Here is a 60,948-nt window from a genome sequence, read left to right as displayed (position 1 = left end):
AACTGACAATGAAAAATACTTCTAAAGCATTTGTTATCAAACATCTTAGTTAATGTTAAGGGGGGGACACTACAGGCAAAAATTTCAGTTTTTTTCATGCACCTGTCAATTTTGAGATTTTGTACTTTTTGGCTTTTCATAAAGTGTTTTTTCAGAGTGTTTGGTGGAAAGAAAACATCCAAAATACACTTTTAAGTGTTTATTTTATAGCACTTCATCCGTTTGCGTCGATAGATTTCAGTTACAGTAAATATCTTTAAAGGCCGTTTTCTCAAAATGAGTTTTTTCTCCTGCTCTGAGTCAGAAATCTCCACTTCAGCAGAACTTATATACACCAAACTTTACAGTTTTATTCCTATCTATATTCTGAAGGTTTTTACAGAGGGATTTGTTGATATATAATTTGCCTGATTTTATACAAATTTTATTCCTAAAAAAAATTGCATATTTAAACATAACATTTTAGAAAACTTGTAATACAAATTTTTTTTGCAATTTTTAATGTAATCAATCAGCTGGGGTAGTATGGTTATATCTATTAGATAATTTTTTTTTACCCTATTCAACTGGGGTGTCTCGCATTAATTTCAGTATTTAATAACACATTAAAATCAAAATTTGTAACTGTATTATTTAATTGAGCTGAACTAACATGAACAAACTGTTATTAATATCGAGTAAAATAACATTTCTTTGAAACAGGTAAAAAACAATATTGAAACAAGTTATATGAAGATCTAGATATACAGTTAACTATTTATTTTTTTAGTAATTTATTTTACTTTCCTCCAACAAATTATCATTCTTTAAATGGTTTTGGGCAGAGGAAAACAATGAGTAATTTTAGTGTGTTTCACAATGTACCACAAGAAATGACTAAACAGAGTAAGAAAAGGAAAAAACGTTTTCATCTGAAATCAGCAAAAAAAAAAAAAAAAAAGTCACAAAGACACTTATGTCACATGTTCTTGACTACAGTGATGTCGTTAAAAGTAGGGCACAAAAGCATGAAGCAACAACTTCCAATAGATGCACGTTCAACTCCAACAGACTGAAGATGTCTATGCATATCTATGCTAATGAAGAAGCTAACAGTCATGATCTCAGGACAGGAAGACAGATCTCCACAACACACCAAACATCTGGAAGCTCAGGTACTGAGACTCATTTCATTATAATAACAAATATTAGCCATATTAGAAGTAACATTTATGTTGATGTCTGTGGTGTTCAGTAGATGATTCTGTGAGGATCAGAAACTACAGAGCAGCTACAGTGTGTTCGGTGCTGCTGTGTGTTGTTCTGCTGACTGCGCTCATAGTGCTGGGCACAAACTACACACAAGAGACACACACAGCTTCAATCTGACAACACCAACCTCATAAATGAGAGAGATGCATTACTGTTGAAGAATAATGACCTGATTAAAGAAAGAAACGCATGCAGACAAGATTTTTTTAAAGAGAACAGTATGTATCATATACTACTAGTTGTATAGTTTAGTGTAGATGAGAAGAGCTAATAAATGAACTGGTTGTGTGAACAGATGGATGGATTTACAATCACTCCAGTTTTTACTACATTTCCTCTGAGAAGAAAAGCTGGAATGAGAGCAGAAGATACTGTACGGAGAGAGGAGCAGATCTGATCATCATAAACAACAAAGAGGAAAGAGTGAGTGAAACAAATCCTGGTAGTAGGTGATATAATGTCAGCTGAATTGTTATTATAATATGTGTTATTGATTTATCTTGTCAGGATTTTGTTGAGAAGAACATTGATCGTCGTACTTTATTCTGGATTGGTCTGACTGACATTGATGAAGAGGGCTCGTGGAAATGGGTTGACGGCAGCACACCGACCTTTTGGTGAGATGTCACTGATTTGAACTGATTATTATCTAATAAATGACTCTCACAATGGGTTGAACTTCACACACAAAGCAGTACTGAACATATAATGTCGATCTGTTGTAGGTTTTGGAGGACTAATGAGCCCAATGGCCAGCGAGGAGAAAATTGTGCTGTAGTTCATTCAACAATTTGGGCCGATTACAGATGTAGTAACGCTTATCCTTGGATTTGTGAGAAGAACATTTGAATGTGACTTTTTATATGAGTTAAAGGATTAGTTCACATCTGAATTAACATTTCTGATAATTTACTCACCCCCATGTCATCCAAGATGATCGTGTCTTTCTTTCGTCGGTCGAAAAGAAATGAAGGTTTTTGATGAAAACATTCCAGGATTTTTCTCCATATAGTGGACTTCAACAAGGATCAACAGGTTGAAGGTCCAAATGTCAGTTTCAGTGCAGCTTCAAAGTACGGAAGAGGATTAGGGCCAAGCAATAATAAAAAAATAAAACCATCTCGAGATTAAAGTTGTTAAATTTCGAGAAAAAACTTGTTAAATTTCGACAAAAAAGTCGAAATAAAATGTTGAGAATAAACTAGTTAAATTACGAGAAAAAACTTGTTAAATTACGAGAAAAAAGTCAAGATAAAATGTTGAGAATAAACTCGTTAAATTACGAGAAAAAACTCGTTAAATTACGAGAAAAAAGTCGAAATAAAATGTTGAGAATAAACTAGTTAAATTACGAGAAAAAACTCGTTAAATTACGAGAAAAAAGTCGAGATAAAATGTTGAGAATAAACTCGTTAAATTTCGAGAAAAAAGTCGAAATAAAATGTTGAGAATAAACTAGTTAAATTACGAGAAAAAAGTCGTTAAATTATGAGAACAAACTCGTTAAATTTCGAGAAAAAAGTCGAGATAAAATGTTGAGAATAAAGTCATTAAATAACGAGAAAAGTCATTAAATTACGAGAATAAACTCATTAAATTACGAGAATAAAGTCGTTAAATTACGAGAACAAACTCGTTAAATTTCGAGAAAAAAGTCGAGATAAAATGTTGAGAATAAAGTCATTAAATAACGAGAATAAAGTCATTAAATTACGAGAATAAAGTCATTAAATTACGAGAATAAACTCATTAAATTACGAGAAAAAAGTCGTTAAATTACGAGAATAAATTCGTTAATTTAATGAGTTTATTCTCAACATTTTATCTCGACTTTTTTCTCGAAATTTAACGACATTTTTCTCATAATTTAACGACTTTTTTCTCGTAATTTAATGACTTTATTCTCAACATTTTATCTCGACTTTTTTCTCGAAATTTAACGACTTTTTTCTCGTATTTTAATGAGTTTATTCTCAACATTTTATCTCGACTTTTTTCTCGAAATTTAACAACTTTAATCTCGAGATGGTTTTTATTTTTTATTATTGCTTGGCCCTAATCCTCTTCCGTATCAAAGGACTCTACATGATCCTAGATGAGGAATAAGGGTCTTATCTAGCTAAATGATCATTCATTTTCTAAAAAAATATATAATTTTTAAACACAAATGCTCATCTTGCACTAGTTCTGCGATGCGCCACGCATTACATAATCACGTTGGAAAGGTCACACGTGTCGTAGGCGGAAGTACCGATCCAGTGTCTACAAAGTGAACATGCAAAGATAAGCCAAACACTCTTTACAAAAAAAGCTAAAATAACGATGTCTGATGATTTTGAAGTAGGAGGAGAAAATAAGTTTTTCGCCCTACCGTGGTACTTCTGCCTACACCACGTGTGACCTATTCAACCCGTTGAACCGCAGTGAAGTCCTCTATATGATAAAAATCCTGGAATGTTTTCATCTAAAACTTTAATTTCTTTTCGAATGAAGAAAGAAAGACATAAACATTTTCAATGACATGGTGGTAAGTAAATTATCAGGAAATTTTATTTCTGAAGTGAACTAATCCTTTAATGGAATATAATACCATTGTGTTATTGGCCTTTTTTTGTTTGTTTCGATTGTATCATATGTTTATTACTACACCTACTTAAAGTATTCATGAAGCTTTTGGTTTTACTTATTAAATCTACCTGAATATGTTATGTGTGTTTGTGCATGTGTGTTGTTTCAGTCCTTTGTCTCTTCTAGCAGACAACATTAAAGATTAGAGAAGTACAAACACCTGTCTGTTCTGTCAATGTAAAGGTTGATTTCTTTTATATCATGATTTCAGGATTAATTTAGGGTTTTGAAGTTATAACTCGTCTATGTATATGTAATGAGGACCCTTTTAAAGTACAGTAAGCATGAGAAACGCTGTTGATATTTGAAATCGATACCCAAATAAACACACCCCTACCCCCCTCCCATAGGTAGCTCTTGCCTGCATAACCCTGCTGGACTCGAACCGGCATCTCCAGCATGGGAGGCAGTCGTGCTAACAAGGACGAGCAAATGTAATTTCTGCTAGGGGTGCAAACAGAGTCAGTGTTTTACGATCCACACCTACAGTTTTGAAGGCTTTAGTCATGCTCTCCTGACTTTTGTAGGCCTTCAGAACTTTGTGGTACCGATTTACAACATCATGCAAAGGAAAGAAGAAAAATGATCAACCGTTCACTTTAAACTGACTAGAATAGGATTGGGATTTGATTTTAAATGGCTTCACTTACTCCCGCCTAATTGTCATAGGCAGCATTGTAAATGATCAAAGTTCAGCCATGAAACAAAAGGCACAGGCTAAAAGTCTGTGTCATATAATCTGCCAGCCAAATGAAAATAGCTGTGTAACTGACACGGCCCGTTACATTTGTGTAACAGTAGCTGCTTAATACATGTACATAATTACAATCTGTAAGTACAGGCTGTTCTATAATAGTACATTTTGTTGTATGTTATTACAACATACATACTCTGTATCACAGACACTCACAGTTTTTTTTGTTTGCGCACAAAAAGTATTCTCGACGCTTCATAATATTAAGGTTAAACCACTGTAGTCACGTTGACTATTTTATCAATGTTTTCACTACTTTTCTGGACCTTGAAGATCCTTCCGTGTTAGATATAGATCCGAGTCGATAAAGACATGAATATGTAAGAATGATTGGCGAAACAGTCATGCATTTAAGGGTTAACAAATGTGAAATCTATTTGTTCAGAATTTCCTACATAAAACAAATACATATTTTACAATATTTTGATTCCTCCATGGTGCATCTTTATAAAAGTGTATGTAATGTATCACTTCAATTCTTTTACCTGGGTAGACATTGTACTCATTTCTTTTTCCGTTGCAATAGAATCATTATTTAAATGTATTTATATTGTTTATTGTGTATATTCAAACCCAAACTTCTGTTCATTTTTAGTTCATTCCCACATTTACTTTTCTGTTCATCATGTACATTCAATTTCTGTAGATTTTGCTCTTCTGGCTCCAGACTGCCATTGCTGCACTTTCAGGGCTTGACCCCATATCGCTGCTTGCAGCTATATTTGCCGTTTGTATTTGTTCTGTTCAGTTTGTATTTTCTTTGCTTAGTGTCTATTTGCTTTGCTTATTGTCTTGCTCATAGGAGGGTGGTGTGAATAACCACCTCCTTTTGGTGTTATTTTTGAACCTCTTAGCATATGTTATTTTTTCTTTATTTATTTATTTTTTGTAGTTTGGTTTCATTCTATATAATACGTCTTTGTCACACTTTTTTAAACTATGAACCTGTGTGCCCTTTTTAAGTGACTAAAACAAGTATTAATATTTCCCTATATATAGGGTGGTGTATTCAGCTACATCTTTAGAATATGCTTCCCTTTTGATGACCTGACACATTTATTTGGTTGTGCAGAAGTAAATACTTAACCATACAAAGTAGTTTAATATAAAATATAGATGTTCAGTGTTGACAAATTATATATTGAAGCTAGCAGAATTAATAATGAACACAATCCTGTTAACAGCTTGAAGCATCATTAACGTTACTGATATGAAAGTTTTCTTTCTGAGCCTTAGAAATAATGTTAGCTTGATAATGTGACTAATGATATAAATATCATCAGCTGCTGAATCACTAAAATATATGCACTGATGCATGAAAAAAAACATTAAGTCAGTTAACTTTGCACAAAAATAAACTACATACATGAATCATACCACCACCGATAGATTACACAAAAGAGATCAGGTAATGTATGGCAACAGAGCTCAAAAATAGCAATGGTTAAAGGTGATAGAGAGGATTTTTTCATCGACTGAGAATCCAAAGACTGTTACTGAGTTTTTGAAATGAGCGCATGCGTAAGAACAACCCCCCTCCTTCACAGCTCATTTCAAAGGAACGCCTCCCAAAACTCGTGCACGAGTATTGGAACACAAGTGTTTACCATCGGCATTCGCTGTGTCGTGTTTTTTGGATTCATTATGTCGGACTCACCGCAGGTAACTCATGATCTGCACTTGTTATTCCTGTCTCCTGACAAGAACATTGCATGCGGCGCCTGTAGAGTGTGGAAAGTTACTGGAGCGCGCAGCCGCGCTCGTCTCTCACAAGGAACGTCACGGCAGTGATTGACAAGCCAGAGGGCCAATCGTTTACGCGATGATCGTGTAAACGATTGGCTGATGTTTTTAAGGCCCTACCTCGTGCACAGATGATGTATATTAATATTATTACTTTCAGTGCACCTAATAAATAGTCTTTTATCAGTTAGTAAAGACAGTTTCAAAACAAAACATCCTCTTTAGCACCTTTAACAAACAGAAGTTCAACCTTTAAGCACTTACCTTAATCCTGTCTGTGTGATCCACCTAGACCGCACACAAATGCGCTTGGCCAGTGTCTCACATCTTTGAACTCACAGCAGCTCCTGCATCCATGTTTCCTTGCTTTTGTCACTAGGCTCCAGCGGGCACAGGCTATTTTGCAGTCGTTCAGAATTAATTAAAAGCATGCCTAATGTCTAATGATATAAATCATTAAAATGAAGCCATCATCACCTGACCACGTGTTCTCTTGGATTTTCTTTCTGTAACAAAAGTGCTTTATAAACACAGAGTTAACATAGTTGCAACAGCCAGAGAAAAACTGTTAAAAAGTCAAGGGTCAAGAGCCCAAATTAAGGTGACACTGATCACCATAATGGTGACTTCAAACAAAATTATTTTCAAAATGGTTGGTAATAAAAATTAAGAGGGAAATGCTGTTTTTGGAGATGTTTAATCATACTCTGTGCTTAATCTTAATGTGTTCTTTAATATGCAGTTGATTTCGTCTAAGGCTGTGTGGCTGTAAGTCAGTTGTAGTTGTCGTTCTGGTCGTCTCTTCTCTTTTTTTCTGTTCTTGATGTTCTTCCTTCCTTCAGTGATTCTGCTTGTTAACAATGGGCGTTTCACTAATACTCATCACTTAACTATCTCAATAACTTCAATGCTATTTCAGTGTTGCTTTTAATACTCTTTAGTGTGGTTTATATAAAACACTCAGCAGTCTTCATTTAATCAGTCATGTCAAGAAGAAGCAATTTTGCATTGCAGAATGTTCTCTTTGCTCTTAGAAAGAGTTTCAAGTGAATGTTTCACCTTTTCCTGTATTAGATCAGTCTTTTTCCATGCTGACATCTCAGTGTCACCTTCCTTCCTCTTCATCTTTATTTCTCTGCAGCCATGTCACTTGCACTTTCAAAAGTTTGTATTTTTAGGGCCCCAAATGTGTAAATGTCCTCTCAATTTGCACACTGTATTGGGAAAAAAAAATCTCAGAGGTTGGGTGATTTTGCCGTATGGGAGGTTGGTGGTTTGCCAAATGCCATGTCTTCTTTAAAATAAGAAAACATTTCAGAATCTTGGATTATAATGCATCATGATTGTCCCAAGGCCTTGTTAATGTGCATAAAGGCTTCATCCTAGTCTTTAAGATTGTACATTTTAATATTAGAAACAGTTCCAAATATATATATTCTTTTAAGCATCATTTATGATTCTGGAAAACCTGGAATTTTTATTTATTAATTTTTTATTTTTTTTTAAATACAGATCATAAAAAACGACTAAAAAACAAAGCATTAGACAACTAAACCAAATAACATGTAATTTACTTGAGGTTCTGACAAAATGTTGTATTTAATGTTATAAATCTATTTGTAAATGTCTAAAATGTTATAAAAATATATAATTTTAAATAAATTTATTGTGTAAAAAAAAAATAGTTTGAAATGAATGAATGAAGACTTGTTTCGTCCAGAGGTTTTGAACAAAATCTCTATCAAGTACATTTCAAAAGTCACTCGTCGCCACCTACTGGCATTGCAATGTAATACAATCTTTATTTGAAGCGTAACATTAGTTTCAAAGGTCCTTTACTCATTTTGATCGCTGCTGCAAAATCAGTGTTTATATCTGGCCAGGGTCTGCTCATGATTTCATTCACTGTCCTCTCAATGTTTTTATTATACAGAACTGTAAGTGTAATGAAGCAGTAAAGTTTGTTACTTGCTGTGTCTTTATCTTACACCTTTTACCCAATGATTATTCAGGTAGGGTACGGCTAGTCAAATCTAGCCTAATCCATAAAGATCTCACCCACCTGCAGGTTGAAGTTCTTCAGAAATGACATAGAAGACTCCCTTGAGGTTGTTCTTTTTTGAGGCTCAGTTTGTAAGTAAAGTCTCACAAGAGGCATTCGTAACAATAAAAACACTTACTTTATTGTTTACAATACAATGGAGTTGATATAAAAAATTAAAACTTAAAACAAACTAATCTAATCAGCTAATCTAAGAGCTCTATAATCAAACTATAAACAGCTCGTTTGTTTTAAAAAAAAATCCATATTTAACAAGTTATGAAGTAAAATATATAGCTTCCGCCAGACTGCCTTCCCTATTAAACTTACGGAAAAACTGACGCGACAAAAGTTCTGTTTGAATACAGAAGGCGGTCTGACGAAAGCTAGATATTTTACTTCATAACTTGCTAAATATGGATTTTTTTTAAACAAATGAGCTGTTTATAGTTTGATATTTTATTTGACTTCATAACTTGTTAACCCTCTGGAGTCTGAGGCTGATTTGGGGCCTGGAGAAGTTTTGACATGCCCTGACATTTGTGCTTTTTTCAGTTGTTCATAAACATATAAATGACAAAAGTGTCATTACACTGTATTCAGCACAAACTAGGCTACAATAATATATGAGGAACATGTATGTACATGTTTGTGTTTTTGAAGGAATAATGTTTATGCGTGGTTACTGAAAAAACAAAAAACTTAAGTCACTGAAATAAGGCCAAAAAAAGTATATTAAATCTGTGTTCACAAGACTTCTGGGTATTGGAGGTTGTAGACTAGAGTTTTTGCTTCAGAATTATGTAAAAATTATGCTGCCTACTCCTTCATAAAAAACAATATATTGATTTAGTTTTTGTAAGACACTTTTTGCCAAGAAACACAGTATGCGTGGAGGCGTGAATCACCACTGAATAATGGGCCATTCTCACCTGAGAAGACAAAAGAATTGGATAGTAATGAGCTGAAATGACTTGCATATTAATGAGGCATTTCAGTCAGGTAGGCTGTGAAAAAAACCTTCTGTGATGTCTCAAGCTCATCATGATATATGAAACATACAGAAAAATATTATTACAATATAAAGTAATGGTTTTATATTATACTTTAAAATATAATGTATTTCTGTGATGCAAAGAGTCTGAATATAGGCTTTTAGTTTAAAAGCATGCACATTTGGAGAAATATTGGATTCTCATATGCTTATGTCAATTTTCTTATATTATATTTATATTATATATAGAATATTAGTTATATTTATTTAAAATTCATTATCATTACTATGAGCGCTGGTGTTTTCAATTCATCCTTGAAGTCGGAGGGCGCTCTCTGTGCATTTTTAGTCCACAAATTCATCTAAAAGAAGAAGAGGCTATTCCATGAATGGAGTTTCCAATTCATACTGCAGCCGGAGGGCGCTAAAGAAACAAAAACTCATCTAAAATTCATCTATAGAAGAAAAGAAAACAGGAACTAACTGCATGTCTTCTAGGGCTCGCTAACCATGACTTTTACATCCAGATAAACACTTTTCAAGACAATAAATACACGATTGAGACGATGAATGCATGCATTGACTCAGAATTTGTGTCTGAATAGACCACTTTGGAGCAGACGTCACAATGACGTCACTTGCAGCTGCGCGCACATAGTGGTTGCAGAAAAATAGCAGTAGCAATTGGAGGAAAATGTGCAAAATCCACAGAATAAGAGAAAAATGTTTTGTTGTGCCTCTGGATGTTGGAATCAGAATGCAAAAAAAATATAGTCTTCATTTTTAAAGAAAACTATCGTTGAAAACGTCCTTTGAAGCTAAACGGAGACGTGTCACAGACTGGACTGATGACACCTGCAAGGATTAGTCTACTATTAAAGTTGGAATTTGATGCAAACAGTAAGTCTACATAATATTCACATATGCAGTTCAGAGGACATACATACATAGCAGTTACAGCATGAAATAATATTTAAACCTTTAACATTTTACATAGATAACTTTTAAACATAGTCTATCAAATTTTTATTTCACAATTCGACTTTTTTCCTGCATTTGTGTGTTTATTACTCCCAGTTCGGACGTTATAACTCGCAATTGTGAGTTTAGTTCACAATTCTGAGGGGAAAAAAGTCAGAATTGCGGGATAAATTGCAATTCAGAAAAGACAGAATAACGAGTATATCTCACAATTCTGTTTTTCTTTGTAAGAAATGTGAGATATAAACTCAGATTTGTGAGAAATAAAAGTCAGAATTGTGAGATATAAACTCGAAATTAACTTTTTATATTCTTTTATTTCGTGGCCTCCATAGACTGCCACTGCTCAACTGTTATTTTCTGCAACCAGGTAGGCTCCGCCCAAAAAAAAACATCATTGCTGTTCGCAAACACCAAATTGGTCTATAGCGCTGGCTCCGTGGGCATGGCCGCATTAGCGGATAATGAGCTGAATCACGGACTTCTGACATGGCTCTCTTTTCATACAGATTAACTCGATTTGACTTACATGATTTAAAACCTGACATCTTAACGTTTTTTTAGACATAAGTTTAATTTTTCTGTGATTAGTATTCACTAAGTTACAGTTCATTTTCTGAGAACTATCAGATTGGACTTTTGTTCAGAGGGAGAGGAGAAATCACGCATCATGTTAGTTTTCTTTATTTTACAAAAAGCACAACATTGTGTTTTTACTCTGAGTGTATACAAATAAAAGAAGATATTCTATAGTTTCAATTGATATATTACTTATGTCTCTATGACAAAAAATGACGGAGTATTTTAAGTCTGTTTTGCTGCAATGTGAAAAAAACCCTGCAAAACGCGCCGGCGCGTTTTCAGATGTAGGGCCTCGCTCGACAGAACTTAGCAAGGACTTTATCAATGAACAACATGATTGAACAAAGCTTCATTTGGTCCAAAAGATCCATTTCCTGACAGGAAACACCTAGCCTTAACAGAAGTGATGACGTGACTTCTTTTAACAAAGGACTCTGTCTAAAGGACTTCTTAGCTCATCAGCAATAAACTAATCAGAACCTATCACGAGGGTCTGATCACATTAAATCTATTGATTCTCTCACAAAACCCTCTTGTATTATCGGACGGAACAGGAAAACACCCATCAACGGATTTAAAGACGAATCTGTCCTATCAATACCTCCCTTGTATTGAGCAATCCATCCTGACCCGGTCACTCGTGACTCCGGTCAAAGTGTAAACTATGCTTAAGGACTCAATCTTGAATCTCAAAAGGGACAATCATTTAAAGTATTAACTATATCCAGAATAACACTTGCTATGATGTGATTACTAACATGTTGGAGTCAATGCAGTATACGTTTGTATTCCTGTATGCATTTTCTTTCTCTTGTAATCATTGTTTTAATTGGGTCAGTCTAGTAATATGTGTGTAAGAAGTGTGTCATGTTTGAGTTCAAAATGCAGAATTTATAATTCTCTGTAATTCTGTGTGAAGGAAACACTGAAATTCAGTATCAGGAAGATATTAAGAAACGTTATAAAGTTGTTAATAAAACAGGAGAATGTTCCACAGATATCACGCAATGTGATCAATAGACAATAGACGAGGCGTGTCTAATCTCCGTAGCAACGTCTCATTGGATGATCGGTCCTTTAAAACTATGCTGTCCAAACAAGCTAGGGCTGGAAGTCAGAAATCGGTCAAAAGGTCGGTCAGAAGTCGGACTGAAGCACAGTCGTTGAAACCCAGTAGCCGAAGCACCGCTACTTTGACCACGGCTGAAAAGTCGCTTGGGTCATGCTGAAAAGAAGAAGCTGAGAACTGATTGACCGGGGCTGATTTTCCATCTAACAGTCGCCGACGTCATCCACGAGCCGCGCCGCTGACCATTCAACAGCCGTCACATCCAGACTCCAAAACACTCTGTGAAATATCTGACCAAAGTCTCCCAAGAAGAGAGCCGCTCAAGCCAGACGCTCAGAACAGTGCGTTGCACCAGCCAGCAACATCCTTCAAAGCTTCCGCTCAACCCACGAAGGGCTTTCCCGAGAAGACGTCACCTGAAAGACAGCCAATCCAAAACGGGATTCCGCTGTACACGAGTCACGGAACAACCCGATTACCTCAGCTGTCAGAGCAAACGCAGGTACAAGCAAACTTCTCTCTCTTGCTGGAAACTGGTGAAACTCCTTTAAACCTAAAGAATCAAGCCAAAGCTCTGCTTTTGTGATTTTCCTCAGGTTGCGATGTTTAGTTAGTATTTGGGACTTTTCATAACTCATATCAACTCCGCGAATGTGTGTGCATGTATGTATGTGTGTGTGTGTGTTTAGCCTTAGTTTCTTGTAATCATTAGAAGTAGTCAATAAAGCTTGTTTTGATTTTCACATATACGAGTTTCTTGTGCTGTGTGTCAAATTACTGCCTTAAACTTAAAGATCAAGTTACCTCTTGCTTATAATAATATAATAATTATAATAATAACAACCATAATAAAATATTGTTACTGTTGGCCGCAGAATAATATTTTATCCAGAATTGGTAAAATACTTTAACCTCAGTTTTCGCTGGACGAATAATTGATGAAGTGTTAAATATTAATTCTGAATCATTTACAGTGAATCATTTACAGTTGATTCAATTCTTATTCCCTGTAACAATTAAATTGAGCTAATAAATAGGCAAAGTCCTTACACAGACCTCAGAGTGTTAACCCTCTGGAGTCTGATGCTGATTTGGGGCCTGGAGAAGTTTTGACATGCCCTGACATTTGTGCTTTTTTCAGTTGTTCATAAACATATTAATGGAAAAACTGTCATTACACTGTATTCAGCACAAACTAGGCTACAATAATATGTGAGGAACATGTATGTACATGTTTGTATTTTTGAAGGAATAACATTTATGCGTGGTTATTGAAAAAGCAAAAAACTTAAGTCACTGAAATAAGGCCAAAAAAATAATATTATATATGTGTACACAGGACTTCTGGGTATTGGAGGTTGTAGACTAGAGTTTTTTCTTCAAAATTATGTAAAAAATTATCCTGCTTTCTCGTTCATATAAAACAATTTATTGATTTAAATTTTGTAAGACACTTTTTGTCAAGAAGCACAGTATACGTGGAGGCGTGAATCATCATGAATAATGGGTCATTTACACCTGAGAAGACAAAAGAATCGCATAATGAGTTGTAATGACCTGCATAAATAATGAGGCCTTTCAGTCAGGTAGGCTTGTGAAAAAATTGTGATCATGTCTCAAGCTCATCATGGTGTATATCAAACATACAGAAAAAACAGCAATACTGTGAAATATTATTACAATTTAAAATAATGGTATTCTATTATATACTTTAAAATATAATGTATTTGACCCCTGTTCACTACCATTATAAAGCTTGGATGCGTCAGGATATTTATTAATATATCTCTGATTGTGTTCATCAGAAAGAAGAAAGTCATGTACACCTAGGATGGCTTGAGGGTGAGTAAAGCTTGGGTCATTTTCATTTGAAAGTGAACTAATCCTTTAAGCATCCCTCGATAGGCTTTCTGTCTCTTTAAATTTGTTTTCAAGGAATTGCAATTCAGTAACAATCTTGGTGATTCATGCCCAACAGCCAGATGTCCTTCTGCTTTCTCTTAAACTATTTGTCATTTTTCTTATGCTCTTCTCCTTCTTTACTGTAGCCTTCATCAGTCTTCCCTCAGCTGATGGTTTTAAAATAACATTGTTTTGAAACAGGTGAATAGCGATATCAATATTTAAACAAGTTATATGAAGATCTAGATACACAGTTCACTGTTTTTTTGTTGTTGTTTTTTTTTTTTTTTTTTTTTACTTTCCTCTGTCCAAATCTATTTAAAGAATGTTAATTTGTCAGAGGAAACCAATGAGTAATTTTGGTGTGTTTCACAATGAACCACAAGAAATGACTAAACATAGTGTAAGGGAAAAGGGAAAATAGACACTTTTTACGTCACATGTTCTTGACTACAGTGATGCCTTTAAAAGTAGAGCTCAAAAGCATAAAGCAACAACTTCCAACAGATGCACGTTCAACTCCAACAGACTGAAGATGTCTATGTATAATTATGTCAACTCGAACATGGACAGAGAAAATGAACAGCATGTCTACATCAATGAAGAATCTAACAGTCATAATATCAGGACAGGAAGACAGATCTCCACAACACACCAAACACCTGGAAGCTCAGGTACTGAGACTCATTTCATTATAATAACAAACATTAGCCATATTAGAAGTAACATTTATGTTGATGTCTGTGGTGTTCAGTAGGTGATTCTGTGAGGATCAGAAACTACAGAGCAGCTACAGTGTGTTCGGTGCTGCTGTGTGTTGTTCTGCTGACTGCGCTCATAGTGCTGGGCACAAACTACACACAAGAGATACACCAGCTTCAATCTGACAACACCAACCTCATAAATGAGAGAGATGCATTACTGTTGAAAAATAATGACCTGATTAAAGTTCATTTTAAAAAATACAGTATGTATCATATACTACTAGTTGTATAGTTTAGTGTAGATGAGAAGAGCTAATAAATGAACTGGTTGTGTGAACAGATGGATGGATTTACGGTCACTCCAGTTTTTACTACATTTCCAAAGAGAAGAAAAGCTGGAATGAGAGCAGAAGTTACTGTATGGAGAGAGGAGCAGATCTGATCATCATAAACAACAAAGAAGAACATGTGAGTGAAATAAATCCTGGTAGTAGGTGATATAATGTCAGCTGAATTGTTATTGTCATTTATTATAATATATGTTATTGATTTATCTTGTCAGGATTTTGTCCAGAAGAACATTGTGAATGATTGTTCTTCATTCTGGATTGGTCTGACTGACATTGATGAAGAGGGCTCGTGGAAATGGGTTGACGGCAGCACACCGACCTTTTGGTGAGATATGGCTGAATTGAACTGATTATTATCTAATAAATGACTCTCACAATGGGTCGAACATCACACACAAAGCAGTACTGAACATATAATGTCAATCTGCTGTAGGTTTTGGTGGACTAATGAGCCCAATGGACAACGAGGAGAAAACTGTGTTCAATATTATATTTCAAATTGGGCCGATTACCCATGTGATGACGCTCATCTTTGGATCTGTGAGAAGAACATGTTCATGTGACTTGTTATATGAGATGGAAGTTAATGTAATATAATATAACCAAAGTATCCATATTCCGTATATTTTACTTATTAAATGTACCAGAAAATGTTATGTGATGTGTGTTGTCTCAGTCATCTGTCAAAATTAAAAATTAAGTACAAAGTACAAACATCAGTCTATTCTGTCAAAGTAAAGGTTGATTGTGATTTCAGGATTCATTTAGGGTTTTGAAGTTATAACTCGTCTATGTATATGTAATGAGGACCATTTTTAAGAACAGTAAGCATGAGAAACACTGTTGATATTTGAAATCAATACCCAAACAAACCCAGCCCCCTCCTATAGGTAGCTCTCGCCTGTATAACCCTGCCAGACTCGAACCGGCATCTCCAGCATGGGAGGCAGTCGTGCTAACAAGGACAAGCAAATGTAATTTCTGCTAGGGGCGCAAACAGAGTCAGTGTGTTACGATCCACACCTACAGTTTTGAAGGCCTTTAGTCATGCTCCCCTGACTTTTGTAGGCCTTCAGAAGGTACCGATGTATCACATCATGCAAAGGAAACAAGAAAAATGATCAACCGTTCTTCACAATAGGATTGGGATTTTATTTTAAATTGCATTGCTTACTACCACCTAATTGTCATAGGCAGCATTGTAAATAATCAAAGTTCAGCCATGAAACAATATAAAGCACAGGCTGAAAAGTGTCATATAATCTGCCAGCCAAATGAAAATAGCTGTGTAACCGACTCAGACCGTTACATATGTGTAACAGTAGCTGCTTAATACATGTACATAATTACAATCTGTAAGTACAGGCTGTTCTATAACTTAATTACATGTTAAGTATATTTTGTTGAGCATTATTACAACGTCTACCATGGACACTGAAAGGGTTTACCAATATCATATTAGAGATTCAGCTAGTGCAGATGAGTACCAATACATCAACAAATTCAACTGAAACTAAAAATAACAAAATTCGGTGCCTCTCAAAGTCTGTTCATTCAATCAAACTCATTTATTAGTTTTGTCTCAATCACATCGTGGAGAGATTGTACAACAACATACATTTGCCATGGAAAGTAATGTCAATTGAAGAAAAATAATTAAATCACACATTTTTCTGTAATTAAATCGCACCTAACATTAAAGTTTTCAATGAATTTGTCATTTTTAATATACGTGTCATTGTATTACTTTCTCATTTAATCTCCAAAAAAATGTAAAAACAACATAAAGACAGTTGATTTTAAATATTTGTTTAATGGCATATTATTACTAAGCACTATGAATGTTTTCCTCAATTTAGCCGCTAATTATAGCCATTCAACATTACAGTATAATTGAAAGCTATTATTTTTAACATTTAATACTGAGAAACTTTATTAATCCCCATGGGGAAATTTTAGCCTGGGGCACGTTCAAGCTCAAACCGGTGCGCAACGTTTTGCTGCGGTTTCCGGGTTGAACGACATGTTTCCTGGAAACGGTGTGCAACGGGTTTGAGATACGTTTTCTCTTGTTTGGTGGGAAATGCCAGCCCAATAAGCGGCAAGATGTATATAAACCACGCGGTATTAAAGAGACAGCCCGCACAATGGGTATTAATGTAACAAAAATACTATACTTATATATTTTGCTATTGTATTGTGAAGTGACACTTTAATAAACTTTTCTATACTCCTCTGGTTATATAATGGTAAATATTACAATATCAAAGCACAACAACAGTGATCAGCAATAATGATAAGCCTAATACAAACAATAAAAATAATATAGATCATAACACAGTCTCGGAGGTAAGATTATCCTTCACCTGAAATGTTTGTCTTTTCATGCTGAAATGCAAGGCAAATGTTGTATCTCAATAATTAGAAGTTTCCACAAATCTCTTCACTCAATTGGGATGCTCTCTTTTATTCCGGACGGCAAAGGCAGTGACTGTAACATCGAGTGTATTTTGTAGTATTGAACATCTATTTATACCGATTTAATCAGGCTCTGAAAATTCTTCAAAAAGAACACAAAGAATGGCCTTCTCAGCTGCCATAGTTGCAACTCATGTGTCATCAGAACAGGGTGTTCAACCAAAGTTCAACGCACCACCGTTTCAACGCACCATTCGTTAAACGAACAAATGAATAAATAGGCCTAAATAAATGAGTTTCGTTTATTTAGGCCTATTCATTAATTCATTCATTCGTTTATTTATGCCTATTTATTCATTCATTTGTTTATTTAGGCCTATTCATTTAATCGTTTATTCATCATTCATTAATTAATTCATCCATCCATCCATCGGCAGGACTGCGCAACTCGCTGGGGCTCCAAACTGGCAATGGTGGAGCGCATCCTCGAGCAAGCCCAAGCGATCAGACACGTCCTGTCTGATGACAGAAGGAGCAGCCTGTCCCTGACCTGGCAGGACATGGACATCTTGAAAGCTGTTCACGAAGCACTGAAACCAGTCGGTGACTTCACTGATATTTTGTCAGGAGAAAATTATGTGACCAGTTCCTGTATCCTCCCCATACTACAGCTCTGCAGGGACAATGTGTTGGCTGCGTCAGAAAATGACCCCCAGCTAATAAAGTCAATAAAAACTGGAATTCTAACAAAGCTGGAGGCCAAGTATGAATCCGATTCAGTGCGTAAAATAATACGAAAATGCACTTTCCTTGACCCTCGTTACCGTGGAGGATATGAAACGGATGACAACGCATTGGCTGAGACAAAGGCTGAATTACAGGCTGAGATCGTGAGCTCAGTGGCCATCAGAGTGGAAGAGGGAGAGGCGCAACCCGAGCCCTCGCGAAAAAAGATGACTCTGGGAAGTATGCTGCAAAAAAAAGCCGATGCAATGGCAGGTCCCGTTTGGCATCCGCACCGTAGAGGACCGAGTCAGAGCTGAAATAACAGCCTACTGTTTGGAGCCAGTTACTCAAGGAGACGAGGACCCACTTCTCTGGTGGAAAAATGCTGCCGGGCGTTTTCCTCAGATGTCGCGAGTGGCACGAAAGTACCTGTACCATCCGAGCGCGTTTTCAGCACCATCCCATGCACGAACATGTTAAGCTTCATGAAGCTTCGAGGAGGAAGTCTCGATGAGAGGACAGCAAGGCACGTTATGCAGCAGGTCATTCACTCTGCTAACGTTTGCTGTGAGTCTTCCATCAAGACATAAAACTGGAGAACGTGCTGATAAACCATGACACCTTGGAAGCCAAACTGATTGACTTTGGGTGCGGTGAGCTCATGAAGGAGTCTGCCTATGTGGCCTTCCGTGGTATGTATTATGAACCATTAATTAGCTCACCGAAACACATCCTATGTATAGTCAACATGCTGTGGTAAAGTATTAAACATAAATCTCTTTCCAGGCACAAGAGTGTACTGTCCACCGGCATACCACGTCAATGGTGGTTACCATGCAAAGCCGGCGACAGTGTGGTCACTAGGGATCCTCCTGTTTGCCACGGTGTGTGGGTTTTATCCCTCAGACAATGACTTGAGTATGATCAGCGAAGATGAATGGTGCAAACCTGGCCTGTCACAAGGCGAGATCTTCCTTTAAATAAAACAAAGAGGGCCAATTTGAATTCTTAATCATTCAAAAAAGGTGTACAGTATGAGCTAATAATCAGATGTGTCTCATCTTTTTGCACATTATGCTGCCTGATGATTAGTGCTTCTCTGCAGCCTGATCCAGAGCAGAGACTTGGGCTGGAAGAGATGCGGCTCCATGACTGGTTTAAGGTACTAAAAGACTCATTTCTGTCCATTATTTTTTCATATCATCCTAGACCAAGTCAAATTTGCTCTATGTGCCATGAATGTATTTATATAAATAATGCTGATGTATATGTTCCCTTTCGAAAGGGAACTCAACTCTGCGCTGATTGCGCTATGGGGAACCGTCACTCGTGACAGGTGTTCGAAATGCCAAGAATCACAACACTCCAATCCTATTGGCCGGCGACAGCCTATGACGTCGAATGGCGCGAACCGTGACGTATAAAGGGAGCGCCTGAGGAAGCAGTCAACATCTTCTCGTCTTTTTGGGACTGTTTTGTTCATGCCATTGTTTCACAAACTCCGGTAGGAAATTACTCCTGCAAACGTCCAGGAGGATGTGTTCATCCGTGTCCCAGGGGTTTGACACTTGATGTACACGTTTCTGGTGTTTTTCTGTCTGGAGAGGAGCAAACACATAGACGATGCTTGAGGGCGGCGTCTATGTGTGTTTGTCTATGGTTCACTGTGAGCATCTCTCCTGTTGTGACGCTCCGTTCTCGTTTGACACTCTTCCTGAGGGAGGAGGTGTCTGCATCTGTGCCTGGTTTTTGTAGCCCCGTGTATAGGGCATAGGGCTCGCAGGTGAGCTCGTTAGGAAGTCTGAGAGAATTATATTTCTCTCGGCTTCCCCAGGGCTGACGAGGTTGTGAGTTGGATGACGGTGACGTCTGTGTTTGATGTCACCACGTCCGATAGCGACCGCTCCTCTGGCCGCTGGGTGTGTGAGCTGCTGTGTTTGTGGGACATGCTTTTCGGCGGGCTGCAGCTGCCGTGAGAGCACGTTAAGAAAGGGGTCGCGCGTGGACGGCTTGACGAATGGTTATTTTCTGTCCATGAATGTTGCAGCTCCCATAGACTTTCCATTCTCTCCTGATCTCCCCGTTTGAGATCGGGAGGGCATGGAAAACCCCCTGGCCATTCAGATTTGGATCTGAGCCAAGACAGATGGGAGGAGGAAGAAGCGAGAGTGAGATGGGTGATCAATTGTAAACACTGTTGCGTTTATAATCGATCTCCCAGCTATTTGAGGGGCGATTTATATCTACCCTCTCCTCTTCTTCTTCTTTCACCTCCCATATATGTGTATTGTCACGGCCAGCTCGTTCCTGACCGTAACATAAAGAGGATCACACAAACAAATGAGTTCTTTGAATTGCCATGTTGTTTATTACAAAATAATCTGTTCCAAACAAAATAGCACAATGTCTAGGGGATTAAATAAACAAAAGAAAATAAGAATCCAATGGGTAAGAAAGGTTGGGGAGAACAAATATGAAAGCAGGTTGGAGCAAATGACTTCTCTGGAGAAACACATTCTACCAGAGGAAGTACTGATGAGTAGATCATCCCGATATTTATACTCTCCACCAATAAATTATCCAATTTGACAGTTACGTCACATCCAGACGCCACACTGCCACCACCAGGTGACGAAGGAAAAGACAGGGTCGTAACAGTATATATATATAAATGTGTATATATATGTGTGTGAATATATTCATATATAAGAAAAAACGCTTCTTTTACAGTTAGGCTGTCGGCTGGCCTTTTGATAAGATTTTTTCTAAAGGCTGCCTTCTGGCTTGATAGTGAAAGTGCTTTTAGGCTTAAAAGAATCCTTCATGCATTAAAATAAGGAGGGAAAATCTTCGTTCTGCGAGCCGCAGGAAGGTAAGCTGGGTCTATCTTTTTATGTTTATAAAAAGTGTAGACCTTGTTTTTCCTGTATAGCTTTCCTGAGCATGTAGTCAGTAAAGTTAGAAGGGGTTCTTTTGGGCAAAATAACTGTAGCAATAGGTTGGCCAATTTTCAAAACATGCAGGCCGCTTTATGGCCGCTATTTTGTAGCCTCCTATGTTAGAGTAGCTTCTCAGCTAATACTTTAGTTTGGTTTGAGTTAGCACTCGTCACTTCAGTTATTTGTGTACAGGACGACTTATCGGCCGCCTGACACTGTTTGCTTGCAGTGCTTCATTTTCTCCTCATATTTGAAGGTTTCAAAATGAAGCCCAAGCTTTGCTTGGCCCAGTAGGCCTTAGCTAGCGGCTAGGCTAGAGCTAGGTTTAGGTGTTTGTTTGTTACATCACCCTTATTATTACTATCCCTGTGAGGTTGTATAGTTCCTAGTTCTGGCCTCCTCCTGAGGGAGTTGCGGGCCGTATGCACCTTTTCCCCTTCGATGTGAAAATGTAGGTGCTATGGCTGAGGTTAACGGCTAAGGTTATAGGCTGTTATTAGCCTTCCTGGTGCTGTTTTCCCCAGGTGGTAGGCCCTTATCTTCGAGAAGATGAGTTATGCAGTGCTGCTAGGCCCCACTTTTTAGAACTTTTGTCATGCTTATAATGTCTTTACATGAGCCCCTTGAATTATATTCAAGTTTCAGATTACGATGCTAAATATTCTAGCTTTCGTTCTCTAGGGTTCATTACAGATTCCAGTTCTGTTTTATGAAACATTTATCCTGTTTGGATGGCATGTATTACAAAGCATTCATGTTTGCTTTGGGGTTCTAAGCTTTAGCCCTACATACATATGTGAGCTTACTCATGTGCTGCCACAGGTTAACGCCTGTTTCTGTGATAGCAGGCTGTGATTAGCCTCTATCTATGAACATGGTGTTTTGTTGTTCTCCCCGGTTAGGGTGTGTGTTTTACTGAGTGCATCACCTGTTGGATTGCACACTCAGGTTGAGTGTAGAGAGTCTTATTCTGGTTAGAATAGAATGATCTCTGCTAGCTCCCAGTCGATCATGACCACAGCAGCTGTCTTGCATTTGCTGTTAGATTGTTGGGTCTTTATTGTAGCCTCTCTCTTATCACAGCTTGTTTTTGGGCGCTGTTGGTTACGATCATGAGTTTGCTCATGTATTTTCTAGCACTGCCTCAGGCTTTTGCTCACGTTGTCTGGGGTGATAGGCCTGTTCGGCCTTCCTTAGACCATGATAGCATTTATATGTGTACTGAGGTACATTGCCTGTTGGAATGTGTAGGCTTAAGCTCAGGCTGTGTAGCTAGTTCCCCACAGTTAACTTGTAGGTTCTAGAGCTGGTCCCCTTGAGCTTGGTCCCTGTTATGTCCACTGGCTGGCGCCACATGGCCTGGCCAGGCCTCCTTTTGTACCCTCTGTGTTGGCCCAGCTGGGCTGGTTATGTCTAGACTCATTCAATGGTTGAGTCATGTTTTGACTCTCGGCGCCTTCGGCCGCGCCCACCTCTGTACGAATAGGCCCTAGGTTAGGCCTTTCGTTGAGTTCTGCAGCGTAGTGTGTAGTTCTCATACCTGAGGGTTTCTCAAGTACTTGGCCTGAGGGCTGGCCCTAGTCATGAAGCTACCACTGGTTGATGCCATGTGTTCATAGAGGTTGTAGGCCCCCGTCAGGGCCTCCTTTCTGTCTGCATGTTGTGGCATAGCTTTGTGTGGGTTTCTGTGACTCATCACCATGGATGGGTCATGATGCCACTAGCTGACGCCGCGTGTATACGGGTTGTAGGCCTTCGCAGGCCTCCTATGTGTCACGCTGGAGTTTGGTTTTGTACTCCTCTCGCTTAGAGAGTAAAAGGTGCTTTTACTGAGTACATCCCTGAAGTGGCTTGCCTCTCAAGGTGAGCTCTTGTACTAAAACCAACTTTTGGTCTGGTTTTATGCATTTGCTGCCTTGAGCTTGGTTTCCTTTAGCTCTAGTCGAGCTAAATAGCTACCCTGTCTGTTACTTGGTTCTATTTTGCTCCTAGAACTTTAGTGGCCGTTAGCTGATGCCGTGTGTGACGGGTAGGCTTTAAGGGCCTCCTTTGTAAGCATGCTGGCTTTTTCCCTGCCAGTTTTTATTTACTTTTCAGTAAAGGGTCTTATGTCGCTGGCTGGCCGGGGCTCGGGCTGGCTAATGACCTTCCTTTGTAGTCGGTCTGTCTAGCATGGACCTTGATAACACTGCCACGAGCTGATGCCACGTGTCTGCTGAGGTTATAGGCCCATGGGGCCTTCTTTAGCGTGTGTTGGCGTACGTTGTACTCCTCTTGCTTAAAGAGTGAAAGGGTGCTTTTACCGAGTACACTGCTCGCTGGATTATGTTGGACGGGCTGTCTTGTGGGCACTCACAGCTACCTAATTACTTGGTTGGTCATGCGCTCAGCATGCTTTGTTTTCAGTTTTTTGGCCTTATGGGCCATCCTGAATACCACCTGGTGTGTTGGGTTCGTGTTGTGATGTTAGTTCATTGTAGAACTCGTAGCTATGTTGTAGGCCCCTTTTGTTCGGTCTCCATGGTTATGTGCCTACAGTACGGTCTGTCTGTTAGGTTGAGCTTCGTACTTCCCTCTGGGTTGACTGCGTAATTGTGCTTAGCTCCCTAAGCTGGTCATTGGTTGTAGACTTCAGTGAAGTCTCCCGTTCAGACGGGCCCCAGGCTGGTTTGTGCTCCCCTGTACCAGGGTGCTCTAGCGCACAGCCTCCTCAGCACTTTATCAGAAGCTGAGTAGATCCTAGGATGAGTGGTCTTACTCCCCTCAGTACGAGGGTTTATAGCACTCAGCTGAGTTCCGCTCTCCAGGATGCCCATCTCTGCGTGTGGGTTTGAGTTGCTCACTGCCCTTTCGCAGTCTCTCTTACCTGCTCTCCTCTTTCGGAGTTCGCGCATTGGAGATTCTGTATGTCAGACAAGGTTGGCCCAGACTATGTTTGGCTTTCGTTAAATTGGTACGGCCTCCTTGGTGGCGTCAGGGGTGAATTTATCCCCCTAGTGCCTAGCCGGGATTCCTTCTGATTCCCTGGCCACATTCCCTTTAAGTGACCACTTCCTACGGGTTGTTGGTCCCAGATGCCTTGAGCAGCCTTGGCAGGCCTTTTACGAAATGCCTCTTTTAGGCTCAGCTTGGGCAGTTGGCCGTAGGGAATGCTGTCACTGACAGCCTTGGAGAGTTGCTCCCGGTTTTTCCCTGGAACTGCCGGACGTTTGTCCAGACTTTTTGGGCATGCACTCTCCTCCAGCATGGAGGAGTGGGTATATCGTTCCCCATAGCGCAATCAGGGCAGAGTTGAGTTCGAATTGCGTTCGAAAGGGAACGTCTCAGGTTATGTTTTGTCTTCGATATCTTTATTGTTATAGGAAAAAATAACGAGTTACAACGTTTCACACAGATTTCATTCAAGCCAAAATATGAATTGAAAATAGAGATTTAAATTCATTCCAAACAAGGTACACTTTTAAATCAATAATTCAAAAGTTATAAAATTTACATGAATTGTGAGTGTTCTAAGCATAACTGGTCACATGTAGAATGTGTAGACATGATATCAAATTTGTGCAGTTGAGCGATGTTTGATAAGTCAGTTTAGAATTGTGTTGGAGCAATTTAATCAATCTTCCTCCTTAGGATCAACGCTCTCGGGGGTTTGAAGACACGCGACGGGAGCGACATTGGAAGGCGAGGAGACTTACACACTGTAAGATAATTAGTTGATATATTGATTCATAATGAGTTGATATCGCGTTTTAATATGCTTCCGTTCGTAGAGATTTTTAGATGGATGCTGAGGCTTTTTAGGTCAGGTAGAATTTGCGATCTCTGACCCAGTTTGTTCGCTGGCTTCCATTGCTGCAATTCGCTGCATGTGTTTTTCACCAACTGGCAACCCAGGGTGGAGAAATACTATCCCTGATAGCACATATACATCTCGGAGATGTCTATTTGATGTGTGTGTTTACGTATTTTTTAGAGTGTTTGCTCATCTGTTTCCTATCAGATGTCAAATAGACGTTTAGAAGATTGTCTTTAGAAGACGTTCAGATGTTTGTAAACAGCAGATGCTTTCCAGATGAAGTGATCTTTAACAGACGTCTTGCAGACGTAGTGCTTGGGTAAATTAGCAACATGCGGTCTTGCACAGAGAAACAAAAACAAAAATTCCGACACGGAACGCAAATTTCAAAGTAAAATAACTGGCTGTAGCAATGATTTTCAGAGAAACTAGTATGTGAACTGAGCATGTTTAATAAATATCTGAAAACATATTATGGTATTTGTATGCTTTAGTACAGTCAAAAACTTACATAGAGCACCTTTAAGAACTTTTAGAATTTGTGAATTAGCCGAATCTACCTGGTTGATTGCTAGTTTTCTGATTGGCTAAAAACGCGTGGGACGTTCCACTGACTCTTTTTTCTGATGTTAAATGGGCTCTATGTAAGATTTTTACTTTAATAAAGCATAAAAAAATACCCTAATATGTTTGCAGATATTTAGGAAACATGCTAAGTTCACCTTGTTTCTCAGAAAAACAATGCTACAGCCAGATATTCTACTTTGAAAATGTGCATTCCGTGTCGGAATGTCTGTTTTTGTTTTGGTCTCTGTGAAACCTCGTGCTGCAGTTTATCCAATAGTATTTCGACATCACAGGTTGCCAGTTGGCAGAAAACACCGCGTATTGCAACCATGGAAACCAGCAAACAAACTGGGACAGAGAATCAGGCAATAACGTCAGCTGCGCGTTCCTGCTCTCTTCACTGTCACGGTGAAGTGACACACACCCGCACGGGCGCCTCCTCTCTCACTCGTCTCATTCACTCCGGTTAAGTAGTGTTTGTATTCCACATAAATTTTAGTCATCCCCGCAGGTTTCGCGCTGACACCAAAAGCGCGTGCACTACTGATCTATATTAGTGAAGCGAACAAGCCACGCTCAGTCTCAGAGACAGAAGTCAAACAGAGTCACAAGTACCAAAATAAGCGCCTTCCTGCGCTTAAACTGTCAAATACATACAAAAGTATGTCAAAACCAGCGGCACAGGCAATCTTGGCGAGTATTCAGATAAACACCGTCAGTTTTGAATCATTAAATAGCTAAGAAAGTGAACCCATGTCGTGTGTAACAGTATTGGGTCTGTTGAACACCGTTCATAAACTCTTAAAGGGACAGCAGTCCAATATTCCTGATGCTGTCTGTCATGTTAATCAAAGACAAAGAAAATCACTTTCTGCTCTTGACTGAATATGTTTTATAACTTTAATGGTAAGAATTATTTGCAATAAAGACTACAGAAATTAAGGTAACCAATGCAAAATAACAATGTGTTATTTTACATTTGATTACTTTAATTTCTGTAGTATTTCTTACCTGAATAAAAACCCAGTTAACCCAAAAAACTTAGTTTCATGGATCTCTTTATTCTATTGCATTTATCTGAGCTGTTTATATTTTATTACTGACTTTTACTTGTTTTTTTATGAAAATAAAACTCTGCATAGAAGAAAAGTAGATTTTTGTTTGTATATGTTGTCATTTATAGTTCTTAGAAAGAAAATTGGAATCGGCAAAAAATATGTATCGGCCGATCACACAAACAAAAAATCGGAATCGGACAAGAAAATTGCAATCGGTGCATCTCTACTAAAAAGCCTCTGAATCCATCTAAATATCTCTATGAACAACAGCATATAAAAACAGATAAATCAACTCATCAGCTTACAGTGAGCAAGTCTCCTCAGCTTTCATTGTCAACTGCGCTCCCTATTGTTGCTGGCAACCATATGCTGTAAAAGCTGGCAACCCGCGTCTTTGAACGAGGGGGGGGGGCATACAATATTTTGAATTTGGACTGCAGTACCTATTTTGAACACTGGGTGTCATTCCTACATAGAGCCCCTTTAAGCTTGCCCCCCTTTCTTAGCCAGGAAGAATGTGTTGCTATAAAATACTTAGCAGGGGGGTGTTTCGTAGACTGACTGGAGTCAGTTGATTTGGGCATCTGGAATTATGTTTGAAAGAGTCATCAGTCCTCAGTTCCTACATGTATCCATTTCATAATGTGTCCATATATTATTTTATAATTAATTAGTATCATCAAATAAACATATAATTATGATAAAGGCCATTTAGACTAGACAACAAGCTTGTGAAGTGAAATTTATAACTTCCTGTTCAGTGATGATTACAGAATTAAAGCATTTCACAGAATACAACAGTCATCATCCTCACAGCTTTGCAGTATGGCCTCCATCCTTTCTTCGTGGTGCCGCATCATCATAGCCATAGTCTCCTCATGTCTCCTGTTTGAGTTGTCTAAAATTGCTGCAAACTCTTTAGCTTTGATAATCTGGGCTTCATCATTCCGTCTCTTGAACTCTTCTATCTCCTGGCTCATCCTGTCTGCCTTCTCCTTAAAGCCCTTCTCCAACAGATCAGCCTGCTCCCTTAGTTTGCTGTCCATGGCACGATCAGCCTCCTCTCTCTGGAGCTTCATCTCCTCTTTCATCTTCTCCTTCATCTGTCTCATCCTCTCTTCGTTAGTCTGTCTCTCTGTTTCCATCTTCTCTTCTAGTTGTTGCTGCTTCTTATCTTTAGCTTTGACTTCCTGCTTCAGGAGGGCTTTTTCCTCTTTTTGCTCTGGTCATTCATTGACAAAAAAGAAGGAAGAAAACAAATGAGAGAAGAAACTCAAAACATAATATTTAAGGGCTCTATTTTACTGTAAAACTGGTCACACATTTTTACTTTTTTCAAGCTGCCATCAAAATAGCAAACTTGTTACTGAACAAAATGTCTATAAACAATGTGTTTTGCAGCCAAGGATGATGTCAGTAAGTACATTAACAGTGATTTGGGACAATTATAATGAAACATAATGGAAAACTATGTGAGTGGCTGGATTTTGAGGCGTAGCTGAATGCCATTCATGCATACACTCATAGAAAATTATGTATGAATTTTAAAGATGTGGCACCATGCAATTTTTAAAGACATTGACCCCATTATGGCAGATAGAAAATTGCATTTTAGTAAAAGTCTTTTTTTTTTAATCAGATCAAACATCAACATCTAACAAAGTTTGAAAGTGACATGTGAAGCCCAAGTATGGTAACCCAAATTTGGTAGCATTACCAGTCTGACTCTCTAACCATTAGACAATTGACAGTGGGCATTGACATTTTTCTTGGTAATATTAGACTGCATTGATTTACAGTGGTGTGAAAAATTGCTTGCCCCTTTCCTGATTTTTTAATTTTTTTTTGCATGTTTGTCGCACATTAAAGGTTTCAGATCATCAAACATCTGATGTTCCCCCCCAGTTCAGTTTTTCTAGCCACACCCAGGCCTGATTACTGCCACACCTGTTCGCAATCAAGAAATCACTTAAATAGGACTTGCCTGACAAAGTGAAGTAGATCAAAAGATCCTCAAAAGCTACACATCATGTTGAGATCCAAAGAAATTCAGGAACAAATGAGAAAGAAAGTAATTGAGATCTATCAGTCTGGAAAAGGTTATAAAGCCATTTCTAAAGCTTTGGGACTCCAGGGAACCACAGTGAGAGCTATTATCCACAAATGGCGAAAACATGGAACAGTGGTGAACCTTCCCAGGAGTGGCCGGACAACCAAAATTACCCCAAGAGCGCAGTGACGACTCATCCAAGAGGTCACAATGATCCCACAACAGCATCCAAAGAACTGCAGGCCTCACTTGCCTCAGTTAAGGTCAGTGTTCATGACTCCACCATAAGAAAGAGACTGGGCAAAAATGGCCTGCATAGCAGAGTTCCAAGACACAAATCGCTGCTGAGCAAAAAGAACATAAAGGCTCATCTCAGTTTTGCCAGAAAACATCTTGATGATCCCCAAGACTTTTGGGAAAATACTCTGTGGACTGACAAGACAAAAGTTGAACTTTTTGGAAGGTGTGTGTCTCATTACATCTGGTGTAAAAGTAACACAGCATTTCAGAAAAAGAACATCATACCAACAGTAAAATATGGTGGTGGTAGTGTGATGGTCTGGGGCTGTTTTGCTGCTCCAGGACCTGGAAGATTTGCTGTGATAAATGGAACCATGAATTTTGCTGTCTACCAAAAAATCCTGAAAGACTATGTCTGGCCATCTGTTCTTGACCTCAAGCTGAAGCGAACTTGGGTTCTGTAGCAGGACAATGATCCAAAACACACCAGCAAGTCCACCTCTGAATGGCTGAAGAAAAACAAAATGACGACTTTGGAGTGGCCTAGTCAAAGTCCTGACCTCAATCCTATTGAGATGCTTTGGCATGACCTTAAAAAGGCAGTTCATGCTTGAAAACCCTCCAATGTGGCTGAATTACAACAATTCTGCAAAAATGAGTGGGCCAAAATTCCTCCACAGCGCCTTAACAGACTCATTGCAAGTTATCGCAAATAATTGATTGCAGTTGTGGCCCAACCAGTTATTAGATTTAGGTGGCAAGCACTTTTTCACACAGGGCCATGTGGGTTTGGATTTTGTTTTCCCTTCATAATAAAAACCTTCATTTAAAAACTGCATGTTGTGTTTACTTGTGTTATCTTTGATTAATGTTTAAAATGTGACAAACATGCAAAAAATAAATAAAAATCAGGAAGGGGGCAAACAGTTTTTCACACCACTGTATATGCTGCAGAATGTTTGGTGATCATGGTAGCTTACTTGTGTGTAAACCACTTCTAGCCACTCCTACTGGTTAACACAGATCTTCTTCCGTTGTTTTTGCATACAGAAGTGTATGCATGTGTAATGCATTAATTTAATTAATCAGTTATAGGAAAAAATAATGCGTTAAAATTATTTATGCACCTGCCCCGCCTCAGACCAACGTGTCATCTGACATTTCATAGTTGATGGTGATGAAAATGAAGTAGAGCAACAACTCACTGTGTGATGTAACCAATAGAATGCAGTAATATGCTCCTAAAATTCAAGATATTTGGGTCAAAAATGCCCATGAGTTTGTCTCATATTTATATCATATGAAATAGTTAAATAATATTACACAAGCAACAAGTTCAATATCACATGAGTGCTGTTTTTGTTCCAAATAGCACGAGTGCAGATAAACCATTCATAAATTCATAAGTCAACGCCATTGCTGAGTATTTTTTCTTTAAAACTGCAGTAAACCAAAGACAGTTTCAAATCCGCAGTTTGAATTTGCTGGTGTCTGACTTCATAAACTACCTTGTAACCAATCACGTCAACGTGCTGGCGGGTTTTAGCATATCATTAACTGACTGCACAAGGGAGTTATTATTCAGCTGTCTGACTCGCGAATGTGAACATGGTTTGTGTAACATTAGCAACACATTATTAGCTGTTTGATAATGTAGTCAAGCAAAATACTAATCATATTAATTACTGTTATGTGTCCATCATTGTAAAGAGCGATACCATTGCACAGCGTTTACCTCAGTAAGTTGACCAAGTGGATCTCGTGTGAGTGAGTGGAGGCGGGGCTAATTATCATATTCATAGATCCATGTATAATAGATGAGGCAAGGGTGTAGAGTTACATTCAAGTTATTTTAAAGGCATGAAAAAAATTCACAGGAAAAAACATTTAAATTTGTAATTTTGGTGACGAAAGATGCGTTTTAAGGGATAAAATTATTGACTGTAGGGTGACAAAAAATAAGTTCATATTCCATATTAGTTAAAAACCCATTAAAGGGATAGTTCACCCAAAACTTAAAATTTATCATTTACTCACCCTCATTGCTCATAAAAGTTTGTGTAATAAATTCTGTTGAAAAAAATTGAATATTTCTTCTAAAGCTACTTTTTGTAATGTCTATTTGAAGCATTTAACACAATTATGACTTTGAATTATCTTTTGGGGGTCATTTCTCAGCCAAATTTGATGTGCGATTATTTTGCAATTAATTAATCACCACATTGTGTAATTAATTAGATTAAGAATTTTAATCACATGACAGCCCTATTAATAACATATTGAATGTGAAATCTGCTAATTTTGTTCTGGCCTTATATGACTAAGTTAGAACTGATTTAGAAACAATAAAATAGTGTATTGTTTCCCAAAGGATTTTGTGAGACTGTGGTGGGTGTACATCAGTCTCTCTAGGGGGGTCTGGGGGCAACATAAGAAAATTTTGTACATTTTAAATTTAAATGCATAAATCTGGTGCGTTCTGAGAGCAAAATTAAGTGACTAGATCAATAAAAAATTTGTTTCTCGTGTAAACAATTTTTGTGTTCTAATAGAAGTAATTTATTTATTGGTGATGGTAGGGCACATTAGTCACGTACACAACATATAGGCTAAATGATAGTTCATAAGTGCTCAAACATGTAGAGTATACATTTAAACCATTAAAAATATGTAGCAAAAGACGTTACCTTTGTTGAATTAACTTATTTCTAGAATAACTAGTGGGGGCCTGTATCTATACTTGTGGAACTAATGGACACTCTTTGATTTATTAAACACAATCCAGAATGCACTAAACACACTACTTAATTATAGAGAAAACAACAAATTAATAAAAATATATAATCATAAACTGACCAATAAATAAATAAATAAATAAACTAGGTGACTATATAATTCAGCAGCAAAAAGTATGCTAGCCTAATCCTTGAAAAAAACTTTGCACAGTAATTTTATCATATGTTAATAAAAAGTTTAAAATTACTATTTGCATTGTTATGAAAAGAAAAAGCTATTTATATTGGATTTATATTTATATATGAATGTAATTATGTAATATTTTTTAATTATGTAATATTTTAAATATTTATTTAAAATATTTTAATAAGATTAAAAGACGTTTATTTTAAATGTATTGTGCAGCTTTTTAATGAGGCAACAATATATAGATATGACAGAACAAAATATGCTATTAATAATCTTTCAGTATGTAAAACGTGGCGGACCGCCACAGTCTAGTTAATTTATGGGAAACACTGTAGTGCCTAAAGAGTACTGATCTTGATCCCACTGATCTCTATTCACAATGATGATGCCACAAAAGGCCTACAGTTATTATCTGAATAAGATTGTCTGTGCTCTGAAAGAGAAACTATTCTCGGACCCTTGACCCACCTGTCCATGTGTCCTTCAGTGTGCAGCAGCACTCTCACAAGTACCTAAACCTTTGGACACCTCTTTTACAAGGAACCTAGTAAGAATTTACAAACAGGGAAATTGGGATTTTATGACTTAAAATTCTCACGCATAATCTTTTTATCCTTCTCAGTCAGTTTCTCGTCGGCCTGCAGAATGGCTTTAGAATCCACAGACTTCTGCTTCAGAAACTCCTCTCGGACCTCTACAGCCTATTGACATACACAGATATATAGAAGAAATGGATAATTATGATGATGATGATGAAAGAGATCATGATCTTGGATGTTGTCTGATATGGGCACGACCTTGACTTCTTTATTGGTCTGGCTGTTATATTTCTTCACTATGTCCACCAGATCCTTGCTGAAGAGACCATAGCCGCCAGGTTTGGCATAGTAGCCCTGCTTGAGATTTTTCACCATTGGTGCAGAGAGGGATGATAAGACATCCTCACATCGTCTCTTTGAAGCTTGCTTGTTTTGACACAGGTATTCATCAAAGAGTTCATTAATGTTTTCCTAAAAACATAACATGTAGCAGTTCTCAGTTTTGTAAGGGAGCAGAGGACATTTCAGCTATCTGCACAACATCTCATCATACCACTGAACTTCAGCAGAGGGCAGCAATATAATCACATTGAAACTGGAAATCTTTGAAATGATCCGGCCTACCTCTAGAGATTTCAGGTTCTTCCCGTCAGTGTCCTTGAAGGAACGCTTCATGAAGGTTTGTGTTGCCATGCAGCTGAGACGTTGGTGTTCTGAGGACACATCCTTCTGTTCCAGAGGGAAGGAGTCCTTCAGCTTCTCCATTCCACTCTGGTAAACCTCAAGCCCCTCCTTCTCTGCAGCCTCATTCTCAATCATTGCCATGGCAATCACAGCATTCTCCAGACATGGCACAGCCCCACTGGAGATGGTGTCCACGTATGTTTTTGCCAAATTACCCAGAACTTCAGAGAAAGAAATAAGTCAAACATGATAATACAGAAGAGGTATCAAACAAAAGTCATCTGTAAACACATGCAAACTCTTTAAAATTTCTTTCAGAATCACCTCTGCCAGTGACAGGGATTCCATCTTTCAGCTTCTTCACATTACTGTCTTGAAAGACAAACTTGCAGAAATTATCTGTGACCTTCAGGAACTCATTGGAAAGGTCAGCAGGTTTTAAGCTGTCCAGACAAGACAAATCTTCTGTAGTAGTTGGTAAGGGGAATGTGATGCACATCCTGGAAGGGAAGAACTTTTTGATGCACTCCCTGGGCAAGTTGTAGTCATTCTCTTTTCTTCCAGTGCCTAGAAAAGATGAGCACATTATCTAGCTGCTCTCAATTGTAGAGAAGTTAAGAAGAGCATGTCTGTTCTATGAGTAGAGTGTAGCTAGTTGAACTACTGGATAAAATTGTGCCTGGACACAAATTGCTGAAACACAGGAAATAGTAAGCTTGAACAAATCACCACAGTAATGTTTTGGTCACATGTTATGAAACTAGGGATGTAACAATACAGTTACTCCACAGTTCAATAAATACCTCGGTTTTTTAACCACGGTTTTCGGTTCGGCTCTGATGGCTTGGCACATCAGAGTGTTTTTTGTTTTTCTATACTTAGACAACAGGAACAATAAGAGGTTAAGGAGGAAAAAAATACTATTATTATTGCAATACTAATATATTATTTTTTACTTGTGTTAATGTTAATTTTGGGCTGGACTATCACTTTAAGACCTGCACACATCACATCCAGACATGCATACAGAGACGCAGCCGATTTTACTTTCACTTTAGGCATAAAGTGTTTATGTTAACCTTGATTGTATTTGACAGTATTAGCGCAATAAGATAACTTAGTCCAGTAATCTGGCACTGTTTGACAGGCTTTTAGTGTGCGCGCACTTCGAGTGCGTGCTCAGAAAAGCGCATGTTAGGCAAGGCTTTTTAAACGCATGCACATAATGATGACTTTCGTGATTGCGAATAACTGAAGTGTTCAAGTGAGCGCAACTCAACCTCTGCGTTAACACCATTATGTGAATGTTAGGCATGTGACGGTATCAAATTTTCATGTTGCGATTAATTGCTGAAGCTTTTATCACAGTATATGGTATTATCACGATATTGAAATAAGTTGCAAAAAAAAAGTGTTGTCATAGTATAACAGATGTAAGAACTCTTTTTGTAATAACAAAAATAACTCTTAATGTTTAAATACAATAATACAATACACAAAAAAATATAAAGTCAAATTTTCAAACATTAAAGTGCAAAAGAATTAGGCTATAAAGAACAACAGGTAACACTTCACAATAAGGTCTCATTATTTAATGCATTAACTAAGATTGAGCATTAGCTACATACAGAAGGTATTTTTTTATTAATGTTAGTTAAGAAACACAACTGATCATTGTTAGTTTTATCTCAGGTCCATTAAATAAGTTCTTTTGATTTTAGTAATGTTATTAAACAGTAAAAAGAAATGAACACTAACTAAGAATAATTAATGCTTAGAAGTATTTTTCATTGTCAGTTTGGTAATAATGAATTAACATGCAAGTTAAACTAATGAAGCCATATGTCTTTGAGTATTACTGAACAATAACAAATAATCAGAACATTTCTAATCATTAGGGCATGTTGTAGTCCAGATTAAAATATATGTTTGAGGCATTTTAAAAACTTCACTAGTGCAGTTGCTTTGTTTATGGGGTTACCAGGGTAACAGTTGCACTCTGCTGTTCCATCAGCGCCCTCTGCTGTCAGAGAGTGAACGCGCAATTTCATTCAGCAGGTCTCCTTCACTCGTTCCACCATGTGCTTCTCATGCACATTGAGCTTGTTTACATCTGAGGGCGTGTTCTTTTGACGCAGAATACAGCGGTGTTGTGCATTTTATACGGTGTTGTGCATTTTATACGGTTGATGGGGAAACTATTCTTAAATGCATTATAAAAATTTTAATAATTGGTAATAAATTATTATTTACGGTATTTGAAATGCCCGAGATAACAATATTGTGCATATTCATTATCGCAATATATCGCATTACCGAATATCGGCACAAGTCTAGTGAATGTATGTCGCGTTGTATAATGAGCAAAGGCACCAGAACTAAAAATGATAGAATGTGTACTGTAGCACGATACTACAATGTGAAAGCTTCCTTGTACTGCAGCCTCACTTCACCGCGCACTCACCCTGTTAAAATGAGAAATCTGACTCCAGCATTGCAAGCGTGGTTAAGCACCCCTAAGTTTAGTGCATATGATTCGATATTTACTCATTTCAGGGTGTATACTCACAGGCACACAAACAGAGCCAATTTGGACAGAAATAAAATGCACAGAAATTATTTAAATGCAAAACCGGGAAAAGAAAAAAAAACACAATTCACAAGTGTGTATTGAACCGTGGACGTCGTACCGAATGGTTCAATATTATATTGGGAATCGTGGCATCCTTATATGAAAACATGGATATTACCTCAATAAATTATGAATTTTAAAATAGTATTACAAAAGATCTATTGACAAACCGTTAAGTCTGAAAAGCTAGTCACAAGAACTCATTGTGATAGTGATTTTGAGGACTCTTTTACAGTACTTTTTTACTTACCAGTTTTCAGCTTTAGAGCAAACTCTAGGTACTCATTCCCTGTTACATCTTTGCCGTCGATCTTTAGCTTCAGTGTAAAATCCCTCACTGCCCAGATGAAACTAGGGAAGAATTTCACAAACTCGCTTGAATCATTGGTATCCTCATCTGATGATTTGACCTTGATGCACTCTGTTAGTTCAGTAACATATCTGAAAGTTTGTTCAGGCATGAACACAAAGCGATAACAACTCATGATACATAGTCTAACAAACAAATGTGTAATTCCATGAAGTACTAAGCAAATTCACAACACCAGTGCTAAATAATTTTCAGTATCACCAAGCCTAGAAAACATCTCGGTTATGTATGTAACCCTCGTTCCCTAAAGGAGGGAACGGAGACGTACGTCAGTAGTGACCGACGAATTGGGATATCGCTAGAGAGCCCCTATCAGCTTCAAGAGAACTAAAACAAGCCAAATGGAGATTGGCGTGCGATATTTGCATAATGCGCACCGCCCCCAACAGGTGGATATAAATAGGAAGCAGATGTAATCGCACTCTGTTTTTCACTGAGGAGACAACAGGTGTCCGCACAGCAGCGAGGGTACAGAAACTGTGGCGACTGGACGTACGTCAGTAGTGACCGACGAATTGGGATCCCAAATAAAATGCCACAGTTACGAAACCCCTTCCAGTGCCCAGCGCAAGCTCTGGCCACCCGTCGCACCAAAGGGACGGTGAAGGGAGCGAGCTCACGCCGAGAGAGTTTACTGCTGTTCCGAAATACCCACCAAGTAAACTAGACTACACTGGGAAAGCGAACCCGTAGGGGACGCTGCGGAAACCACTAACTGCCGTAGGGAGGAATTACGTTGGGAATAGCATATGGACTGGCCAGCTGGGCAGTATGCATATAAAGTCCCTGGGATGGCCCCACCTAGGTAGGGGGAGACACATCTGACAGGGCTAAGGGAAAGACACGGGCTCACTGTAGGGAGTTGACCGTGGATAATACACACATGGGACTGCTCACGTAGAGGGGTCGCAGCATATGGAACCCAGCCAAACATCAACGTCGGAGACGGACGTTGGCCTGGCATCAGATACTCCGCAATATCTGAGCCGAAGGAGGGGCGGAGGAACTCTACAGGGTTCGCCAAGCGGGGAACACAACTGGAGTAAAGATACACGTATCCGGCCCTGGGGGCGAGAGTGGCAATGCAAGCCGACACTTGGAGCAGGCTCAACGCATCTATCGGCTGGTGGACGTGAGTACACGGGAAGAAACCGGCTCTACACGAGGGCTATAAAATCTAGCGAACGTGTTGGGTGTCGCCCAGCCCGCAGCTCTACGGATATCTGTCAGCTAGGCGCCGTGAGCCATAGCCCAGAAAGAGGTCACTCCTCTGGTGGAATGGGCTCTCAACCCGAGCGGGCAAGGCACGCCCTGAGAATCGTACGCCAGGGCGATGGCATCCACTACCCAGTGGGCCATCCTCTGATTGGAGACAGCCTTTCCCTTCTGCTGGCCTCCGTAACAGACGAAGAGCTGTTCTGAAGTCCTAAAGCTTCGCGTTCTGTCCACATACACGCGTAGAGCGCAGACTGGACAGAGCACAGCCAGGGCTCGGTCTGCCTCCTCTGAAGGCAGCGCTTGCAGGTTCACTATCTGATCTCTAAAAGGAGTGGTAGGAACCTTGGGCACATATCCAGGCTGGGGTCTCAGGATAACGTGAGAGTCACTGGGCCCAAACTCCAGGCACGATTCATCGACCGAAAATGCGTGCAAGTCCCCTACTCTCTTGAGCGAGGCCAACCAGGAGGACGGTCTTAAGGGACAGTTCTTTTAACTCTACTGATTGCAAAGGCTTGAAGGGATGACGCCGAAGAGATGTTAGAACTAAGGTAGGGCTGGACAATAATTCAATATCAATATATATCGCGATATAATTTTTTTCGATAACGGTGATATGATTTTTAAACACATTTCCGGTATTTCGATATATACATTACAGCATTTCTCAGGCGCAGCCGTTAGAAACAGCAGAACGCGATTGGCTATTTGCGTGATGACATACACCACAGAGACATGCAGCCACCAGCCAGTGCTCAGCAGTTGTACGCTAAGATCAAACGCGAACGCGGCAAGTTTTACAAAATGAGTACACCTGATGCAAATGCGACGGAACAAGCTTCCACAACTTGATGAAATATAAGTGCATAACTACACCGTGCTGGTTAATGTTTGGTGCAGGAGAATGTGTGAAATAAAAACTTTAAACACGGATACTTTATTCTGTATGAACTATGTGTCACGTGGCTAGTGTTATTAAACTCATTGCGGAGCTCCGCGCTGAAACCGAGCATATGCGCGCTCCCCCTGTATATTTTTCATGTGTTCGTATTCAAACTCCAGTTCTGACCGCATCGCGAGCAAAATACAAACAACACACGTGCTGCTGTGCTGACTAAAACGGCCTACGGCTCGCATGTTTGAACGCAGCTAGAGCAGGCAAAGGAGCAACACTTTTGTGATATTTGAATTCTCCGCTGTAATGCGATCTCATGCGAACATATTTTCCATTTGTGCTGGTAGATTACAGCAAAACATTCCACTTCCGAGAGAAGTGATGCTTCCTCATGCATAATACTGCAATTATAATCTTATGCATACTACAGCGCAGTGATTGGATTAAATGAGCTTTATGTCATGAATATATATGGCGAGATTCGCTTGAAACGGTCTACGTCAGCATGGCAAAAATAACTATTTTTCACTTTCACTTTTCACCTTTAGTGTTTTCAATGATGTGCAGCCTATACATATCTGTTTACATCTCAAAAAAAGTGTTTTGGGGTTTCATGACCCTTTAAGAATAATAAAATCAGCCTATGTTATAGTTTATGTTAAAGATATTAATATTACTAAAGTAATATTCACTAAAGAGTGAGTCTTATGTTTATTTTTATGTTTGTATGAAGGCTAATTACAAATAAAAGCTGAACAAATTTATTTGTACTGTTTTTATTTCTAAAATATATACTTTTATAAGAAGAGGTTTCATAGATTTGGCAAATTCATTTTTCAGACGTTTGTAGGTACAGACATCCGTTGTGGCCGTTCTTGGCAGTTTTTCTGAGGCTATTATATAGTTCATATCGATATCGGAATTATATCGTATCGACCGAAATTAAGAATTATATCGTGATATACATTTTGGCCATATCGTCCAGCCCTAAACTAAGGTGAGATCCCAAGAGGGTATAGAGGAAGGGCAGGGTGGATTTAATCTCCTCGCCCCCCTCAGGAACCTGACGACCAGATCATGCTTCCCCAAAGACTTTCCATTAACTGCATCGTGATGTGTTGCAATAATGGCAACATACACTTGAGGGTGGAGGGGGACAGCCTACGCTCCAACCCCTCTTGCAGGAAGGAAAGCACGGATCTGACCGAGCATGGTCAGGGGTCCTCTCAGTGAGAGGAACACCATTCAACGAATAGGTTCCACTTCAACGCATAGAGGTTCCTAGTAGAAGGAGCTCTAGTGGAGGTGATAGTGTCGGAAACCGCTTGCGGGAGATCACTCAGAACCTCTGCGTCCCGTCCAGGGACCATACGTGGAGACGCGGGTGCCATAGAGTGCCCCGTCTCTGAGTCAGAAGATCCTTCCTCAGAGGAATCGGCCAAGGAGGGGCTGTCGTGAGGAGCATCAGGTCCGAAAACCAGGTCCGAGTGAGCCAATATGGAGCCACTAACAAGACCTGCTCCTTGTCCTCCCTGACCTTACACAGGAGCTGTGCGAGAAGGCTCACTGGGGAAAACGCATATTTGCATAGGCCCCGGGGCCAGCTGTGTGCCAGGGCATCCGTGCTGAGCATGCCGCCGGTCAGGGAATAAAACCACTGGCAATGGGCAGTTTCTGGGGAGGCAAAAAGGTCTCGCCAAAGTGCTGCCAGATCAGCTGGACCGCCTGGGGATGGAGCCGCCACTTGCCCACAAGTGGAGGCTGCCGTGAGAGCTAGTCGGCTGCACGGTTGAGCACACCTGGGACATGAATGGCACGAAGCAACCTCAGATGCTTCTGACTCCATAGCAAGAGATGGCGGGCGAGTTGCGACATGCGACGGAAGCATAGACCACCCTGATGGTTGATGTACGCAACGGCCGCAAAGCTGTCCGGGCGGACCAGTACGTGCTTGTCTGACAGCAGCTCCTTGAAGCGGCCCAGACCAAGACGTACTGCTAGCAACTCCAGGCAATAGATATGGCAATGCAGTTGAGGCCCTGTCCAAAGACCCGACACTGCATGCCCGTTGTACGTGGCCCCCCATCTGGTGGCAGAGGCATCTGTGTGGACCACGGCATGCCTGGAAACTTGTTCGAGGGGCACTCCCGCCCGCAGGAACTAAGGGTCCGACCACCGGATGAGGGTGCGACGGCAGCTCGGTGTCACGGGGACACAGAGTGTGCTGCACTGCCACGGCCATCCCGGCCGCTGAGCCAGTGTTGAAGCTGCCTCATATGGAGCAATCCGAGCGGCGTGACCGCGGCTGCAGATGCCATATGCCCCAAGAGCCTCTGACAGTCTTTCAGTGGGGCCGCTGTCCTGCGCTTGAGCGAACTCAGGCAGTTCAACACCGACTAGACGCGCTCCTCGGTGAGACGCGCAGTCCGGGCGACAGAGACTAGCTCGAGACTGAGATAAGAGATCCTCTGCCCGGAGGCGAGTTTGCTCTTGTCCCAGTTGACCCAAAGACCCAACCGGCTGAGGTGAGCTAAAACCATGTCCCTGTGTTCGAACAACTGCTCTCGCGAGCTGGCCAGGATCAACCAGTCGTCGAGGTAATTGAGGATGCGAATGCCCTGATCCTTGAGGGGAACAATGGCCACCTCTGCAACCTTCGTAAAGACGCAGCGCGACAGGGCCAGCTGGAATGGTAGGACTGATATGCTCGACCCGTGGTGAGGCAGAATCGAGACATGAAAGTACGTGTCATTCAGGTCGATCGCTGCAAACCAATCCTGGGGACGGTCACATTCGAAAATGCGCTTCTGCATGAGCATCTTAAACGGCAGCCTGTGAAGGTACCAGTACAAGACACACAGATCCAGGATTGGCCGTAGCCGACCGCCCTTTTTGGGTACAATGAAATAGGGGCTGCCCTGACTTCATACCGGCTGGAGGGACCGGCTCGATTGCATCCTTCGCCAGGAGGACAGCAATCTCCGCCCGGAGAACAGGTGCATTGTCCAGTGACACCTGAGTGTAGTGGACACCCCTGAAAACCGGGTGAACTGAATCGCATACCCGAGTCTGATAGTACGAATGAGCCAGCGGGATGGGCTGGGGAGAACTATCCAGGCTTCCAGACACCGAGCCAGCGGGACCAAACGCACCACATACGTACTGGGAGTGGGGCAGCGAAGCAGAGTAAGGGGACCCGACTTGGGACAGCATGGTAGCGGCCCAGAGTGCGATCAGACTCTGCGAGGTAGCAGTGCGTATGGGAGACGGCACATGGGGCACGGCCTGCACCATCACACTGGCACCTGCTGGCGAAGTGAGAGGGGGCTGGGAGTGGCAAGGCGGGGCCTCGCACACTGCCAGCCACCCTCTTGGGACCTGGAGGATCAGAAAATAGTTCTTTGTGGGTACCGCTGGACTCCGGAGAGCCAGTGGCAGAACAGACCAAAATTCTCCACCCGGCCCTCCTCCGGGGAGGGAGCGATGCGGGCATCGTCTTCCGAAAGAACTGTTTACCTCAGCTCCAGGTCGCCTTATCTCCAGGACCGCTTCCCGCTAGCCAACTGGGTTGACTGCGGGCTGAGCAAGCTGGGTTTTAGGCTAGCTTGTGAGATGAGAGCATCGAGAAAGCGTACTTTGATGACGACACAGCAAGGCTAGCCAGGGGTGTTTCCAGACCACCATGGTGGACATTGTCTGGCCAGGGGCCTGTGCTATGATTTGCATCATGCGTAGCTCAACCCCGACTCAGAAATACCCTTATGCAATGAGTGCTTTGGCCTACCACGGACTTGCCGGGGGCCAAGACCCATGCAGGGCAGAGGTGGTGTGCCCGTAGCATGGCCACCCCACCCTAGAGGGTAGTGAGAGAGAAAAAACTTGCAATGCAGATTATGGCCCTTTTGGCATTCTATATTTGACACCAAAAAGGCTTACAAATTGCCAAGTTTTTCCATGCACTTCTGGGCTAAGACAGGGGGCGGGGCAAGGCGAGTACGCATCGCACGATGCCCCCAGGGGCCCGCTCAGCCTCATCTTCATTTTCAGAACCCAACAACACTCTCTCCAATGTAGCAGTTGACATCTGATCCTCTGCTGGAGCCCTGACTAAGACGCTAGGTCCCCCATGAGAAGGACCAGCAATCCATGCAGAAGCTAAAAGCCATGTTGGACAGTGAACGTGGCCGTCCAACTGGACGACACACGGCGCACTGGGCGCCGACGTGGCCATGTTGTACTAAACATGAACCACCCACGAACATAGTCACAACATGTTTGCGATGCACTAGAGGAGTGGGGGGCCCACGGAGAACGGCTCGGCGGGTATTGCCCCACTGTGATCCTCTGGTCACCCAGGCTTATTAACCAAAGTAGTATTTTTCTGATTCAGAAAAATAAACTAGATCGGGGAATAAGTGAGGGGACTCCACCTCATTAAAGGCACTCGAGTCTCGACCGTGCATCTAGAGTGCCAGACAACACGCTGGGTTGCCATGGCAACGTGCGCTGTCAGCCGGCAGCTCGACGGCACACTGAGCGCTCAAGTCCTTACGAGAAAGGCGAGACAAACAACGCACCGACGTGGGTATATTCTCATAAGAGAATAAGAACCACCCACAAACAGTCTCAGCACGCTAAGCTGACATGAGAGAAAGTGATTGTGGCCATCAGTGAGGATAGGAAACGACCGTCTCCAGAAATGCACAGACCGAATGACATCTTGAAAAAGACGCAGTGTCTGTCTGTGAAGCTCTTTTAGAAGCTTTTGTTCTTTGTGCCGAAGCACACAGGGAACAGCCGCGATGTGACTGCAGGTACACCTTTCACTCTCTGAGTCACATACACAGAGGAACCGGCCCAAAACGCAAACCAAATGGGGCAAATAATGCCGTGAAACAGCAGTTGAGAGCTGTATAAACGCTCGGAAAGCTCACTCTGGGAAAGCTCGCAGCCTCGCTGTACGGTGCCAAAATGCCAGCACTGTAGAACGAAAGCTCTTCAAAGGCTTGAGAAGTCACTCTCAGTCTAATAGCAGGAACACAGAGGTTGGCTCCGAAGCGAAAGACAGAGTGCGATTGCATCTGCTTCCTATTTATATCCACCTGTTGGGGGCGGTGCGCATTATGCAAATACCGCACGCCAATCTCCATTGGCTTGTTTTAGTTCTCTTGAAGCTGATAGGGCTCTCTAGCGATATCCCAATTCGTCTGAAAGGGAACTTCTCACTTCACACTCAATGACTTGGTATTAAACACTCTTCTTAAAAAAGAACCATTCCAGTTATCTTTTCTTTTCAAAATTAGTCATAAAACATAATCGCTCCTGGTAACAAGTGCATAATGGCTAGCTATGCCTTTGTCAAGATTAGGGATTTCCTGGAACATCATAAGATTTATGACTTTGTGAGTCTCACTTGTGGACTTTCTGTGTTAGGGCATCCTCTGGCTTCCAGTATGAATAAAACTGACATTAAAGGATTAATCCACTTTTAAATACACTTTTCCTGATAATTTACTCACCCGAATGTCATCCAAGATGTTCATGTCTTTCTTTCCTCAGTCGAAAATAAATGAAGGTTTTTGATGAAAACATTCCAGGATTTTTCTCCTTATAGTGGACTTCAATGGCCTCCAAACGGTTGAAGGTCCAAATTTCAGTTTCAGTGCAGCTTTAAAGGCTTTAAATGATATCAGATGAGGAATAAGAGTCTTATCTAGAGAAACGATTGGTCATTTTCGAAAAAAATACAACTGTATATGCTTTATAAACAAAGCATCGCCTTGAACGTACTTTCCGCATTCTTCAAAACGCTTACACTGAATGTTCTACGCCTTCCCTATTCAACTTATGGAACGAACGTGGTGCCAGTTTCGTTTTTTTCTGCAAGTAGAATAGGAAAGGTGTAGGACATTCAGCGTAAGCGTTTTGAAGAATGCGGAAATGGAAAGTACGTTCAAGGCGATACTTTGTTTCTTTTCGACTGACAAAAGAAAGACATGGACATCTTGGATGACATGGGGGTGAGTAAATTATCAGGAAAAGTGTATTTAAAAGTGGACTAATCCTTTAAATGAGAGTGTTTAGGACTCCATAATGCTCACATTGCCTCATTTTAGGTAAAAGTTGAATAAATATTACAAAATAAACATGAGAATCCATCAATATTTCTCCAAGTGTGGAACATTTTAACTAAAAGACCCGAGGGATGTTGTTTTTTTAAGCTCTTTCTGTACAGGAGTTTTTTTCTCAGTGGATGCGGCTGAGGCTATATACTAAAGGTAAAGGTATCTACCATCATTTTTCATACAGGGTATCTGCAGATATGAACAAGTTAAATTTAAGATTTTAATGACCTTTTTAATACCACCTTGCATGAAATTTAAGACCAAACCTGCGATGGAAACACACACACTCACACACACACAATATATCAGGCATGTTATCAGCTAGAGATAAAAAAAAGCAGGAAAGTCTGACCCCGCACCCAAGCCACACCCCGGCACTTTAAAAAAAAAATATATATATATATATATATATATATATATATATATATATATATATATATATATATTTATCACATTAAAAGATATGTCATGCATTGTAATAATGCATATTATTGTTCTGTAAAATTAATAAGCAGCATTTAGTAATTATGATAATTAATATAATATAATATATTAAATGTATTAATAGAATTGTTATTATTAAAGTACCAGTACAATTATTGATTTTAAAATCAATTTCTGCTCACCATGCAGGGCCGCATTTATTTGATTAAAAATGCAGTACAAACAGCAACATTGTGAAATATTCTTATAAATAAAAAAAAGTTTTCTATATTTATAAAAAAAATATTTTATAAAATGTAATTTATTCCTGTCATCAGCATCATTACTCCAGTCTTCAGTGTCACATGATCCTTCAGAAATCATTACAATTTGATTTGATGCTCATGAAACATTTATGATTATTATCAATGTTGAAAACAGTTGTGCTTTTTCATATTTTTGTGGAAATTGTGATATCTGTTAGTTTTCTTTGAAAAATAGAAAGTTAAATGAACAGCATTTATTTGAAATTATTACATGTATTTATCAAATATATTATTTATTAAAGCATTTATTAAATTGAAATATTCTGTAACATTTTTAATGTATTCACTCACTTTATCACTTTAAAGTATGACGAATTAATGCATTATTTTTTCTATTTTTTTAAATCCTACCACAAATGTTTAAATTGGATTTCCACAAAAATTAAGCAGCAAAAACTGCATTTTAACATTGATAATATAAATAGTGAATGTTTCTTGAGCAGCAAATCAACATTTCTGAAGAATCATGTGACACTGAAACTTCTCTTTGTAAACAGAATTATAAACAATTCTAACGACGAATGTTGCATTACCAAATCCAAATTTAGACGTCACAAAGTAGCATTTACAGAGAATCGAAAATGAAAACGCACCACTGTTACAGCAAACATGCAGCGCGTCAGACTATTATTTATGTAATTACATCACAGCCGTTGCAAATTATATATTAAATTCTCGTCACCACCATTCATAAAAAAGTTACCGAACGAGTAACACGTTTCAGCGCTGATTCTACTCGCATTTGGCGCGTTGAACCATTTGAACTCTTTTAGGGACCCATATGACGCGTCTAAAAACGCATGGAAAACGCGTCGGCGCCGCTTTCTCCTTTCCAAAGCGCTCGGGCGCTGCGGTGGCGTCTGCTGTTACTAAGCAACCATGAGGCGCGCTCTCCATGACGAGTGTGTTTCAGCCAAGCGGCAACCTCCCCCTTTCTCTCGTGAAGCCAATACGGAAGTAACTTAAACTGCGATTCATCGACTGGCCGCTAGGGACAGGCTCCAAAAGAGAGCAGAATCTCATAGAGTTTCTAGCAGTTTCTAGCAGAAAAAAACATGTTTACAAGTTGGTACAAATTGTGGTTTTGGTCTATACTGCTATTTTTGCCCTTCATGACAACTCTGAGGGGGGTGAATTTTTTTATAACTTATCCGTTTAAATTATATTAAGCCTTAAAGTTCTGCATAATTAAGGGCGTGGTCACTTGAGTGACAGGTAGATTGCGCTGCTGTCTGTGAGCCGTCATGTTACCTCAGCTGCCGCTGAATTTGGCATCTCAGTCGTTTTTGTGCTTTTTTTCTCGATTATTTTATACAATTATAAAATATGGCTTGCTGCATAATATTCGAGACTGATGTGTGTCTGTGTAGATGTGCATGCATGCGGAAGAGACACAGAACACACGTTGTTGGATCGTGGCATTGGCTGAAAGTTTTGATTGTGAGATTTAATGACAATACCAGGAGGACATACAACTCTGACAGCACTGCTTGGATATTATAACTAAAACTGCTGCACTATTTTGAAAAAAATATACTTTGGACACAGGCTCATTTGTTTGTTAGATACGATCGTGTACAGTTTTACAACATAAAGGCTGCTCAGATTGCATCCTTTCTTGAAGAACGATGACAGAGAGCAGATCATTCAGAAGAAATGTTTTTTTTGTTTTGCAATGGACACTCATATTTTAACCAAGTGCCACAGATTGGATTCATCTCGCGATCTCTATTTCATTATAAAGGTATGAAGTCCCATTTGATTTTCCATGTTGTTATTTGCACACCCAACACTACTGGTGTTGGAGGATCTATATCTTAAAAAACACCGTAGATTGACAGTAAACCTTTAGAACTTTCTGATGATAAAACTTATCTTCATTAATATTTTAGATCGTATCTAAGATAGATAGATAGATAGCTCCTTTGCCTGCTAACATGGTCACGTCGAGCTAGGCGGGCGTGGTTTCAGCAACCAATCACATCAGCTCAAACCACCTCCCCGCCTCTTTACCCATTTTCAGTTATACGGGAGTGACGTGCGGTGATGCACAGCTAAGATGGCCGCGGCCTCATTTACGCGTCAAAACTGCTGTTCAGAACTCTATGGGTGACGTCACGGACACTACGTCCATATTTTTTTACAGTCTATGGTTTCAGCAAAGGATATATGGATTTCCAGCACCGGGGTGGCGGGGGCGAGGCCAAGATGGCGTCGTGAGAGGACGGTTTTGCTGTGGCTCTTAAAAACTTTGCTCATATCCCGGTTTAATTTCTAATATGTTCATGTTCAGAACTAATTCAAAGGTGATGTTTGTTTTATGTGTTAAATAGCTGCACTTAAACGTATTTTTTTCTTTGCACTTTTCCGCAAGTTCCGCAGACGCACCTTTTGCTAGCTAATCACTATAATCCACGTGTTTTAACTGCTGTGCTGACTTGAGAATATGGATGAAAAAGAAGAAACGCACCTTGCTATGCACAGCTATGCAAGGAGAACGCTGAGCTCTGATATGGATGCTGTTGCTGGAAAGTCTGGTTTTGTGCCTTTACCCGATACACCTGAACCCAATCCTGCCAAAAAAAGCAAACCGAGTTCTGATAGTCCAGCGGTGAGTGATACTATGCTAATGAAATTCATGCAGAGAATGGAGGCCATGCACGAAGAAACTTTGCGCCGAATTCAAGGAGTTGAAAAGACAGTTATTGAGAACTCGAACTCTATTAAACAGATAATCAGCTCTCTCGAATTCCACAGTGAACAGGTGAAGTGTTTGAAAGAAAAAACTGACGAAATGGAAAAGAAAATCGGAAAATTGGGGAAAGAAAACGTCGAACTTTGTGACAAATGTGACGATTTGGATGCTTACAAGAGAAGGTGGAATCTGCGTGTCGCTGGTATTCCGGAGAAATCAGGAGAGAACGTGAAGCAGATGATCATCGACCTCTTCAGTCAGGTCTCTCCAAGTATCGCTGCTGATTTGCACCGCGGAGTTGACATCGCTCATCGGCTGGGGCCTCGGTCTGCAGCGGAAAAATCCTCCCGTCGTATAATAGTCCTGTTTTCGTCGCGTTCCCAGCAGGACAAAGTTTGGAAAGACGCCAAAACCTCCGACTTACTCCGGGAGAAGAAGATTAAGGTATTCGAGGATCTTTCGCGAAAAGACAAAGATGCTAGGACTCTTCTGTGGCCGACGGTGGATAAGGCTAGAAGGGAAGGGAAGAGGGCTGGTATGAGGGTGGACTCGTGCCATTGATTACCATCCAAAGGAAACAGTTGTGTACTTTTTACGTGTGAGAAGGGGTACGTCGCAACACAGACGCGTGAGACCAACGCCGGAGAAGGAGCACGTCGCAACACAGACGCGTGAGACCAACGCCGGAGAAGGAGCACGTCGCAACACAGACGCGTGAGACCAACGCCGGAGAAGGAGCACGTCGCAACACAGACGCGTGAGACCAACGCCGGAGAAGGAGCACGTCGCAACACAGACGCGTGAGACCAACGCCGGAGAAGGAGCACGTCGCAACACAGACACGTGAGACCAACGCCGGAGAAGGAGCACGTCGCAACACAGACACGTGAGACCAACGCCGGAGAAGGAGCACGTCGCAACACAGACGCGTGAGACCAACGCCGGAGAAGGAGCACGTCGCAACACAGACGCGTGAGACCAACGCCGGAGAAGGAGCACGTCGCAACACAGACGCGTGAGACCAACGCCGGAGAAGGAGCACGTCGCAACACAGACGCGTGAGACCAACGCCGGAGAAGGAGCACGTCGCAACACAGACGCGTGAGACCAACGCCGGAGAAGGAGCACGTCGCAACACAGATGCGTGAGACCAACGCCGGAGAAGGAGCACGTCGCAACACAGACGCGTGAGACCAACGCCGGAGAAGGAGCACGTCGCAACACAGACGCGTGAGACCAACGCCGGAGAAGGAGCACGTCGCAACACAGACGCGTGAGACCAACGCCGGAGAAGGAGCACGTCGCAACACAGATGCGTGAGACCAACGCCGGAGAAGGAGCACGTCGCAACACAGACACGTGAGACCAACGCCGGAGAAGGAGCACGTCGCAACACAGACACGTGAGACCAACGCCGGAGAAGGAGCATGTCGCATCACAATAAATTAATATCTTAGCCTCATGTTTTTCCTATGTTTTCGTATTTTCTTTATCAATAACTTTTTTCTTTTACTTTCCTGTTCTGATGACACTGGACATATCCTTGATACAAATGGTGTATTGCATGCAAAGTTCTCTGTAGCCTACTGTTAAAAAACCTAATAATTAAAAAAAAAAAAAATCTATTTGAGATTAATGACTGTACCAAATTATACACCACCAAACTCCCAATTTTATGTTATGTTCACGATTATTAGGCCTACCAACTTCAAATTCAAGCACGTAAATTTATAATTAGCCTATAATCTATGCTACATAATATTCTGGGATATGTCATTCTGAGCTTTTACTTTTGATAGCCTATTGTTTTCAAGAAATCAAATATAACAAAATATAGGAAAATATTGTAATCACAAATTTCATAACAATGCAGGTTAATTTTGAAATGTTTTAATTAGGGCTGTCAGTAATGATTGTTTTGTTAATCATCTGCTAAATAATTTATTTATTTATTTATATATGTTTTGTAATTATTAATATTGCAAAGGGGACTGATAAATGAAAGTGGGCAAAAGAGGCACATTATTATCACTTTTCCAACATTATTCTTAAAAGTAATGTAAATTTTGTTTTCAGCAATAGCTTTAGGTTTATTGGCCTCGATGAGCGTGAGACTCCCGGCCTGAGATTGTGTCCCAGACGGAATTAAATAATTCGTGAATCTTTGTAAATATTCGTGGCTTATACAGCGGGAAAATTTAACGTAATGCAGTTCTGTGGTTTTGCAGGGTTATTATAGTTAATAACAAAAACTATTAAAACATTTATGCTAATCGAAATAAACATGAAATATAAGAAAATATAAATATTAGTTGAAAAACTTAAACTGAACGGAAATTATTGTTGCCTTGTCAGTATCATTTCTGTTTTTTTTCCCCCTTGACTTTCAACTGACGCGATCATCTTTTCATTAACCGACAAGATTAAATTAAATTAAATTAATTAAATGAAATTAGAATTGATACGTGTCTGTGAATAAAAAGTCCCAAGGGGTTTAGTTTTAGCCTACATGAACAAATAGCAAAATAAACAACAGAACATGAGGATTCATTATAATCACGCATCTGCAGCGCTTCTGTGAACGGAAAAAAGATTAAATTATAAAAGGAATAAATAGCCAATGTCTATGCGCATAACTTAACATAGCCTATCAATAAAATGAAAGGGGGAAGAATGCGACAATAGACTAGACTATATGAGTTTCGGTTCATTTGAGAAGTTCACAGAAAGGAAAATTCTTTTTTATTTTACGAGCAAAGGTTTTTTTTTATTTGTGAGTGTACAAAACTAATAGGCCTATTTAACCCTTCACAAATTCGAATGGTGTTGCATGTGTGTCTCTCTCAAGTTATTACACCATAAATGTCTGATTATTTTAAGATGTTTCCGCTTTATAAGAAAATTCAAGTGAACGCGTCGGCGCCTCATCACGCGGACACAAAACATATCAGTTTTAGTAACTTGACATCGCAGTTGTTAATTGTTAAAATAACATACATTCAACCAAACATATAAAAGGTTATACTGCTAATTGTAAGTCTGTGTAAAAGCATTTAAAATGTAGTTTAGCCTCCAAATCGACATTTGGATTTGTGCCAAATTAGAGATAGCCTAGGTTATAACGCAGGTTTCTGTTTCAGTTCAGCTTTAAATGAATTCGTTTTGGCTTAACGTTTATATAATATTTTTTTCATAACTAAAATAGCTATGTAGTGGTTAATAAAATAATACAAGACCGCAAATGGTTCTGCCACAAACTCAACTGTTGAACTGAACAGTACCAGAGGGTTAAAGGGATATAGATGTTTACAGGGCTCTCAAGTTTTGGAGACAGGCAAGAGTGACATCTCCAACCTCAATGCGCTCAATGCGTGACACTTGAGAGCCCTGTGTTTATGTTGTCCCAAACACGTATTTCTTTTTCTTTCTTCTCTGGAAAATAAAAATTAAAAGTAGACTTATGGAAGACTTTCCTATGTCCCTCAAAAATATGATAATAGTAACAGTTCTGTTTAGAACCGCATGGCCGTCATGAATAACCCCTATATGCATTTCTTTTTTGTTTTTCAAAGCTGTAACTGTCATAGCCACCTCATTAATGTTTTTTTGGAGCTCAAGCATCAAACTACACAGTTTTATAATTTAAAGATAATAATAATATACTGATCGTATTAAAAAAAAAAAAAAAAAACTATTATTAAACATATTATTTACAACACCAGGGTCCTTTATAGCACTTTCAAAGGATAAAAAATTAGAAGTTTATTTCTTTATGGATCCTTGGATCTATAGCACAAAAACGGCTTTTGCTACAAGCTGAAGAACCATTTTATTTTCATTAGAGTGAAGGGAGGAATGTATTTTCTCCAAGTGATGGACTTGATTTTGTTATTTTTAAAGCAATAGCCTACTTGCTACTACTAATATTTATTGAAATCACCGCCTGTTAAATAAAACTTTACTAAATTAATAATAAATAATTATAAATAATGAAAAAATATGGAAAAATGCAGGTAAGTTACCACATCTCATCATGTATATGATTTAACATAAATCATATTAAAAAATATATTTTTCCACCATCAAATAGGCTATTAGTGATTCACATTTCACAAACTTACATGAAAATGAACTATACTGTTAATACACAAGTTACACAAATTAGAATTAGATAAATACATGCATTTATTTCTATTCAAAGGGATAGAAAACAAATTAATAATATTAGTCTAAAACGATTCCTTATCTTATAGCTCCATCTAGTGGACAAGGTTAATATCCAAGCCTTCAGGTTGCAGATGAAATTGCTGATGATTTAGAGCAGTGGTTATAATACCAAAAATATAGTTCAGGGTGAGAACAGCAAATTCTAAACCAGGAGTTCTCAACTGAATAGGGTTGGAGCTAAACTCTGCAGTAAAGTGGACCTTAAAGACCATAGCTGACAAGCCCTGGTTTAGAATTTGCTGTTCTCCTGAGCATCAGAAATTCATACATCTATAACTGCTCCTCTTTTTGGTCAGAAGTTACCATGTTAGTATTCCTTCGTTGTAACAAATGTAATAATAATAATAATAATAACCCTTTCTACCATCATCTTTGTTTTGTTTATACTTTTTGTAACTTATTTTCCCAAATAGATAAACTATATCCATGAAATCAAGAATGTTTTCTAGGAATAACTTGTTCTCCACCTCATGTTGAAGAAAATGTTAATTGACAAAGGAAATTCAGGCAAGATCACGAAAGAACAAAAAAGATATAGAAAAAATTGAGCATAGGCTTTAGGGCTATGGCATCTAAGTTAAAATAATGCCTTTAAATTTTTAAAACATGTTTAATTTGTTCACTTCAACACTAACATAACAGCCAACACACTCACACACACACACTCATAATACATGAAATAAATTTAGAATTCTTATGCACTGTTGCCACTAGTTAGTTAACTAATTATTGTAAAAACAATAGTCTATAACAAATAGCCTACATCTACTAATGGAAACTTTTAAATGTGTTTAAAGGCGTCATATGATGCCACATGATGCGACGTATGATGATCAGGAGTCATATGATGCGACGTACATATTTCAGACGTACCAATCACACGTCATTTTTTATGCAAATTTCTCACGTACGCCGCTATAGGGTGTCGTTTTGCTATTTACGATGCTAACTAAGCAATCGGTCGTGTCGATCGTCGCGTACCTTGCCGTGACCAATGACGTGTGATAAGAAGCGTGACACTTTCGTCGCCCCTCTTCTCGCCTGAGAAACCGTGTGAGAAGCTACGTGAGAAGCTACGTGACGTCTGCGCCGTGACGTCTGAAGTAAGTTTTGCCAGTTGTTATTTTGTAAATTGTCTGAAGTTCTGTAAATTAGTGTTTTTGCTTTGTTTTGAGCAAAAAGAAAACACATTTAACGCACCTCAAAATCGCTGAATATTTCTCCATTCCTAATTTTGTTTAAATATGTTGACGAAAACATGACCTAACATACACTATTAGCCAATCAACTGACATTAAAAGATGTGCTATTGCTTAACTTGAAAATGCCTGGGCTTAATGTCCTAAAATGACAACCAGAGACAACTAATCAACACATTTCTCCTGTCATAAACACTACTGCTAAGATAATGACAGCATTATCCAAGTAAAACATATTGTTACAGAGTTTTGTCCCCCATAGAAATCCTTTATAAAACAAAAACAAACAAAAAAAAAAAAAAAAAAAATGCATGATGCATTAAAGACAGTTAAATTAAAAGACCAAATTCGAAATTAAAAGATTAATTCAGAGTGCAAGCTATGGCCTATTATCAAACACTTTAATCATGTATTTTAATAGAAATTATAATATTGTAAGCTATAGCCTATATACCGGACAAAGAAATGCACATGCAGAACAAACTGTCATAGGCTATTAGTTAAGACAGCATATAAAAATAATTATTCTTGGGATAAGCATTTCTCATATGTCAATGTACAGTAAAACTATATTGTCAGAACATGGTTAAAGAAATTTAATGGTTATAGTTCAAAAGTATGGAAACAGATAAGCTTAAAAATAAGGAAAATAAGCTTAAAATATTCCTTATCATGTGGCTCCCTCTATTGGACAACATTTTCAGGCGAACCTCTTTCAGATGAAATGCTGATCGTTAAGAAATTGCTGTTAGCTTCCCGAGCATCAATAACTGTATTTGGCTTCGACGAGTCTGAGACTCCCGGCCTGAGATTGTGTCCCAGACGGCAATAAATAGTTCGTGAATATTTGTAAATATTCATGGCTTAAACAGCTGGAAAATTGACTGCAGTTCTGTGGATGTTTTTCCCAGGCAGGGTTATTATACTTAACTGACAAAAACTAAAACTATTAAAACATTTATGCTAATCGAAATAAACCTGAATATAAGAAGAAAAAAAAAATTGTTAAAAAACTTAAACTAAACGAAAACTAGAAATGTCGCCTTGTCGATGTCATTTCGTTTTTCCCCCCTGACTTTCAACCGACGAGATCATTATCTTTTCATTAACCGACAAAGTAAAATAAAATTAGAATTCAACGAAATTACAATGGATACCTGTCTGTGACCCATTAATAAAATCCCAGGGGTTTAATTCGTTTTAGCATACATGAAGAAATAGCAGAATAAACAACAGAACATGAGGATTCATCATCATCATCATCATCGGGCAGCAGCGCTTCTGAATGGAGAAAAACAGGATTAAATCCTAAAGGAATAAATAACCTATGCGCAAATTTATTTGACCTAATAAACATATTAACAAAATGAAATGAACAAAATGCGACAAGTAATAGACTGCTATATATGCTGAGTTTCGGTTCATTTTTGAGAAGTCCAGAGAAAGGAAATTCTTTTTGTTTTCTTTATTTTACAGGCAAATTTTTCTTTTTATTGTGAGTGTACAAAAACAATAGGCCTATTTAACCCTTCACAGATTCGAAATGTGTTACATAAATGTGACCATAAATGTCTGAGTATTTTAATTTTTTCCCCGCTTTTATAAGAAAATATAAGTGATCGCGCCGGCGCCTCACACTCACACACATTTTTTTTTTTTTTTTTTTATGACTGAGCACTGTTCTTAATTCACTTGCCCAGCAACATCACCTAAAATATAACTAAAGCTTAAATATAATAATTCAATTTATTAGAAAAATCGAATGCAAGCACATGAGAACAAATAAATAAGTCTTCCAATAATAATTAATGCAACACATCTCAAACGAGCGTGTATAACCATGCAATATATTTGTTTATTTTGTTGTTCTAACCTTAAGGTTGTTTATGCCATTGCAGCACTTTTCCATTATTTTTCCAAGTAGCCTAAACATGCGCTTAAAATAAATAAATAAATAAACACGTTTTGACCGTCGAGCTCGACTCTGTTGTGTTTTATTTGTTTAGCTGCTTCAAGCCAAGCGCGCACTTGCAGTGTTACCATGGCCACTTATATGCATTTTTGGGCTTGTTATTATTATTATTATTTTCCATATTAAGAGGTGGAGGCCTTAGTTCAGCTGGAATTCCCCTGTGCCGGTGTGACCTTTGAACGGAGAAAAGTCAGCCGTTAATTCGGTGCTTGCTCAACAGAGGTGGCCGGAGGAATGGCCAAGCTTCAATCAGGGAGACAGATTTGTAATGCTTCCTCCAACTTATGAACATTTACACCTTAAAGCTTCCTTTGGGCAAAATAGGAATAAAGCTAATATCATTAGTGTTATCCACACATACATTATCCAGACGTTAGTCCACGCGTACGTTATCCAGACGTTTATCCACACGTACGTTATCCAGGCGTTTATCCACACGTACGTTATCCAGACGCAAAGTAAAAAAATATACTTTCTCAACTACGTCGCCGCCATCGCCGCCGCGCACTTTGAGCGCAGCTCCAACACGTGACCGTGACGTCTAACGTCTCATATCTTACGTCTGACGCCTGAATACTATGGGATTTTGGCCAGACGGCTGGCGTGCGTATACACGTAAGTTCTCCTCTCAGTTTGCTTAGCAATCATCAAATTTTGTTGAATTCACCCCTCATACACCGCCGTCACGTCGCCGCCTACGATTAGTTCTACAGTGACGTCGCCGTGACGTCGCCGCGGGTCTATCGTCTGCCCTCCCTATCAATCCCATTCAAAATTTGACACGGTCTGACGGCGACGTAAGGGTAGACTGCGCCTTATCCTTCGCATGCTTAGCCTTAGAAGTGTCACGTTTGGCCACCCATAGGCTGGCTTTCACGGTCCCTTCGCTGTCATAACGGCTCTGATTGAGGGTAAAAGACTGACAGCTAAAGATGTAGCCAACAGGCCTTACGTTGTTTAGTGCACTAGTAACGTTTACTCATGAGCAGTTTTTTCTCTGGGATTAGCGTGCGTTCTGCTTAGGATGTGTTAATTTTTTTTTTTTTTTTTTTTTTTTTTTTTTTCCCCTTCAAAAATAGGAATGGATGCTTAAAGTTACATTTTTGTTCTCCTAGTAACACACGTTTTAATATCTTAATGGTATTAAGCATATTTATTTCATATAAATAATTTGTTTTATATAGATAAGTTTTGTTATTTTTATTGAAAGGCTGATTAAATATTGGTTTAATTTTACTTATCCTTTTTATTTATTTATTTATGTTTTACTTTCGGCATCGAAATGGTCACTACTTGAATACAGAAATTTAAATCTTATATAGAAACTTAAATCTGAGCACTTTAGTACCGGGTGGGCATTTTTTTGTGGCTGGTTTCTGATCCTTTTGAAGAAAGTAAGTTGAACAGGTGCACTCTTTTAGTTCACTCAGTCAATTACTTAGTTGTAATTGTTTTTTTTGTTTTTCTTTCTTTGCATTGTTCATTGTTCATGTCATTGTCATATCTTTTAACGCCAGGGGGCTCAGGGATAGTGTCAAACGGAAAGCTCTTTTTTTGTTCGCTAAAAAACACAAGTCAGATTTTTGTTTCCTTCAGGAGTGTCATTCTACTAAAGATGATTACAAATGGTTGTAATCTCAGTGGGGTAATGATATTTGGAGTTCACATGTGATATGAATGATATTTGGAGTTCCCTATTGCTAACAAACAGATACTCATCAGTCAGTTGGCTGATGATACCACACTTTTTTTGCATGATGCTAACCAAGTTCCATTAGCACTAGAGAATATCCAGCAATTTTCCAAAGCTTCAGGCTTATCCTTGAACCTTTCTAAATGTGAATTGATGTCCATCAAAGAGTGTAGTTTGTCAGAAATGTGTAATATTCAAGTTAAAGATCAGGTATCATATTTAGGTATTATTATAACAAAGAATGAATTAGGAAGATGCTCCATAAATTTTAATCCACTGATTGAGAGTACACAGAAAAAACTTTGTATATGGCTCCAGAGAGATCTGTCGTTAAAGGGCAGAATTTTACTAGCCAAAGCTGAGGGCTTGTCGAGATTAACATATGCTGCTCTTTCTTTGAGTGTTGACAGCGCCATTCTCAAAAAAATTGATACAATGCTCCTCAACTTTGTTTGGAAGAATAAAACTCATTTTGTAAGGAAATAAGTACTTATGAACACCATTGAGAAGGGGGGGTTAAATTTTCTTGATTTTACCACTTTAAACAACACCTTTAAAATAAATCGGATAAAAAACTTTATTAATAAGCCCACATCTATCTGGAATTTGATCCCTAATGTTATTTTTTTCAAAACTAGGTGGTCTAAAATTCCTATTAACCTGTAATTATAACATAATGAAAATCCCTATCAAATTATCCCTGTTTCATAGGCAAATGTTATTAGCTTGGTCTCTCATTTTTAAACACAATTTTACACCTCACTCATATATAATTTGGAATAATAAGGATCTACTGTATAAACATAATCTCTTTTCTTAGATAATTGGTTTAAAAATGGAATTATTTTTGTATCTCAGCTTTTCAATGAGAATGGTTTAATTTGTAATTATTCTGAGTTCTTAGTAAAGCATGGAATTCCTGTTACTCCAAAAGAATTTGCGATTGTGGCAGATGCAGTGCCACAAGGAGTTCTTATGCTTTTTAAAGAGTTTTCTTTTTCATCCTTTTGTGACTTGGTGGATCTATGTAAAAGATTTGTAGGTAAACAGTGCCTTTCTTTATCTAAATCAAAAAACAATAAGAAAATTAGAGTCTTGTTTCAGGAGGAATGTGTTTCTGTGCCATATGTAATTTCTTACTGGAGTTTGGACATTACCTCACAAGTATCTGATAACTAACAAAATAAGAGAAATAACCTTTAAGTTAATTCATAGGTTTTACCCAGATAAGTGTTCTCTCAGAAGACTTAAGAATGATATTAATACCCTCTGTTCTTTTTGTTTAGAGAAACCTGAAACTACCTTACATTTATTTTGGAATTGCTCTTGCACACACTAACATTCTGGTGTGACATTTGTGACTTTATTAAATGTTATGTGAATCCAAATTTCAAATTTACCTATAGAAATGTAATTTTTGGCTTTCATGAATGTGAAAAGAAAAATGATATTTATCTTATAAACCTTATTTTTCTGTTAGTCAAGTATCACATTCATAAATGTAAATTTCGAAGTGCAAACCTCTTTTTTTAAGATTTAAACATGAGATGAAAATGTATTTTGACTCTATTGAATTTTCTAAAAACCTGAAGGCTTTGAGAACAATGGATGTGTTTAAGGACTTGGCACTTAATCTGGACTGAAAGACTGTTGGACTCTGGTGTATTGTTTTATTGTTATATGACGATGACAATGGACTATATGCACGGAGCGTTCTTTAGAACTTCCGCATTAAAATAAGCCAGCTCGAAAGTTTTCGGTGAGATGTCATTTGCTGGTGTGTTGAGCATCAGTAGTGTAATACTTAGTTTATAATCAGAATATAGTCACTTAAATAGTCAGGCATAGCATTAATTTAGTTATTCAAACGTAAGACAGCATAGAAAATAAATAAATAAAGACGTTCCTCAGTGTTCCTCCTTGACTAAATTCAATTCGACCATTAGTTTTCACACTTTTATGTGAATAAAAGCTTCAAAAATTAAATATTTATTGTGCACTTTAGTTAGATTAACTGAATAAAATGTGTGTTTTCACAAGTGTGCTGAAATCATTGATCTTGCACTGCACTGACTGACAGCTGCTGTGATTATAAAGGGAAAGTGCGGTGCTCGCTCTCTGTGTAATTCATTCACAATAAAAGTTGTTTTTCATAAGATGTTGTGAGTATTTCATACTTCACATTGACAAAATGTATTTTAAACCTAGTTATTTTATAATGTTTAATATTTAGTCAAAAACGAAGTGAAAAACGTTTAGAGGAAATGGCTGATATGTGCGCAAATAATGCTACTTTGCCGCCACCTGCTGGTTAAAGTGCTAATTACTGTCTTTTTTATTTTTAAATAAGTGTTTTCTATCAAATGTTAAATTTCCTACATTTTTAAACGTTCGGTTTTACAATGGGGACAATATCAGAAGGATGAACAAATAATGTTTGTGGTCATCACATTAAAAATAACATTTGAAGTGCTGGGAAAAAATGTGTGTGCGTGTCTAATTACAGACACAGCGTTTTTAAACGGTCCTAATAGCTTCGTCTTTATTGCAATCAATAAAACTGGTTTATTGGCAAATTAGGTAAATGTAATAACTGCATTAAAATATAAATACAACAATAAAAAGTCAAACCATGGATGCTTTTGTGTCGATGTACAACGACTACAGAATGAACAGCTAACAGTTCACCGGAAGTGCCCGAGCTGGCTTAATGACAACCAGGAAGTAACCCATGCATATAGTATATTGTTGTTACTGTTTTTTTTTTTTTTTTTTGTTTTTTTTCTATTAAACATTTAATAAAAAAAAAAAAAAGATTTCCAGCACCGGAAATCACTTGCAGTAGCTTTTCCACAGCAGATTTATTTAAAAATGGGTATCCGTGTACAGCTCAGGTGTGCCTCATACGTCCTGAAAAGTGAAGCTGCAGGCTCTTTGATCGCCCCCTGGAGGCTGGATGCAGTACAGGTCATAAACCCCGTTCGCTCAATGCAGACGAATGAGACTTAAGTTAAAACATAAAAATAAAATATGCTTCAAATACAATTTTCCGAAAGATGGTTCTGGTCATTTAAGGTAGTTATCATGCTGATTTATATTCAATTGTTCGTTTTTGTGATAAGTTTGATTTTAGCTAGCAATTTGGTGCTATAGAAACTGGGCGTGTCGGTATGATTCACAGTTGATTGACAGCTTGTCTGAGGACTGTCGGGGCTTCGAGGGGACATTGAAGATAAATAAATAACTATTAATTTTCAATTTCTGTGTTATTTCACACCGACAAAATGAGCTGTTCAGCAGTAAACTGTACTAACCGATCTACAAGATCTGACGGATATCTGAGCTTTTCTCTGTAACGTTAAATGTGGGCTTCATAAGCTAATTAATAAACGTTATTAGTTAAAGCGATAGTTCACCCAAAAATGAAAATTTGATGTTTATCTGCTTACCCCCAGTGCATCCAAGATGTAGGTGACTTTGTTTCTTCAGTCGAACACAAATGATGATTTTTAACTGCAACCGCTGCCGTCTGTCAGTCTTGTAATAAGAGTGAATGGGAACTCGAACAATAAGAGTCTAAAACACTTCCATAGACAAGTCCAAATTAAACCCTGCGGCTCGTGACGACACATTGATGTCCTAAGACACGAAACGATCGGTTTGTGCGAGAAACCGAACAGTATTTATATAATTTTTTACCTCTAAAACACCACTATGTCCAACTGTGTTCAGGGTTCATTTAGTGCGGTCTGATCGCACTCTGACAACGGCAGTGATGTCTCAAACTCATTGAAGTATATGCGCGAGACATCACTGCCGTTGTCAGAGTGCGATCAGACCTCACTAGTGATGGGCATTCCGGCTCTTTTTTGTGAGCCGGCTCGTTTGACTCAGCTCACTGAAAAGAGCCGGCTCTTTAAATAATAAATGTTTTAACTATGACTTTGACTATGATAGGTGTGAAAACAATTTGTGAAATTGTGAGACATTGCGAGTATGATTTCATTTAATAATTTAATTAGAACTGTTTTCACACCTATCATAGTCAAAATCATAGTTTATTATTTAAAGAGCCGGCTCACGAAACGAGCCGGAATGCCCATCAGTGTGTGCGCCTAGGCTTATATAATTATATTTTTTGTGTTGTTCTTTGAATTATTAGTCTATTGTTTTATAAAATAAAACAATTTAAATAAAATTAAAACCATTCATTACTAAATGATTTAATTTCT

At 38.9% G+C, this 60,948-nt stretch overlaps 3 protein-coding genes across 8 annotated transcripts; 2 read left to right on the top strand and 1 right to left on the bottom strand.

The window, feature by feature from the left end:
* Positions 1–745: 745 nt before the first annotated feature.
* On the top strand, positions 746–2,240 carry LOC125243172 (C-type lectin domain family 17, member A-like). 3 transcript variants are annotated; one of them, XM_048152589.1, is made up of 4 exons: positions 746–1,154; positions 1,547–1,674; positions 1,759–1,868; positions 1,977–2,240. In XM_048152589.1, exons 1-4 carry the CDS (start codon positions 956–958, stop codon positions 2,098–2,100), a joined length of 561 nt encoding a protein of 186 aa, XP_048008546.1. In that variant the 5' UTR covers positions 746–955; the 3' UTR covers positions 2,101–2,240. The 3 variants fall into 3 exon arrangements, 1 of the variants encoding a protein (XP_048008546.1); XR_007178985.1 differs by lacking the exons at positions 1,759–1,868; positions 1,977–2,240 and adding an exon at positions 1,238–1,469 and having other exon boundaries at positions 811–1,154; positions 1,547–1,675; XR_007178984.1 differs by lacking the exons at positions 1,759–1,868; positions 1,977–2,240 and adding an exon at positions 1,235–1,469 and having other exon boundaries at positions 818–1,154; positions 1,547–1,675.
* Positions 2,241–13,878: 11,638 nt separating this feature from the next.
* Positions 13,879–15,713, top strand: LOC125243171 (CD209 antigen-like protein E). Of its 3 annotated transcripts, none has more exons than XM_048152587.1 (5): positions 13,890–14,619; positions 14,703–14,912; positions 14,990–15,117; positions 15,212–15,324; positions 15,433–15,713. In XM_048152587.1, the coding sequence occupies exons 1-5, from the start codon at positions 14,481–14,483 to the stop codon at positions 15,560–15,562; spliced, it is 720 nt and encodes a 239-aa protein (XP_048008544.1). In that variant the 5' UTR covers positions 13,890–14,480; the 3' UTR covers positions 15,563–15,713. The 3 variants fall into 3 exon arrangements, with proteins under 3 accessions (XP_048008545.1, XP_048008544.1, XP_048008543.1); XM_048152586.1 differs by having other exon boundaries at positions 13,899–14,619; positions 14,700–14,912; XM_048152588.1 differs by lacking the exon at positions 14,703–14,912 and having other exon boundaries at positions 13,879–14,619.
* An 835-nt stretch (positions 15,714–16,548) lies between these two features.
* LOC125243170 (guanylate-binding protein 1-like) lies at positions 16,549–36,182 on the bottom strand. Of its 2 annotated transcripts, XM_048152584.1 has the most exons (7): positions 35,824–36,182; positions 33,266–33,508; positions 32,882–33,162; positions 32,516–32,728; positions 32,317–32,419; positions 27,318–27,725; positions 16,549–19,117 (listed from the first exon to the last, which is right to left on the bottom strand). In XM_048152584.1, coding segments are annotated over exons 1-7 (1,485 nt in total). In that variant the 5' UTR covers positions 36,059–36,182; the 3' UTR covers positions 16,549–19,115. The 2 variants fall into 2 exon arrangements, with proteins under 2 accessions (XP_048008541.1, XP_048008540.1); XM_048152583.1 differs by lacking the exon at positions 16,549–19,117 and having other exon boundaries at positions 27,233–27,725.
* Positions 36,183–60,948: the final 24,766 nt, after the last annotated feature.

The sequence above is a fragment of the Megalobrama amblycephala genome, linkage group LG13 (genome assembly GCF_018812025.1).
Source record: "Megalobrama amblycephala isolate DHTTF-2021 linkage group LG13, ASM1881202v1, whole genome shotgun sequence".
Taxonomy (NCBI): Eukaryota; Metazoa; Chordata; class Actinopteri; order Cypriniformes; family Xenocyprididae; genus Megalobrama; species Megalobrama amblycephala.
This window is presented reverse-complemented; position numbering and strand designations above follow the sequence as displayed.

Excerpts from the sequence above, each read along its gene's own strand:
- LOC125243172 (XM_048152589.1), top strand. The coding sequence starts at position 956 with ATGTCACATGTTCTTGACTACAGTGATGTCGTTAAAAGTAGGGCACAA. Across the intron at positions 1,155-1,546 it reads CCAAACATCTGGAAGCTCAG|ATGGATGGATTTACAATCAC; the intron begins GTACTGAGACTC and ends TTGTGTGAACAG. Across the intron at positions 1,869-1,976 it reads GGCAGCACACCGACCTTTTG|GTTTTGGAGGACTAATGAGC; the intron begins GTGAGATGTCAC and ends GATCTGTTGTAG.
- LOC125243171 (XM_048152586.1), top strand. The coding sequence starts at position 14,481 with ATGTCTATGTATAATTATGTCAACTCGAACATGGACAGAGAAAATGAA. Across the intron at positions 14,913-14,989 it reads AGTTCATTTTAAAAAATACA|ATGGATGGATTTACGGTCAC; the intron begins GTATGTATCATA and ends TTGTGTGAACAG. Across the intron at positions 15,325-15,432 it reads GGCAGCACACCGACCTTTTG|GTTTTGGTGGACTAATGAGC; the intron begins GTGAGATATGGC and ends AATCTGCTGTAG.
- LOC125243170 (XM_048152583.1), bottom strand. The coding sequence starts at position 36,058 with ATGAGTTGTTATCGCTTTGTGTTCATGCCTGAACAAACTTTCAGATAT. Across the intron at positions 33,163-33,265 it reads AATCCCTGTCACTGGCAGAG|TTCTGGGTAATTTGGCAAAA; the intron begins GTGATTCTGAAA and ends CTTTCTCTGAAG. Across the intron at positions 27,726-32,316 it reads GAAGGATAAAAAGATTATGC|AGCAAAAAGAGGAAAAAGCC; the intron begins GTGAGAATTTTA and ends ATGAATGACCAG.